The following is a 70,555-nucleotide window of genomic DNA, read 5'->3' as shown; positions in this document are numbered from 1 at the left end:
GGGGACTGCCTCCGCGCCGCGGCCGTCCCGCACGACCGCGTCGTCGTCGCCACCAAGTGCGGCCGCTACAAGGAAGGCTTCGACTTCAGCGCCGCCCGCGTCACCCGCGGCGTCGACGAGAGCCTCGCCCGCCTCGGCCTTGACTACGTCGACATCCTCCACTGCCACGACATCGAGTTCACCAGCCTCGACCAGGTCCGCGAGCGCCCACCACCTGTTCGACGAATTGCTCCCCCGTACCCTGCAACTGCAGCATACAGCTTCTCACCCATGGTTCTGTACTGTAACTATTGTCTTGTTGGGCGTGCATATGTGGTTTGTCCTCAGATTGTGAACGAGACGATTCCGGCGCTCCAGAAGATCAAGGAGAGCGGGAAGGCGCGGTTCATCGGGATTACAGGGCTCCCGTTGAGCATCTACACCTATGTGCTCGACAGAGTGCCGCCAGGATCTGTAGATGTGATTCTGTCCTACTGCCACTATGGGATCAATGATACATCGCTTCTGGATTTGCTTCCCTACCTGAAGAGCAAAGGAGTTGGCGTGATCAGTGCTTCACCGCTTGCAATGGGGCTTCTCACAGATAACGGGCCACCCGAATGGCACCCTGCACCAAAAGAACTAAAGGTACTACTGTGATGTGTTCTGTTATTTGTATTTGTTTGCACATGGTGACCGTGTGAATTTTTTCGTGTATCCTATGTTCAGAAGAATACCCACATTTCGAATGTCAAAAGGCAATAAAAGATGATGTCAAAATATTCAATTATGTAATTATGTGGTTTCGAGTTTTGAGGAGGAAATTGAAGCAGATTAGGAAGAAATGCAGATTATATACTAAAATGTAAAAACAAATACATATCAGACTCATATCAAAGTTCAAATATTATGTTGGTTAGTGCTTAACTAAATGCTTGGCATGGGTAGACGCCTGTTTACATCTTTTGAAGTCAGTACAATGTTAATTTGGAAGTAGAAAGTTAACATAGTGTGAATTATTATAAGGGTGAAAAATCGCGATACCACTCACCAGAGATGGCAAATTTAATGATTGCTGAAAAATTTAAGCCAAAGTTGATTATCTTTAATTGAAATGGACTTTAAAAGGATCATGCCCTCTGTTTCAAGATGGAAGGCTGCGGTAGAGGCAGAATTAAGTCTACATTCACTTTGGCTTAGGGAAGGAGATATCACTCTTTTACAATCATGACTTGATACAATGTGACATATCTATTAAATTTAACCGTGGGGGGTCTCCCTCACTGTTGTTTACTAAAGAAAATCAGTGAAAAGCTGTACTAGTGTCACTAACTTAATTCACTAATGCTAGCAATGCAGCTTGATTTCTGCACAATGTGTAGATGTGTCTCTCTCTCCTCTGTCTAGTGCTGTCTTAGTACAACACTGCTGATGCTCTTAGAAAATGAGGTGTAATACGTCCTGTTATCAGTTGGCATGCAGGGCAGCAGCAGATCACTGTAGGAAGAAGGGGAAAAACATTACAAAGCTAGCTATGCAGTACAGCTTGATGAATAAAGAAATTTCAACAGTTCTTGTTGGAATGAACTCTCCAGAACAGGTACTCAGTTCTCCATGCTTTCTACCTTCTATGTTGTACCTCCTGTGCAACATATTTATCTACTAACTCAAAATAGATTATGGTTGTTCTGTTAAAATTCTGAACCACTGTTATTCTGAGCTAGAAATGAGCATGCACATGGTTATTTTGGCCTGTACATATTGAATACTATTTCCATGAAACTCCCGACCTGCCTTAGGCCGCGTTCGGCTGCCCTGGTAAGTTAACTAATCTCCATCGTTTTCCACGCGCACGCTTCTCAAACTGTTAAACGGTGTATATTTTGGAAAAGAAATTATGTAGGAAAGTTGTTTTAAAAAATCATATTAATCTATTTTATATTTTTTAATAATTAATAATTAATTAATTATGTACTAATCTATTACTACGTTTTCTATGCCGGGGTAAGTTAACTTACCACCCCCTCAAAAGAACGCGGCCTTAATCTGGTTTGATTAAATCACCTGTCGACTCTGATGGGTGCTTTAGATCTAGCCTTTTGGGAAAACTGGATTATATTAAACTGGTTAGTGGAAATATTCTGTTTGGATGATACAACAACTAACTTATGGGGAAAAAATAGTTTTGTGCAAACCCCGAAAATTGTGTTTTCTGAAAAACATCCGAGTCATTTTTCTTAAAATATGTTTTGATTTAGCTATTCCTCAAAATCCAATCCATTGCTATTCTAGTGGAGTATAAGTATTTTTTCTAGTGGAATGCTAACCTGCCAAGAAAAACTGCAACTATGTACACATATAGCAAGTATTAGGAGTTCATCTGATCATCTCTGTCTTGCTTCAAGTGGACATGGACCAGAATGCACATCGACCGTGAGTCCATGATGATGTGGTGATGGCAACAGAGTGCTTCCCCTATATGGTACCACTTGCTTGTGGCTTTTTATGTTGTCATTTGTGCCTCAAGAGACAACAGGCATATTGGTGGTGCCACACACATTTTAGCGGACAAGTTGGAAGAAATTAGATTGGCTGGTGGAGATGAGCAATAGTGCATCCTGGGCAGCTTGACCAAGCAAAATATACACAAAATATGCATGCTTTACTATTTTGTTCTCCAAAAAAAAATTGTGAACACAGAAAAATCCAGAATGACCAAATAGGAACCTAAAACCCTTTTTCCCCCTCAAAATAAGTTACTTTTTGGTTGAAAAACTAATTGTAATACATGGGATCCAAACAACCACAAAAGTGTATTTGGCTCAATCTAGTCATATCGTAAGGGGGAAAAGCCGAAAAGGTTAATCTATTTTAATTAAGAAACAAATAGTTTTACTGGAAAAAGAAAGAATATTGTTCTCAGTACAATCTAATCGGAGAGGTATCTTTTTGGATGGTGGTACCATGGCTACTTCATTCCATCTGTTCACCTAATCACAACTTCAGTCCCCTCTTTACAAAAAAAGGAGAATTGAAATTTCACAGTTCAACAAAAAGAATATTGTCTCTCCTTGCAAAAGAAAAGAAACAATATTATGCCATATATGATTTGAGTATTGTTCAATTCGTTCCCTAATTGTAGGTAGAAGAGAACGTGGCTTCTGCAATTGAAGTGTCAACTTCAGGCATAGATGATGAACTTTTACATGAAGTTGAAGCAATTCTTGAGCCTGTCAAGAACATGACCTGGCCTAGTGGCATTCAGCAACCCTGATATCTGGCAAGTTGTTGCGAAATTCATTGCGTTGATTACATCTTATATGAGTTCCTTGAATCAATTATGTGCAGTGCAACATTGAATGAACGGCGAGCAAAGGAAAGGCATCGTCGAAAGTTCATGACACATTGTCTGTATCAGTTTGGATGTCTGTGAATAGACAAACAGCAAAGATGGATGCTGATAACTGAATAAGTTGTGTGCTCCTGCGCCTTTACTGGAATGAGGCTTGTATATTGCTTCAATTACAAACTGTACCAGAATCAGACTGTGTACCAATAATTTGCTGAAAAGGAAAATGACAGAATTATGTGCAAGCTGAATGCTGTCTCACAGTGGATTACAATTTAGGCATGCATGGTTGCATCTTATCAATGCTGGAAACCTCTTCCTCTCTAGTCTCTATGTAACTAATCATCTATGCGTACAGAAACTAAAGATGAGACACTGCATTCTCTTCAAATTCTTCTGTCGAGAGGGATCGAACACAGTAACCTACTGTACTACGGATTCTTGACTGTCCGGTCATGGCCGCCGAGCCCGACGGCCCCCTCCACCGCCGAGATGATCTGCGGCACCGACATCCCGCCGGAGAGGACGATCTCTGCAACAAAATTTCCCAAACCAAATCAAGCACCAGACTTCGTAATAATCCTGTACACGCCATGTCAACAAGGGCTTGTCTTGGGGAGGTTTTTTGGTTTTTCTATAGAAAAAGTTAACCAGTATATTTGTAAACGAAAAATAACTTTGGAAAATAAACTTTGGTGAAAAAACCTCTAAATTTAATATTAAATTTAAAGTTAAAAATCTAAATCTTGAGAAAGAAAAATGAGGGTGTTCTTGTACCGATGGCCTCACGGACGGAGAGGTCCGGCACGATGACGTCTGCTCGGCTCATGAGGAAGATGTCGCCGAGGTAGAGGTTGTTCGTCGGCACGTACACGCAGGCCAGCTCCCGGCCGCCGCCGTCGCCGGCGACGCCGCCGCACAGCGTCAGCGTCGACGTGACGAATCCCAGAGCGTACTCGCCTATCCTCGGGTGCCGGATGATCACCGCCTCCTTGAACGCCCGCGAGCTCTGCTCTGAATTACATTGGAAATCATATTACTCCAGAAATTTTGTACTCATAGCTATTAATAACGCATTTGAAACTTGACAAATTTGCAGCGAATTTTGTTTTTCGGATGGAACAAACCTGGTGAGATCGCAGCGCTGATCTGCTTGGAGGCAGAGTAGATGTGTCGAACCAGCGGCATCTTCTTGATGAGGAGCTCGCCGAGGCCGAGGAGAGATGCTCCCAGCCACGACGACATGAACACGCCGACGACGAAGATGAAGGTGATCGACGTCGCAAACCCCAGCCCTGCTCGAGATGGCGACGGTCACCATCGTCAGGTATTCAGGCTGAAATCAGTAAGAGTATGTATTCGGTGTATTCTCCTGGTAGTATAATTTAATTGACATCGTCGAAATATTTTAGTTCAGCTGACTTGCAGCGATTGCGTAGAGTGTAGCAGATGAACGTTTGTTCGAAATTCTTGTCCGAATTTTGTGATTGAGTTGTTGAGTTACCGAAGACATTGATGCCGAGATGGATGTAGATCGGGGAGAAGAAGCCGTCGACGAAGCGGATGAACCACCAGGTGGTGTAGAACGTGATGGCAATGGGGAGCAGGATGACACTGCATGCACAAGTGCAGCATCACACATGAGCAAGTTGTGTGTTGAGTACACAAGTTGAGTTGTAAATTATATATTAGTCTCTGAATATGATGCATATGAGTATGAGCATTACCATGTTTGAGAATGTACCAGGAGGTACTATTTTTTTTATGTAAAATTTGATATTTCTCACCACTTTAGATATTAGAAGATACCAAATTTTATATAGAAAACAGGGTACCTTATAGTACCTACTCAAGTATGGAAAAAATACTCTATGAGTATACTTTCTATGAATTAGCCTATGATAATTTTAAAAAAAAACACTAAAAAAACATAAATTCGAAGTTACTAACAGAATAATTGATTGCCATTACATCAAGAAGGAAATTAAGGAGCCGGCGAGGCATGTCATTGTTCAGTACCATCCAGTCATGAACTTCTTCCATGCCCAGCTGCGTATCACCCTTGAAAACGCCTGCAAGATGTGATAATTGTTAATGTCGTAAGTAGGAGTGTAGGACCTGCATGTTCATCTGTTTATCATTGCAGATATTCAGTGAATATATATGTATCTCTTTCTAATGTACATGGCATTGCAAAACACATGGAAAACTTGCTACGTATGCTGTGGAGAAGCCAGGGAGAAACCATGGACAGGAACACCGGTGCCCTGTGATGAAACAGAGAATGAACTGTTTAAAGCTGCCACTTCGATCTCAATCAGGAATGGAAAGCTAGGGAAATTTTGGCAGGACAGATGGATCAACGGTCTATCACCAAGAGAACTAGCCCCAAACTTATAGTACATGCGTAGCCTGCAGAAAGAAACAACAGAGCCATCTCGCAGGAGTTGACAGGTAACAATTGGTTGAAACCAATGCGTAGGAAAAAAGAGACTTCAGAGACAAGCACAGGAGTTCATCCACCTTTGATTTTTAATCCAACAGACACAACCAACTGATGAAACCGAAGGTGAAAGATTATATGTTTTTATAGCTATTCAATGGTATAAACAAAATTAACTATTAAAAGTTCAAAACGTACTTAAAAAGGTGAGATGATGAACTTATATATAGATTTTTTTTAAAAAAATACACCGTTTATCATTTTAAAAAACGTGTGCGCAAAAGCCGAGAAAAAATATCATAAAAATCTAGACAGAAGAACACAGCCCGTCTGGAGCTGGACCCGTCAGGAATATACTCGGCAAGATCGGCCTACAAAATGCAGTTTGTAGGAGGTATCACAGACATGTTCATTTGGAAGCAAAGGCAGAAGGTAGATAAACTTTTTTCATCTGGTTGGGTGCACAGCGAATGATTCTTATGGCGGATAAGCTTCAATTGAGAGATGGCCTGATAGTCCGACATACCCAATGTGCGGATTAGAAGAAGAATCAACAGGACACCTGATCATGGACTGTGCACGTATGGTCGTATCGTATGAAAAAAGAATTACAACATTTCTAGGCATATGGTTGCCCTGAATATATATAATTTTTTGGTCATTTAGAATGGCACATTGCCTGGTCCAAAATTGTACGGCTACGTAATGTGCAATTTTAAGTTACTTTACAACATTTTACCGACATTTAGCTTCACCTTTATTCGCTCCAAATTTAAATATTTGCGTCTCTGTACTTCAACATGCAAAGATTAAAAACTCTAAAAGTTTAAAACAATTGACTGTTCAGCGGATGATTAAAGAATCACCTCGATGCCGGTACGGTGGTGGTGGCGGCTGCGCGCCAACGGCGGCGGCGAGCCGGCCACCGGCAGGGACGACGTCTCCTCCTCGGCGCCGGCGCCGGCGCCGGCGTGGTCACCTGCCACCGGGATGAGCAGCAGCTCCCGGTCCCTCTCCCTCTCCCTCTCCTTCCCGGCCATCTGATCTGATCTCCCTCCCGCTCTCTCCTCTCTCGCAGTCGCATCGTGCGTCTTCGTCCCGGGCCACTCCATCTCCATGCGCGCGCGTGTAGATTACGCGAAGCGCGAGCGGAAATGGCGGATCGATCAGCTGCATGCGCTGCGCTGCACGAACAAGGCAGCGTCAGAGTTTGGAGCTGGTGAGAAAATTGGTGAGGGTGGCAGGGAAGTGAAACTAGTACTAGCTTTCTTTTGTGCATCGAATTCGGAATGGGTGCAATTTGTGTATGTGTGTGTCTTGGATCAAATTTGAATGTGTGTGCTCATCAATTTGTCACAAATCAATTTGAATGTGTGCTCATCAGTTTTGTATGCCTTGGATAAATTTGAATGTGTGTGCTCATCAATTTGTCACAAATCAATTTGAACGTGTTCTCATCAATTTGAATGTCTGATCATCAATTTTGAATGCCTTGGATAAATTTGAATGTGTGTGCTCATCAATATGTCATGAATCAATTTGTCACAAAATGTTGCGCTTTTGCAGTAAAGCTCTACTAGCAGCTTAAAGGGCATCGTGTTTTTGGCAACTTCGTATCAGCCTAAATTTGAATTTGAGTTTGATTTTGAAGTTGATTTAGATGTTTTCAATCGTAGTTAATTCTATATTTTCTTTTAGGCCGCGTTCGGCAATGGGTGTTAGTTAACTTATACCCTGCGACAGAAAACATAGTAATAGATAAGTACATAATTAATTAATTATTAATTATTAAAAAAATATAAAATAGATTAATATGATTTTTTAAAACAACTTTTGTATAGAAACTTTTTGCAAAATACACCGTTTAGCAGTTTAGGAAGCGTGCGTGCGAAAAACGAGGGAGAGAACGTAACTGGGGGAGCCGCCGAACGCAGAGAACATAAAAGTAAACTTTACCTATAAATTATTTTTAAATTGTTAATATGTCATTTCGTTTAGGCTCTGTCTTTGTTTACTTAGTATCTTTTTTAGGTGACCGAGGAATTAGAAAATATTAATTGGTTGATAAGTGAAAACACCAGCCTCTAAATCTGTTCTACCGATCATAGTATCTTTTTTAGAGGATGGAAATGAATGTTTTTTTCCATTATCTTTGACTGTTCTTTTGTATCCCACACATGAGCGAACCATTTGTATGAAATCTAATAATAAACAGACTCTTCTACTCATTGCTTTAATTAAAAAAGTGTTAATTATTACCGAGCAGAACTTAAACTACGAATTATGTTGGAATTACCATGTTCCTAAAAGTTAGCGGAATGAGGTGCTCCGTTTCATCATAATTGTTGGACTTAATCAAATATAGACTTTACGTTACTATGTCCCCTTCGGTTTTTAACAGATAACCTCATTTATTTTTCGGTACATTCAACCATTCACCCACTTAAAGTTTTTTAAATAAAAACAGTAAGTTGTACTTAAACTATATTTTAACAGTAAAATAAGTTAAACAACATAAACAACAATGATATAATTCTTTTAATGAATTATTCTAAGAGTCAATAACATCTCGAGGCAAAACCCAGAGCAAGTACTCGAGGGATTGCCAGCTAAGTCAGCAACAACCAACCACTTCCACGCATTTTGGCTCTATCTATAAAAATATAACAAGTTTAACCCTGCATGATCAGAGTTAATTAACATACCTGCATCACCTATATGGCCCTTGATGAGTCCACGTGTCATCGTCGTTTGCACAAACATCAATCGCTATCCCATTTTCTCTTTGCCAACTAAAAAAACAGCTAAGCCTGAGTGAACTTATCCGTCAGTAGGAGTCAGCAACTCTGCAACGGCACGACTCTCCTATGTAAATGTTCACCTTTTACCATGTCATCCATCCACAGCGACCTCGTGTCAATTCCGTCCTGGTAGAATTAAATAGCTACATAATGCTATAAAATTCATTTCTAGCTATTATATTCTTATATCAAATTCGTACTCCAGCTTTTTTAAAACTCTGCTATTAAAAATATAATTATTGATTATTTTGTTATAATTAGATTTATTACTAAATTAAATTTAAGTATAATTTATAATTTGGTATTTGGACAAAATTTTAAATAAACTGAAGGGTCAAACGTAAATTTAGAAGTCAACCATATCAATTAAAAAAAATCGAAAGGAGTATGTTCCAAGCAATTTTTTTAAATAGAAAATCGATATTGTCCTCCAGCTCATGTTTAGAAAAGTCATGACATAACAATGTCACATGGTTCCAAGAAATCTTTGTAGTTTGGCGTTTAATGAAAGACAAATACAATGCCGTTCTTCATTTTCTTCTGCTAGAACACTGGATCTTACGGAGATGCAATGGTGGTGTACCAGCAGAGTCATCAGGGCAGAAGACGATGGTGTAAATATGCTTTCAATAAGAATTTAGTAGGATCAGGTATATAGCGAAAGAAATTCTTGAATGACTAATAAGTGTGTAAGTGACACATTCGTAGATCTGTATGCTGATAAGGATGTGTTTGGTTATCGGATTGCATGTGCTTGACTTATCGTATGGGTCTGGTTCATCTAACCCTATCTTACTTGTGAAATGGTCGTGTTTGGTATTTGAATCTTTTAGGACAGGTTGATCAAACAAATTGTTTGGTTATTAAACTGTCTTATGCATGCATGTCGTTGGATGATTTTGGGGTAGACATGATGTAGCCACGTCATTGTTTTTTTGTTTGCCCTAGCCAGATCCGCATGAAATGAATCTAAACCGTTGATGCCGTCCTAGGCTCCGCGCTCGTTGCCGTGCTATTTACCCTCAAGGCCCTGGGCAAGAACGGGGCCTGCTAGGGTCAAGGCCGTTGTTGGTCAACCTGACCCTGCCCTCTATTGCCGACCCTACTGATCTTTTATGTTAGTATCGTTAATACCTTTGCTGTGATATATGGATCATCCTACTAACCATTCAACCAGGGTCATCACCAAATCCACCATCATTCAACTACAATTTGGTCCTACACTCTTGAAAATCAAATTCCCAAAACTAAAAGAATTTTTCTTTGAGAAGGGTTGGTAAACCCCTGGCCCATGGCATCACTCCTTCCAGCTCCTTTCTCAAAAGTGGTCGGCCCAACCAATTCTATTATAAACACAATATTCACTTTTTTTTTCCTCCCTTCTTCTGCTGCTGTTTAGTGGTGCTCCATTTGCAAAGTTTGACACTTGATCTAATGATCATCTCCGATCCATCCTCCACCTAACCCTAAATTCCTCCTCATCCTCGATTCTTCCATCTTTTTCTCCGTTTCTTGATTGATCCGAGTGAAATTCTCAACCTTTGTTTCTGAATTTTGATTGCTCCTGAGCTGTACAATTTGGTGTCCGGCTGAGCTTGCTGTCGCCGTCGCCGGCGCCGGCTATGGTGCGCGAGTTCTTGGCTGTGGTGGCGCGCGCGGCGCTGCAGTGGGCGCTGTCGTCGCTGCTGCTCGCCAACGGCGCCGCCTTCTGCCTCATCGCCGCCGCGGCCTCGTGGCTACGCCTCCCCCCGCCGTGCCTCCTCTGCGCCGGCGTCCACCGGCTGCTCTGCTCCGCCTCCGCCTCCTCCGACGCGCACAGCCAAGAACGCGCCGCCTTCCGACGCCTCCTGTGCGACGCGCACGTCGCCGCCATCGCCGCAGCGGCGACGCCGGAGCCGGAGAAGAAGCAGGAGCAGGAGCAGCAGCAGCAGAGGACGCGCTCTGCTTCTGAGCAGATTGAGGAGGAGAAGAGAGACGGAGCAGAGGCTGAAAATTCAGACAAACATGGAGGTAATCAATCAACCGATCGATCAGTCACTTTTCTCCCTTTTGCTTCTTGCAATGACCAATCTATGAACATCACATTCAAATTTGGAACTGGTGGTCTCAAATTACAAAACAATTGTGCTAACGCGTGTCGGTTTCGAGAAAATTTGTTGGAGAATTCTATCAGATTCAGGTCGTTGCTGATGCAATCAAGAACTGGGATGAAGCTTTCCCAGTAGGTTTAGTTGGTTGATCACTTTGTAGGATGGCATTGGCATCATTTCATCTTGGTGCAAACCTTTATTAGTTGAGCTTTCACAACGCCATTGGTAGGAGCTTTTAGGGATAAAAAAGTTGGAGCCTTGGAAAAGAGATTTCAGAGCATACAGAATTACAGATAGGCAGAAAGTGATTTGAACGATAATCCCCATAAAGATGTATTGCCACACTACTCTTTTTACAAATACTCCATCTATCTCATACTGTAAGACCTTTTGGGTTAGACCAGATTCATCTATGTATTAATATATATATTATATATATATACTTAAATTCATTAGCACACAAGTAAATTTAGGTGAGACCATAAAATCTTATAACGTAGAACAGAGATGACATATGTTTCTAAGAAGTCATGTGGTCAAATCATCAAAATCTTAACCAGTAATCGATGACAAGATACCGAGATTTGATATTTTAAAAAAAATAATATTAGTAGATTTGCCATAAATAATACTTTGATATAGTTATGTTTTGAATACTTTTTATAGAAATATAATAAGAAAACAAATGAAAACGTGAGCATTGTAGATTGGGTTGATATCCAAAGTGTCAACGAGCTTTTAAGTTGGAGGGAGTAATAACGAAGTGCAAAGATCTATCAATGACTCCGGTATATTTTATTGGTAGTAGAATTTAATTCATATCATTGATCTATTTTTATTGGACGGCTATGATTAAATTATACTACCAACAATATTAGGTGTAAAAGAAATTTAAAGGGGTAATATCGTCCTTTTTATTGTGATCTTTATTGAAAAAAATAAAATTGTAAAAATACAAAATACTGCTAATCAAGTAATTAACAAAGTAGAAAATACCATTTCTCTAATGGTAGTATAATACTACTAGTAAAATACAACAGACAATTGTCCAAATTTGTGAAGTCGAATGAGTGTTTTATTTTTGAGATAAGACTAATAAGTGTTTTAGATGTAGGAATTTCACATGAAACTTTTAAATCTGTCATAGGTATTGGGAACAGATCCGCCTATTGTTCTGAACTTTTAAATCTCCCATAGGTATGCAGTTTCGTTTTGAAGGGGGGTCCGAAATTTCAAATCCTGAATCCCTGAATATGAATGGGCTTAAATTCTAAGAAATATCCAGTTGATGCTAAAGCTTGTAATGAGATTAGAGTTATCTGAGAGTTCATTAGGTAATTCCATCTCCATCATAAGCATGGTTTCTTTTCTACGATTCTCATCAAAATATCATTAGTGGCCGAGATAAAGAGAGTGATATTTAGCCCTATTTGCTAGGGATAACTGATTATGAAAAGATGAATGTGAGCAAGAGCTCTGCCAAGCAGGCCTTCTTATGTGGCGAGATCTCTCTCTCTCTCTCTCTTGGGTGAAATCTTTCTAAGAGGTTCATTTTTTAGACTAGTTTTGATTGAATTTGAGCCAGTTTTATCAAAATTCAAGCGAATTTAAACATTTGTGAAATTTAGGCTGTTTAAAAGAATCTCAGTAGCTTCCTGATCCATGAACTTAAGCACAACTGGTCATTATCAGCTTATCATGAAGAAAATTAACTCCCTTAAATAGCTGCCATCAAGAAAGATTGGTTTTTGATGATGGGCATGTCCGCAGGAATGGAGGCTCACCGCCGCGTCGTCTCCATCGGCAGCGAGATCTGCGAGCGAGACCACGTCGGCGACCAGCGCTCCGCCGGTGACGATGCAGACGGCGACGGCGAAGACCCTTACGTGTCCCTCTTCGAGCTCGCGCCCATCGTGGCGCGCGCGCCGCCGCGGGACGACGGGCAAGAATCGCTCGACGACCTGCCGGCCGAGCTGCGGCGCGACGGCGCGCCGCTGACCGTGGGCGGGCTCGTCGCGGCGCTCCGGGCGCAGCGGCGGGAGCTGGAGGCGGTGCGCGCGGAGCTCGACGGCGAGCGGCGCGCGGGCGCGGAGGCGGCGGAGTACCAGCGGCAGCTGGAGGAGCAGGGGGAGTTCGACCGCGAGGCGGTGCGGCTCGCCATGCAGCTCGTCCACGAGGCCGAGACGGAGAAGCACGGCCTGCAGCGGCAGCTCGACGCGTGCAGGGTCAAGGCCCAGCTCTACGAGGCCGCCGCCGCCGCCATGGACCACGCCACCTCGCCCTTGCCGGCGGTGACGCGGCACGACGACGCGGATCAGCAGGCGCCGGCCGGCGTGGAGACGAGCGGCGACGGCAGCAACAACAACTACCAGTCGCTGGTGGACTTCTTGCCCGGGTCGGTGTTCTCCTCCTCGCCGGACCTGGCCAACCTGCTCAAGCTCTACACCGAGGGCAATGGCGGCCGTCGTCACAGGGACGGCCTGATCGACGGCACGGCGCCGGCTGTCCCTGTGGTCGGCGAGGAGGAGGAAGAAGAAGAGGAGGAGGAGGAGGAAGTCGACGCCGTGGCCATCAATGGCCAGGGTCCGGATGCGAATGGTGAGACTGCCGCCACCATCACCATTGCCGGTGATCCTTCGCCGGAAAGAAGTCATGATGACCTCGAATCCTCCGAAGTCTCACCCGTGCGATGAATTAGGGATCTTCAGACGAACAGAAATTGTATGTAATGTAAATTTCAATTTCAGCGTAAATGCCATTTTTTTTCTTTTCATTTTCTCCCATCATTCCATATATAGAGCTTGAAAGTGTGTCATGAAGAAATGGTGCGTTTCAGTGCTTGTGTTTAGTTCTTTTATTATCAGTTGACAGCTATACCATTCATCAGTCGAATTTTTTTGGAGGTTTGCTCCCGTCCAGCATGTCGTACCGGGGATACCAAGTACCGGATGATACAGGATTAAATCCATCCCTCCATCGTACGGGGGTACGATTGGGAAGCAAACTAATCCTCCTCTGACCTCTGCTGCTTTACTCCGTTCGCGCGCCGCCGAAATTTCTTCTCCCTCCGCGCGCCGGCGATTTTTTTCCTCCCTGCGCTCCGCTGACTCAGCCTCTCCTTCCCATTGCAGCCCCGCCTGTGCGATGGGAGAAAATATCCTGAGCCAAGCTGATACTGTCAATTAAAAACAGAATAATTGAACAACTAAAAGATTCGCAGAGATTGTGTTCAGCCCAGGGATAGATATAAGGGAAACTTGCCTTTCATCAGAAACACATTTTGTAGTCTGCAGCTAACTTGTACAGAAACTACAAATCACTATCAATTTACGACCAAATTAAACTTCAAACAGCAACATGGAAGAAATTAAGCTGTAAAGCAACATCGCCCTCGCCCGCAAGCCACAAAGCAACTACCAATCCAATTTTCTGATGCAACGCGGAAGAAAGTCACCGCACTACCGCCCAGTACCCCAGCCCCTCGCCGGCGCCTGCGACGTGCCGTCCGATGCGATGACCCGACACCCGGCAAAGGCGACGAGGTGATGAGGAGTCCAGGCGATGTCCGATGGCAAGCCGGTGACCTGGAGAAGGCTTGGATTGGTGCCTGGTGGTTTGGCGGCGGGCGGCGCATCTGGCTTCTCCTTAGGTCACTTGCCCTCGCCTCCTTGTTGGGCCTGGGTCGTCGCCGCCTCGTCAGGGTACACGAAATTACAAAATTACCCTTTGTCCACTCTCTTCACTTGCGGTACCACTTTATGGGCAAATCTATACTGAAGGTACCGTTTCATGTGCACCGTCCGATTAGGCATATTTAACCGCTGAGATTTGGCACCGCGTTCCTGCTGGAGTGAAGCAACGCTCATTTTTTTTTAACTCTAAATTACCTGCACTTGGATGAGGTATAGACTAATTAAATTTGCACACTGTACATAAGCAGGTACCATATTAGTGTAAAATTTTTATACTGTAGGTTCTAGGTATATGAAGTTGGTACCTTGAGGTATTTTCTCAAATACTATCAAATTTCTCAATTTGTAAAATAATTTACAAAGAAAATTAGTGCATCAAGATACTTTCTCAAAGAGCCGTAAAATGTCTTAATTTGCATAATGCTATAGTGGCCGATCCACTAGCCGGGCCAATAGAATTTGATGGTTATTGATAGGTTGGAATACGAAATTTTCATAACAAGCACTTAATTCATATAATGAGATATGTCTGGGCTCTAAATTTTTCTACAAGGTCTTCTTTTGGCTTTTAGTGAAAAAGACCAAACAACATATATGCAAACATAAAATGATTTGTGAATAAAACTTATATATATATATATGTATATATATATATATATGTTCTCAGTGATTTAAAAAACAAAACTGAAAAATAATCTACAATGAAAAAATTTTAAAACTAACTTCAAATTTAAGGTTAAAAATTTAAATTTTGGTTGATAAGTATAAGCACAGCCAAAAGATGAGTGCGCTAAATGGATCGCCGGTGGATCCAAGAATTTGAGTCCAGACAAAACCCGCTGTGGTGAACTTGGCACCCATCCTCCTGCCTATGTGCTAAGGATTGAGATCAGATGCAGTTTGTACTAATCTACCTAGTACAAGATAAGAACTGCAGATCATCTATTCTTTGTACCAAGGGTTTGGTTTGTAGTTACAATACCCGGACACAAATTCAATTCACCTTACGTTTCTAGTCAACAAAATCTTAGATGATCTGACCATTGAATTTGCATCAAATGGCCCTAAGAGCATCTCCAACCACCCTCTAAAACAGATCTGGCGAATTAGGCTAGAAAACTTCTCTCCAACGGGTTCACAAATCTGTTCCTAATTTTTATATGTACCTAAAAACAACTCTCTTGTATCCAAGATTCTCTAACTTTGTGAAGAAAAGTTAGAGATGATCAGTGCTGTGATTTTGGATATATTATCAGCCGTTTGATTCACAATCAACATGTGAATCTGTTCCTAATTTTTATATGTACCTAAAAACAACTCTCTTGTATCCAAGATTCTCTAACTTTGTGAAAAAAAGTTAGAGATGATCAGTGCTGTGATTTTGGATATATTATCAGCCGTTTGATTCACAATCAACATGTGAAACTAATTGCTACGGTGTCAATGAACAGTACATATGCTACAATACTTCTACTGTTTTGTGACTTTTCTTAATAAAATCCGAAAATCCGGACTGGATGTTGCCTCCATCCATCTCCAGTAGCCTACAGCGGCCTCTGGCATCACGTCCGCCTGGCCATCCGGCGTCGCATCCCCTTCTCCGGCGGTCTCCTTCCCTATTGTCCACTCGGTAGACCTGACTGACATCCTCAGACTTTCTCTTTCGATCTCGTGTGCTGTTGATTTGGATGTTGGTCATTGGCTTTGCCTGGCAAAAAGTCTGATGTGCATTGGTGTGCTGTTGGCCATTCTTTTGAGTAAAAAGTTTCTGATCCAGTAAAAAAAATTTCTTGCACAAGAAAAAAGTAAAAAAAAAATTCTAAGTTGCTGGAAGGGGACATCCCCAAAATTCTTATTCCGATCTGGTGTGTTGTTGCTCCTTGACTTTCCCTTGCAAAAAGTGTATGACAAAAGAGTGAAAAAGGTTTTTGTGACCTAGTTATAAATTACTCCCTCAAGGTATTTTAGCATTGTCTAGATTTATATGGATGCTAATGAAGCTAGACATATATATAAATTATATATATTTATCAATAAATAAATTTAAACAAGACTAAAAAGTCTTACGATATAAAATATAGAAACACTGTATTAAATGAGAAGGGATTCTTTGCACTAGATTGCGTTTTAGGGTAGAAGTTTAGTTAGATTTGCAGGACGTGGTTTTTCGTGCTTTCAATCAACTCTATTTAAGGGACTTGCAATTTCATGGTTGCTATTGATTTTGATCCATAAAACTTCTTGCCTAGGAGATGCAACTTGCACTTTTGCCAGACTATGATCGTGTATGAACCTATCTCTGTTAAAATTATCATACTCATTGTCTAATAAAAAAACAAATTTACCAGATTTGAATGTCAATACAGGACACGTTCGAAAAAATCCCTTACTTACCCCAAATCCCTCATTTTCCACGTACACGCTTCTCAAACTACTAAACGGTATATTTTTTGTGAAAATTTTCTATAAAAAAGTTATTTTAAATAATCATGTTAATCTATTATATATATTTTTTATAATTAATAATTAATTAATCATGTACTAATCTATTACTATACTACTTTTTCCGCACCGGATAACTAACCCCCCCCTCCTCCTCCTACTCAATGCCAAACGTGGCCACAGTTTATCTTCTTTCCCGGTTTGCCTATATTCTACCAGGTAGTATGAAATGTTGGTCAATAAATAAGTGATTTGTTTGAGAGAAAGTGCAATATTATGATTATATATATGGAGTATATGTGTATATCAAATCTGATGCCTGTTTTTGTCCTATCTCTATAAAAAGGATTGGGTGTTACTGTGTAGAACGTTCTCAGATATGTCAAAACTATAGGTGTATGTTTATTCCTCATAGTTGAAGTTTTTTTTGGCTATATATGAACCCTGTGGCTGTGCTTTCTCATGCTCTATTGTGCTAAGAACTGCATTGCAGTCTATTTGTATAGACAATATTCAGATATGTGAGAATTGTCACATAGCTTAAGTTCTCTTTGCCTGCCATGACTAAATACTAGTAAGGCCGCTCTCGCGGGAGGGGTGGTAAGGTAACTTATCTAATACGGAAAACATAGCAATAGATTAACATATAATTAATTAATTATTAATTATAAAAAATATAAAATAGACTAATATGATTTTTAAACCTCTTTCCTATAATTTTTTTTTGCAAAATATACACCGTTTAGCAATTCAAAAGACGTGCACATGGAAAAAGAGAAAATCTGGATTAGACAAGTACTGCCGAACGCAGCCTAGGGTATCAGTATCACTGCTTAAAATTTAACTGATGACAAAATAAAAAGAATGTGTGCGTTTACTGGTTGAGGAGTTAAAAATTAACTGATGACCCCCACGACTTTTGGTCCCCATGAAGGTTTACGGAGTTAAAAATTAATTAATGACAACATGAAAGGAATGTGTTCTTTTATTGATTCATCTGTAGTCGTTTGATATGTAGTTAAATTTTAACTATCATTCAAAATATCTGGGTGAGTTTGCTACCTTCTAAAATGATGTATTTACTGCGATGTTGTACTTGTTAAGTTAAAAAATAACTTGCCGATGGCAATGACAAAAATACTTTTGTCCATGCTTAACATCTGTTTTGAGTTAAAAAAAATAACTAACACACGTCCCTTGGCACCAAATCAATAATTATATGGCTCAGTCAATGATGACTGAAACCTTGACGACATGTTTGAGTTAAAAAATAACTCATAATATCCCCGTGCCGTGTTTTGATTACAAACATAGCTGAAAAACATCAGGTAGCAGAACACCTTAAAAGTATGATAGATCATCTACTTATCACGTCGCATAATATAAAGTGTGTCACCTCTATCAGTAATAGTAAAAATATATACCTTCATCTTACATAACGAAAGCCTAGGAATCAATCTTAGACAGCTCTAGTGCAGGACCTAAATTCTTAGAAGATATGTGGGTGTGTCAGTCAGTTTGATCGTACAACTGACAAGATAAATAGTAAAATAAGTCGATCGGCTATCGAGCCGATAGGTACTAAGTACCGAGCCGATCGGATGTTGGTGTAGCAGCGTTTAGCCGGTAGGATGAATAATCGGCTGTAAAAAACTTAGATCGGCTAGAAACTTGATAGGAATAGACTTCAATTAAATATTAGACCAACGTAATCCGCTAAGTTACTTATTAATCTTAGTTGATCGGACGAGCCCCTATTATCAGATCGAACCACACATACATAGATTGGACTTAACCAAGACAGCATGCAGCCGAGCATGATATAATTATAGGAAACATGAAGATCGATAAGGCTAATAAATAAATCAATGAATTACTTGGAATAATTAAATAAACAATAAATGCTTTGATGCGATCAGCTAAAACCAATTTGTGTGTAATTCTCGTGAGCCGATGCAACATAAATAACTGTCGATCTAAATAAATCTAGCCGATTGGTATAAAAATAACGAAGTAAAGCAATTAACTTCTCTAGTGATGTAAATGTGATAATCATGTAGATCGACTTTCTGGAGGCGTGAGCGGCGAGCTTGGCGCTCGGCGGCAACGTCCGGGCGCTCAAGCTGGAGCTGCTCTACGCGCAGGGGATGCTCACCACCACCAGCGCAGGGACCACAGCAACCCGGCGCTGGCGGAGCTCCTTGCTGAGCTCCGGCACCTGGCCGCCGCCGCCAACGAGGAGGAGGAGGAGAGGGCCGGCCTCGTCCTCCACACTCGCCACACCGCGAGAGCCGTCGCCAGAAAGCTGACGTCGTGCTCGCCTGCGGCCCCCAAGAGCCATGTCGATGCCACGGCCACCGCTGCCGGTAAACGCCTCCCTTGCTACTCCCTCCCATGTGTGCATCATGACGATGGTGGTGATGATGATGATGATATTGTTGTTGGCTCGCCGGCGAATCGACGGCGTTCCTTGCGTGGAATATGGTCATCAAAGGAGCAACAGAGGAAACCTGTTGTCTCTGCACCTAAACTTAAGTTCGATAGGGTGGAAATGTCTGACAAGATGATAGATATCATAGAGCAACTCAAGCCTCTGTGTGCCAAGGTTGCCACCATTCTTGGGCTAGAATCACTGGGCTACTCTAGCAGTGCAAAGACCCAACATTTTGACTTGGAACATCGACCCAGAACCAACCCAGAGATTATAGAACCTGAACTATATGGGAGGGAGAGCCAGAAACAAAAGGTTGTAGATGAAATTATCAATGAATATTGTGCAAATGACCTTACTGTGCTTCCCATAGTTGGCCCAGGTGGTATTGGAAAGACAACATTCACACAACACATATATGACAAAGTGAAAAACCACTTCCAAGTCAGAGTCTGGGTGTGTGTCTCTGTGAATTTTAGTGCAAATAAATTGGCACAAGAGATTGTAAAACAGATGCCTGCAGCCAACAATGAAGTTGGGCAATGAAACTAGCCAAGAGCTAATTGAAAAAAGAATACAATCAAAACAGTTCTTGCTTGTATTAGATGATATGTGGACATACCATGAGGATGAGTGGAACACATTCCTATCTCCATTTAGAAGAGGGGGAACAAAAGGGAATATGGTTATAGTAACAACTCGAATTCCAAAGGTAGCACAAATGGTCCAGTTAATGAGCTGCTCAAAAAAATTGGATCGTTTACAAGATGAAGACTCTATGCAGTTATTCCAAGCATGTGTAGGGACAAAGACATGGGAATCTTACCCTGGTTTAAAGGATGTTGGGGAAAATATAGTTAAGAGGTTGAAGGGCTTCCCTCTTGCTATAAAAACTGTAGGTCGATTGCTAAGAAACCAACATAATTTGGATAGATGGACAACAGTACTTAAAAGTAAAGAATGGGAGCTTCAGGGCAATGATGATGACATTATGCCGGCATTAAAGCTAAGCTATAACCATCTCCCTTTTCATTTACAACAGTGTTTTTCCTATTGTGCTTTGTTTCCTGAAGATTACAGATTCAGTAGGCAAGAATTAATTAGCTTGTGGATCGGACTTGATTTACTTGGTGCTGATGATCCAAACAAGATAATTGAAGATAGAGGACTAGATTATTTGAATGACTTGGTTGAGAGTGGTTTTCTTGAGCGAGAAGGGAAAAACAATGATAGTTCTTATGTCATCCATGACCTACTGCATGACTTGGCAACAAATGTTTCATCATATGAATCTCCTTCGAATCAATAGCTCAGATGTGAGGTCCATCCAAATCCCCACGTCCATACGTCACATGTCAGTCATAGTAGATAACAAGCATGTTAGGACAGAATCACTTTTAAAAACCATAAGAAAGACTTAAGCACATTGGCCAAGAAATTGAAAGCTGGGAACCTACGCACAATTATGCTATTTGGAGAATGCCATGGAAGCTTTTACAAGATTTTTGGTGATATTTTGAGAGATGCAAAATCCCTCCGTGTTATTTTTCTATCTGGTGCATCCTATAATGTTGAGGATCTGCTGTATAACTTTGCAAAACTTGTCCATCTTCGCTACCTAAGGATCGAAGATTCTTACATTCCTGGGACAATTCTACCTAGTAATATGAATAGATTTTACCACTTGTTGGTCCTCGATGTACACTACCATAGTGGTGAATTGGGTTTTCTAAGTAATATGAGAAACCTTCTAAAATTACGGCATTTCCTTGTCTGGGATGATAGTTTCCACTCATGCATCTTTGAGGTGGGAAAATTAAAACTTTTAAAAGAGTTAAGGAGATTTGTGGTGAAAAGAGAAGAGAAAGGTTTTGATTTGGATAAAATTGGACATTTTTTGGAACTCCATGGGTCACTAGGCATTTATAACCTTAGAATGGCGAAAGAAATAAAGGAAGCAGATGAAGCAAAGCTAGTGCAATTCAACCGATTGGGTGGATTAAAATTGGACTGGGGGGCAGAACAATGTGAGAATCCTATACAAGAACAAAACATTCTTGAAAGTCTTAAACCGCACAACAACCTTCGGGGGTTACACATTGCTGGGCATGGAGGTGCAACTTACCCAAATTGGTTGGGTGCAGACTTTTCCATTAGAAATTTGGAATCACTTATTCTACAAGGTGTAAATTGGGGCATACTTCCACTTCCAGGAAAGTTGTGCATGTATGGGTGTGAAGAGCTTAAATGCTCTGTCCATGGCCAAGGTTTTGATAGTCTCAGGATGCTAAAGCTAGTTGAAATACCAAAGCTGAAAAAATGGTGTGGAATTAGTAGCTGTATTTTGCTCCCTCATCTACAAAATCTCTATGTTTGTGGTTGCCCTAATCTAATAGAATTGCCATTCTCAGATGCCACATCCAATCAATCTAAGCAGAGCATGACCTACTTTCCTGAATTACAAAATATCGATATTTCAAATTGTCCAAAATTATTGTCGTTCCCTCCTATACCTTGGTCTCATTCTCTATTCTATGTATCCATAGAAGGTGTGGGTTCAGAATTTTATTGGTTGTGGTATGATAAAGATAAACAGTTGAGAATCAAGGGAAAAGATGATGGTGATGGTTCGTTTTGGGACTTGTTGGATTTAAACAAACTAATGGAACTGCCAAGATTGGAGATCAAAAATTGCCCCCCTATATCTGTAGATCACATCAAAATGCTCACATGTTTGGAGATATTGTCGATTGAAGGTCCAAGTAATACCTTGTTGGCACTTGGGAGTGAAAAGGATGCTCGGTACAAGCTTTCAGTCAAGAAACTCACAATTGATTCACGTGGAGCTAGTGGGAGTGAATTGACACAATGGCTCTCTCATTTCCCCAAACTCTCGTATTTAAAGATATCTAACTGTCCAAATGTAACAGAGCTTGCTGTGGAGGAGCAGAAGACAATGGCGGCAGCTAACAAAACAGTGGGCACAGTAATCGCAGGACATCAGCAGGAGACAGAAGCATGTGAGGAGGAAGTAACAGCAGCAGCAGGAGACCAAGGGTTGCTACTACTGCCTCCCCAAATACAGCAGTTGACTATCCGGGGGTGCAGAGAGCTGAGCTTCCGCTCCAATAGCACGGCACCATTAGTCGATAGAGGAGGGCTCCAAGGTCTTGCCTCCCTTCAATCCTTAACTATATTTGAGTGCCCTATGCTCCTCCGTGTATTCCCCTTTCCCGACCTATGGTGTGGAGGGCATGGAGACCCTGCCACCGCTTCATCTCCCAAACCTCACCGACCTGGTGATTTCTAGATGCGGCAATCTCAAGGGGGGCGACGTCATGTGGGCTCTCCTTGCCCAATGTCACCTATCCTATTTATCTGTCCAGAAATCCCCAAATTTCTTCTTTGGTTCAGAGCCCTCCCTCTCCCAGTCCCAGTCCCAGTCCCAGTCCCAGTCCCAGGTGGTTGAGAGGTTGTATACGGATGGTGTTAGAAACAAAGGCATAAACGAGACACGAATTTAACGTGGAAAACCCTTGCGGGAAAAACCACGGGCGCTAACCGGCAATAATCACTATGAGGATATGATTACAATGCAGGGGAAACAATGAGAACTCTACTCTTCCCGTGCAAACTACAAGAGTATATATAAGGGGAAAATCTAAGAGTCCTAGTAGAATTAGGCGAAAGAATCCTATTAGGAAACTAATCCGACTCCTAGTAGGAAACAACTGGGAGAAACCTACTAGGAAACTAATCCGGATATAATTCTAGTTACAATTCGGATCACATATTTAACAATCTCCACCTTGAGACGAATTTCCTCTTGTAGCATCAAAAATCATCAATCACCAATATACACCTCACAGGTCAAATTGATTGCGCGCCAAATAGTCTCTTGGACTATACCGTAACACCAACCAAGCTTGAGCAAAGCTCAAACTTAGTGGCAGGAACTGACTTTGTCATCATGTCAGCTGTATTATCATGAGTACTTATCTTGCATACCTTAACATCACCATCAGCAATAACACCTCGAATAAAGTGATATCTGACATCAATGTGCTTAGTTCTCTCATGAAACATCTGATCCTTTGTAAGGCAAATTGCACTTTGACTGTCACAAAATATATTTATGCAAGACGTAATTCCACAAAGCTCAGTATATAAGCCTCTGAGCCAAATAGCTTCTTTGCAAGCTTCAGAAATAGCCATGTACTCTGCTTCAGTAGTAGATAAGGCAACAGTTGCTTGCAAACTTGCCTTCCAACTAACAGCACAGCCTCCAATAGTGAAAACATAACCTGTAAGCGATCTTCTCCTATCCAAATCTCCAGCAAAATCTGAATCCACATAACCAACAAGTCCATCTCTAGACGTTCCAAACTGCAAACGAGCATTAGAAGTACCACACAGATATCTGAAAATCCATTGAACTGCTTTCCAATGCTCTTTGCCAGGATTAGCCATGTATCTACTGACAACACTCAATGCATGTGATAAGTCAGGACGCGAACATACCATGGCATACATAAGTGAACCAACTGCTCTTGAATATGGAACTCCAGACATGTACTCAATATCAACTTCTGATTGTGGACAAAAATCTGAAGATAATCTGAAATGTGCAGCTAAAGGAGTGCTTACTGGTTTTGCATCATGCATATTGAAGCGACGAAGGACCTTTTCAATATAATCTTTCTGGCTAAGATACAACTTGCCAGACCGTCTTTCTCTGGTAATTTCCATACCGAGGATTTTCTTTGCTGCACCTAAATCCTTCATCTCAAACTCACTACTCAGTTGTGCCTTCAATTTTGCTATCTCTGATTTGTCTTTTGCAGCAATCAACATATCATCAACATAAAGAAGCAGATATATAATTGAACCATTAACCTCTTTAAGATAAACACAACTATCAAATTGTGATCTTTTGAAATTCTGAGAAAGCATGAAAGAGTCAAATCTCTTGTACCATTGCCGAGGTGATTGTTTCAACCCGTAAAGGGACTTATCCAACCTACAGACAAGGTTTTCTTTAACAGGAACAACAAAACCTTCCGGTTGCTCCATATAGATGTCTTCTTCTAACTCCCCATGTAAAAATGCAGTTTTCACATCTAATTGCTCTAGTTCATAATCATGTATTGCAACGATACCAAGTAAAGTGCGAATCGAACTATGCTTCACAATTGGGGAAAACACATCATTGAAATCAATACCTAGAATCTGGCTATATCCTTTAGCAACTAACCTTGCTTTATATCTTGTCCCATCAGTTGGAGATATACCTTCCTTTCTTTTGAAAATCCACTTGCAACGGATAGGTTTCTTCTCCTTTGGCAATTCCACCAATTTCCAAGTATGATTTTTTTCAAGTGACTCCATCTCGTCATGCATGGCAGCTATCCATCTATTGCTATCGGCAGAAACAATAGCCTCAGAATATGAAGAAGGTTCTGCATTACCTTCGATTTCTTGCGCCACACTCATAGCATAAGCAACTATGTTCGCTTCTTCGATCAATCTTTGAGGGGCTTTAATATTTCGCCTAGCTCTGCCTTGTGCAATAGAGTATTTTGGTGACTGCTCAACAACAGAAGAGTCTGACTCTTCAATAACCGGTGCATCTTGGTTACTAGCAATATTCTCTTTTTCTGGTACATGTCCTGAACTGATCAAGCGCTCCACCTGCACGCTTGCTTTCTGCTGACTCTCAACAAGAACATTAGTAGAAGATTTATCATTCAACATAACTGTTTCATTAAAGATGACATTTCTACTAATTACAACCTTTTGGGTTTCAGGACACCATAACTTGTAGGCTTTCACACCAGAAGGATAACCAAGAAATATGCACTTAATAGCTCTAGGCTCCAATTTACCGTTGTCAACGTGAGCATAAGCAGTACAACCAAATACTTTCAGGTCTGAATAATTAGCTGGGGAACCAGACCACATCTCAATTGGAGTGTTCTTATCGATGGCATAACTGGGTGAGCGATTAATAAGATAACAAGCAGTGGAAGCAGCTTCTGCCCAAAAACGTCTAGGTAAACCTGCATTTGACAGCATACAACGGGCCTTTGAAATAATTGTCTTGTTCATACGCTCAACTACGTCGTTCTGTTGAGGTGTATGAGAAACGGTGTAGTGGCGCACAATGCCTTCTGACCTACAATATGATTTAAATTGCCTAGAACAGAACTCCATCCCATTATCAGTACGAAGGACTTTCACCTTCCTTTCAGTCTGTCTTTCGACCATAGTCTTCCACTCCTTAAATACCAAAAAGGCTTCAAATTTGTGCTTTAGAAAATAGGGCCAAACTTTTCTCGAATAATCAGCAACGATAGTCATCATATAACGAGCACCTCCAAATGACCTCTCACGAGCAGGACCCCATAAGTCAGAATGCACATAATCAAGAATACCTTCAGTAGTATGTGTGGATGTGGTAAACTTCACCCTCTTGTGTTTGCCAAAGATACAATGCTCACAAAATTTCAACTTTCCGATGTTTTGTCCATCTAGTAATCCTCTCTTGCTCAATTCTGCCAAACCAATTTCACTCATATGCCCGAGACGCATATGCCAAAGATCGGAATTCGATAATGAATCGGTAACTGCAGCAACATTACCTACTATCGTAGTACCTCATAGATGGTACAAATCGGCAGTTTTAATGTCAGCTTTCATCACAACAAGAGAGCCTTTTGTTACCTTCAAAATTCTGTTTCCACCGGAATATCTGTACCCTTTGCGATCAAGAGTAGATAAAGAGATGAGATTTCTCTTTAAACTGGGAATATGCCGCACATCTGATAATGTTCTAATGCAGCCATCAAACATCTTGATCTGTATAGTACCAACGCCCGCAACTTTGCAGGGCGTATTATCACCTATCAAAACATTACCACCTTGTACAGGTTCATAGGTGGTAAACCAATCCCTATTAGGGCACATATGATAGGTGCATCCAGTATCAAGAAGCCACTCGTCACTGGTTTGTACACAACCAGCATAAGCAACCAGTAATTCTGCATCTGGTTTATTATCAGTAGCAACTGCGGCTTTACCTTGCTCTTCTTGCTTACCTTTCGGTTTATAATTTCCCTTGTGCTTTTCTTTGTTCTGTAGCTTCCAACAATCGGAAATATCATGTCCACCTCTCTTGCAGTATTTGCATGACTTATACCTGCCTCTGGATTTTGATCTCCCGCGGTAGCCACTAGAACTTTTGTCTCTTGATTTGTTGTCTGTGTTCTTCTCTGGTTGCCTGCCCCGAACAACCAAGCTTTCTGGTTGTGAGTTATATCCTTCAGAAGGTACCATCTTCTTCATCTTTTCTTTGGCATGCAAAGCATCATAAACTTCTTGCAAAGTTAGAGTATCACGACTATACAAAATAGTATCTCTGAAATTTGCATATGAGCTAGGCAATGAGCACAACAGAATAAGGCCTAAATCCTCTTCATCATACTTTATCTCCATGGACTCAAGGTCAGCAACAATTTCCTTGAAAGTGGAGAGATGATCCATCACAGACTCATCATCTTGCAACTTGTGCAGAAATAACTTTTGCTTCAAGTGCATCTTGCTGGTTAGATCCTTTGTCATGCATATTTGTTCCAGTTTCAACCACAGCGCGGCAGATGTCTTCTCCTTAAGCACTTCCTGCAAAATATTATTGGATAGATGAAGATGGATATATGCCATAGCCTTACGGTCTCTCTTCTTCTCATCGTCGGACCAATCATTTGTCCTTTTGTTGTTGAATCCATCAAGCGCATCATCCAGATCTTGCTGTGCAAGAATTGCACGCATCTTCACTTGCCACAATGAGAATCTTGTGTCTCGGTCCAAAAGAGGTAGATCATACTTTAAACTCGCCATTGGGAATAAATCCTGAATCTGTTGGTATTAATATGTTGAACCCAAGCAGATACGCGAAACTCCATTGCTCGGAACGATGCACAATAGTTGATCTGACAATTTTTGGGTAAACAAGATCGGGTAAATGTAGCAATTAAATCTGGAAAGAAAAACGATACTGTTACTGTAGCTGTACTGTAGCTGCTACAGTAGCGCGGATTGGACGGCACGATCTGATGGCTTGTCCTTGGAACGATCAATTTTTCTCCTGCGTGCGTGCGTCTGCTCCTTTCTTTTTCTTCTGTGCGGACGCGACGTCGAGTCGGAGTCGCCGCCGACTCTGACCTGATCTCGACGGAACGACGATTCTGTAGACGCCGAAAAAAGCCCGGTCAGCGGCAGCAACGTAGCGTAGATTAATCTTCGCGGCTCTGATACCAGTTGTTAGAAACAAAGGCACAAACGAGACACGAATTTAACGTGGAAAACCCTTGCGAGAAAAACCACGGGCGCTAACCGGCAATAATCACTATGAGGATATGATTACAATGCAGGGGAAACAATGAGAACTCTACTCTTCCCGTGCAAACTACAAGAGTATACATAAGGGGAAAATCTAAGAGTCCTAGTAGGATTAGGCGAAAGAATCCTATTAGGAAACTAATCCGACTCCTAGTAGGAAACAACTGGGAGAAACCTACTAGGAAACTAATCCGGATATAATTCTAGTTACAATTCGGATCACATATTTAACAGATGGCATTGTAGGGGTTCTTGCTGCACCCAGCATCTGCCGTCTCCTCTCTTCCTCCCCCACCAATCTAATCCTTGAAGGAAACGATGAGGTGGAGTGCTTCACCAGGGAGCAAGAGGAGGCCCTTCACATCCTCACCTCCATCAGGACCTACAAATTTTCTCCTGTCAGAAACTGCGGTCCCTCCCTGCTAGGCTTAATCGACTCCCCAATCTTAGGAAATTAGCGATCAGTTATTGTCCCGCCATTAATTCGCTTGGCAGCCTCCCAGATTCACTGCAAGAACTACAGATTTGTGATTGTCCAGCCATCCACTCGCTGCCCCAGGGCAGCCTACCAACTTCACTCCTTGAAATAGATGTCACTGCTTGTCGCAACGACGAACTTAAAAGGCAGTGTCGGAAGCTTAAAGGAACAATCCCGATCGTAAAGGCCTAGCCTACACCAAGGTAACAAGCACTTCCATCTCTCTACTCTTCTCCACTGACCAACTGTTGGTCTTCTTATCATGTTTCCGTCCTACCTCTTCAACACAAGGTCATTCAGTATTTGTTTTGTGCAGGATTCCTTGCTGATAATGGAGTTTCTATTAGCTTCTCATGTATAGTTCTGTTGTATAATTGATTTTTCCTGGGTTTCCATATCCAACTACGAAGTCTCTGCCCTGAATTTTCCAATGTGCACATACAACAGGTATGATTTAATATTCTAACATTCTAGTACTCCAGTTGGTCAATGCATGATTTAATATTCTACCTTTTCGTTTCATTTGTTTGGTATCAGAGGTAGCATATTGACAATATATTTGAACTGCTATTCAGTACCATGGATTTCTTGAATGAACAAATGGCTTTATCATTATGTTGCAAGACCAATTCAATTTTGTGATTAACGGTATATTATCAATGATGCAGGCAATAGATTAACCATGTGAAAAGTGGACATGGGCTCTCTGCCAGATACAGGACAAACAATGTAGTAGTGTGGCATCCTGCATGCTACTGGGAGCAGAAAAGGAGAAGAGAAAAGAAAAGGAAATGTGGCATCAGCCTTGTCTAAAATTATATCAAGGTCACATAACTGTTGGGAGTACTAATTTTTGTTGGTCCAACTTCGTCAGTATATTCTTCACTAATCCAGGTATCATGTACTTTTTTGCCTCTGCTCTTCTCTGCCCCCTAGTTTCCACATGCAAATTCACTTCTAAATTTCTATTTACACAATTCATCAACGTGAGGTCATTCTGTGTTATGACAGGACAACTCAGCAATTTCTATCTACCCAAATCAGCAAGATTAAACTAGTCCACCGATCAAAATTAATAGAAACAAAAAATAAAAGCAGTTTTTTATCAGATCTTTTTCAATGGAGCAGGCCACAATCTTCTTAGTATCACCATCTTGTTGAAGCAGTGTCACTGTCAAAGGACAAAACCGACAAAGGCCGATCAGCTTGGCATGGAGCACGCATCTGAACTTGTCCACCACCTCTTCCAATCTTTCTGGAACCAAAAGCCTCCACTGCTTCAAAAATGACAAGAACTTGTAAGCTAACTGCATAATGTTAACACCAGTTTTTAAACATCTCATCATTGTGAGCTAACTGATTCAAAAACAACAATACCTTGTAACCTAACTGCATAATGTTAACACCAGTTTTTAAGCACCACATCATTGTGAGCTACTAATGTTCATCTTAGAGCCTGCATATTGTGCTGCACAGTCTGCATCAACCTTGTACTTACAATTTTTATAGCCAGATTGAAGCAAACATAAGTGCAAGCATACCAGCTTGAAAATTTTGTAAGATTAGTATCTTTTCTATCGGGAATCATCTCTAACACTCAATAATTCAACCTACTCAGTTACAATTCATTTATAAATAATCCTTCTAATATTTCATAATTTGATCTTTTATTTGAGGCTAACAACTCAATAGTTCTTTCTGTTCCTATTTTAAGTTTGTCGGAGCATTATCTTTCTGAATCAACTCTTCTTCGAGTGGTCTTGTTTGATTTTTTTTCTGAAAACAAATTTAGTAATGCAAAATGCACTTTCTTTTAGGTATACAGAAAATACATTGGATCTCCTGGTTGCCATCTGAATCAAATTTTGCACTAACAAGGACATTTTTCCCACCTCAGAACTTGAGGCTTCCTATGTTAGAAGGTATCTTTTCTTTTTCTTTTTGCTACTCCCTCTGTTTCATAATGTAAGATGTTTGGCCTTTTTGCTTACAATATTTAACTATTTATCTTATTTAAAAAATTATAAAAATATTATTTATTTTGCTTGTGATTTACTTTATTATCAAAAGAACTTTAAGCACAACTTGTCATTTTTTATATTTGTACTAAATTTTTGAATAAAACGAATGGTCAAACTTTGCAACCAAAAAAGTCAAACATCTTATATTATGAAACTGAGGTAGTATTAATTTTCAAAAGGGGTTTTTCTTAGCTGTATATTACTTAATGAATTACACATCAACTACTTCCATCTCCACTATGATAATTACACATCTACTGTAAGAGTTAAAGAGGTATAAGCAAGATCAATGTAAAATCATATACTAATCCAAGAGCAATTTTACCATCCTTAAGAAGGTACTAGGAGATACCACTGTTTTCTATACCAAATTTGATACCTACCAAATTTACCAGTGGTACCTCATAGTACATCCTCAATGATGGGAAAAATGCTCCTAATCCAAAGTTACAAGAACTTCCTTGTATGCACTCTTCGCCATTTTTATGAGTCAATTATAGGTATGAACATACCGATATATTGTTCAAGATTTGAAATCTGATGGGCAGAGTTATGTACCCATGTCTCTACCACCACATCAATGTGTGCCATACGTACTTATGCTAACTCATGAACATGAATTCGATATGGCTTTTATTTCATTGCATGGTTCATCTTGGTTATGTACTTCGTTTTATCTGGATTAAAAACAAACTGATCTAGGCATATCGGTTTACATTTTTGTAGATATTTTGGAGCCATTTTTTTATTCCATCCTTTGAGGCTTATAGATTATGATACGTATGAACATATCTAGCAAATGTGCTACCTCAACCTCCATCCAGGAGATGGCACGTCCAGTGAGAAAATTGGGCTCTAGCAGAGAGGTCATCCCGCATGGCAAGATAACCCTTTGAAAGTTTCTGATAAAAAAATACTCCCTCCGTTTCTAAATGTGTAACGTTGTTGACTTTTTTATACATGTTTAACTCTTTGTCTTATTCAAAAAATTTACATAATTATTAATTATTTTTATATCATTGTATTTATTGTTAAATATACTTTTATTCACATATATAATTTTACATATTTGACAAAAAAATTTAAATAAGACGAATAATCAAACGTGTATAAAAAAGTCAATGATGTCAAACATTTAGGGACGGAGGTATTACTTAGTTGTCTAACTCTTCTGTCCATAAATAACACAAGGAGTTGTATTGTTTCAGACATGAAGAATTGGATTCCACCAGTGCGATGTACATGTAAATAAAAATTGAAGATCACACAAGCGACAGCCCGTTTATTGCTTCAGGAGAGGATAAAACTGCTTCATGGTATCGTTTTCCCACCCTTACGCATTAAAATGTTCAGTTTGTTGTCATTTTGTTGCAATGGAAGCAGTTTTAGGAGATGTGTGAACTGTTTTGGCTGTCAGTATGGGCTTCTTGAATGGACCCAACTCCTGATGGTACATATATGATCTCTCCTTGAATTTTGTAATGTTGTGTTCTTAACAGAAAATGCTCTTTGCCTCTTTGTACAAGGATATTAGTCCTACATGAGATCCACTCACTGTAAGGCAAGGGCAAGAGTGAAGCTACTTCTGTTGGTGCTGTGAATACTGAGTAGAGTGGCAGCCTGCACATGACCATAGCAACCAGAGGAATATTAGAAGAAATTAGTCTGACCAACAGACTAATTTTCAGTTGATGTAGATGCAGCACCAGACTGGTGTGAGCACTGCAGCATGGTATGCTGTGTCCTTGAAAAGATTGTTAAAGTAGATTATGTAATCTTGAAATTTTCCGTTTATCTTACATAGTATGCTGTGTCCTCTAGCTATTTCAGTTACCATTCATGCATGTAAAAGGCTAGTTGAAAATAGTCCGAAGGTATCAGTATTCAGTTCAGAATTAGCCGTTTTTTCAGATGGTAGTGACTGAGCTGGAGATTAATTAGTTTGATGGCACAATATTTTGGATCTGGCGGTTTTTAATCAGTCAAGATTTGTATGTAATCTTGAGAATTTCTGCTTATCTTACTTAGTAAGTTGTGTCCTCTAGCTATTTCAGTTACCATTCATGCATGTAATAGGCTAGATGAAAATAGTCTGAAGGAATTATGTATCCAGTTCAGACTTTGCCCTTTTTTCAGTTAGTAGTGACAGAGCTGGAGACTAGTTGTGGGATGGCACATATTTTGGAGCTGGAGACACTCTGTTCAACTCTGAACAGCAGGGGAAGAGGAAAACAGAGAAAGGAGAAGAGGAAAAATAGGATTGAATCGGCTTACTTTATTTCTTCCAACTGTTGCCTCTAAATAGGCTTACAAATCATAACTGAAATGCTAGCAGAAAGGGAAAGAGAATAAACAGCTTACACAAACTCTGAACTAAACATATCCTTTTGCAAAGCCGTGTACTGTAGGCGTCACAACCAACTACCATAGGACGTCAATTTGCAAGGGCAAGGAGTCTAGGGCGCAATCGACCCCGGCTACGCGGTCAAGGATCGCCAAACTCTAGCTGAGGATGAGAGCCCGAGGGAGAACAAAGTGATTGGAGAGTTGAGGTTGAGAGACAGAACAAAGCAGAAGCAGCGCAAGCGGTAACTCGGCGAACAAGGTCATTCCCCGCTTACCTATTTCTTTTTTTTTATTTTGAATCTTTCTATTCTGAATTCAGTTAATGGTGAGATTTAGTATCTTTTCTTGCGCTTCACCATAGAATTTGTTATGTAAATAGCTAAGTGGTGATGAACTTGGAACGTCGTTTTGTTGGGCTGTTAAGTGTTAGTAAGCTGCATTCTCTAGCTACTTATCGTTCATGCATGCAATAGGCTGGCTGAAAATAGCCCGAATGAAACGGTATTCAGTTCAGTATTAGCCCTTTTTTAGTTGGTTGTGGACAACACTAATTATGGGATGGCGTGGCGTGAATAATCGTGATACTGTGGATCTGGTGTTTCTTGCCTACCAAACTCTATTTTTCTTCCACTCTGTTCTTCAACTCTAAACCTCAGAAAGACAAAACTCAGAGTTTTCAGTTTCCACCCTGCGCACATGATCAAGCTGAAAAGATTTGTCTGGTTGCAACATACATATTCAGCAGTGTAGCCTTTGGTGCATTTGTTGTGAATTTTACAGAATGTCTATAGCTTAGCTCTGCATTCATGCTACGGTTCAGGTCATTTGCATCCGTGATTTACTATTTACCTTATTAGAGCTCCAATTTCTTTTGCAGTATACTTAACTGGTTTCCTCTCAACAGTTCAACACCATGCGTATCAGCATGTTTGGGACACGAGTAAATTTGACCCAAAAAAACACCAGGTCTTGTTGGCAGGAACCACAAGTTATATGGTGCAAATTATCATTCACAAAAAAATCAAAGATCGACCACTGCTCAATATACTTATTGGGGGATATTTAAAATAGAGAGATTGCCATATTCTGAGCTGACAAATTTGTACAAGAGCAGAAGATCATGACAATCACAGATCAACTAATAAGCTGCCACAAAAAGCAGCTGCATTTTGCTTGTTGGCGTCATCAAAGAACTTGGTCAGTTTTCACCCTCTGTTGAAGCACTCGCAGAAAGGCTTTGAGCTTCTAAAAGCTTCATCTGCCGCTCGGCATGCTCCCGCTCACATTGGCTAATGCCCATGATGATGTCAAGCATGGTTCCAGTGGTGCCAAAGAAAACCAGCGGTGCCAACGATTTCTTCTTTATTCCCACAGGAATGGCAATAAGAGCACCAGCAACTGAGAAGAACCATGTTCCGAGGGCGCTGAAAGCACATGAAAAATTTATTAGCTAATAGTTTTGAAAAATACTGCGGCCTCAAGGTCTGGCATTTTTAACATGCCTACTTCCAAGCACCTAGGGAAATATATTTATTGTTTTCTATAGTATATATTTGTTCATTTCTGGCAGCAATTTTGACAAATGAGTCTATCTCAAGGATTGAAATAGGGAAAAACGATGTCCCCACCATATCAAATTATAAGTTCTTTAGATTCTTTCTGCACTAATGTAGTTCATGATACACATAAAGAACAAGGCAGGGTAAAATACAAAACAGAACAACAGGAATTCAACTTACATAAAGCACAAAAAAGTAAACAATTTTTCTTTTGCCATAAAAAAAATACCACACTTCTCTCTTTTGCTACAATTCTGTTAATATGAATACTATGCCATTGCCATCTAGTCAATCTGGGTTCATCATCAAGTTTCACCAAAAAAGCGTATTATGCCCTTATTTATAAAATAAGTTGGAAAAAAAGACGAAATACCCTAAAATACACCCGCTCCCCCAAACAAAAAAGGGCACACAAATATAGGATCATGACCATAAGGATTTCATTTTTTCATATAAAATCAAGACAAATTGTATGAGCATTTGTTTTGTTAAAAAAATACATCCAGAAATTGTATGGTCATTAATTTTTCACAAAATAATATACAGAAATTATATGGTTGTTAGATAAAACTTATATGTGGTATGAAAGAAATGTTTCTTTAATATTTTCATTTTGTGTTAGTTACAAAAGCATTTCAAGGTACAATAAAAACTCCCAATCATAAAGCTTTAGTGCAACTTTAAACCCTAACTTTTTTTCATTTATGTAAGGGCATTATAGTTTTCCTCAATAAAATATAACAGTCAACTACAGTTGACTGGATGGCAAAGGCAGAAGAGAGAGATGGGTATCAAAGCGTCTTTTTTTTTTTGACAAACAGCATAACTACATCTGTTACATATAATGTGATAGACATGGCCAGACAAGTCATTTTAGTAAAGTACGAATGTAGGATAAGCAGAGACAGTTAAACCATATAAAAGAAAAGACTCATCTATCAATTCAATGGAGAAATCAGTGTCAAACTGCAAGCCTCTTTTTATTACATGTGCTCAACATGGTACCTTCTGAAGATTGGCTGATTGGATATGCTTAGCCCCTCTCAATTTATATGAAATGCCATTGTAATTTAATTTCAATACATATATTACTGTTTTGTATAGACCAGAAATTTCTATGTGCAATGTCATGAATTACATCTTCAAATTCAATACATATAAAACATGATTTGAACTGAATAGTCCAGAAAAGTTAGTCAAGGCAATGTTCCTGCACCTATCATCCATATATATAGCCCAACAACTATGTACCAGATGTGAAACAACTTCTTCAATCTGATTTATTGTTGCAAACTGAACACTGCAATCAATACTTACGAGAAGCATATATAGGCATATAACACAGAACTACAGATTATATGTCACAACTCACAACCCTCAATATATGGAAAACCAAATATATAGAATACTCCGTAAAATGATGAACAAAAAGGATTTTAAGCAATCATGTACTTGACCTATTTGTCCAAAAATAGTAAATTATCAGATGAAAACTGCAAAGACAAACCACAATTAACAAATTCCATTTTGTTTAGCATAAAATACAAAATTAGAAGAAAAATAGTGGTATATGTTTCACCATTGGCCTAGAATTTGCTCTGGCAGGATTTGAGTTGCCTTTTTAAAGTATCAATTTTGTAGGCGTCTCCTCCATTAAACATATCATTTCACAGCGTGCAGTTCAAATTTATCCAAACATAAATAGAGAACAAAAACATTTCCTCTCAATAAAAAAAAGCATAAAAAATGAACAGTTACTTTGGGGGAAAGCTAGGGAACACGATCCTATACCCATCGCCCACATGTAGGGGTGGTAATGGGACAAGGCCCTTGGGTCTTTTCACAACCCTACTTAACCCTTTAAAATTTTTAGCTCAAAAATCTACAAAATTTCAGCCCACCCCATTTTGAACCCAACCCTTAAATTTTGTAGGAAAAAAACTTGGGCCCATTACCACTCAGTCCTATGGCCAAAGCATCATTGAGAAAGAAACCAATTAATAGCACTCAGTCATTTCATTGAATGCCTCGACTAGAGAAGAAAAAAGAAAAAAAATAAAGAAAGTTGCTAGATCTAAAACTAACACTTCTGTTAAATAGATTGCTTGAGGAAAAAGGAAAAAAAAGACAAGAAAAAAAAAGAGCAGTCGGATCCAAGGAAGCTCGTCAAGCAACTTTCCATCGACTCATCACGGCCAGTGGCCTGCTCTCACCTTATGCCATACAAGCTCAACGGAAAAGCTTACACCATACATGCTCAACGAAGGATAGAAGGGTGAGATTAGGCATGTTCAAAACTCAGGCCGGGCTTGGAAAAAGCCCGACCAAAAAACCTAGGCCCAAGCCCGACGATTCCAGAAAAAGCAAAGCCTAGGCCCGGCTCAGGCTCGGTCTGGTGCATGGTCGGGCCGACCGGGTTAGGCCAGGCTTGAACAGGCCTAGGTGAGATAGAAGAACAACTGAAGAAGAGAGCTAGCGAGATGGTGGCTGACAGACTGATAGCAAAAGAGTAAATAGCTGGTGGGGTGACGACCCCTGCACGAAGCCTGCACATGCACATGCAAGGAAAAATGTCGATGGCTGCATCTGACAAACCTGGATTGCAAGCGAAGGTCAAGAGTTGCATTTCCCTTGGGCTAGGACAGGGGAAGGGAATCTACGTGAGAGTGAGCCTGGCTCTAACAGACACCCAGGCAACCAATCAACCAAGCCCCACATCTCTCATGCGAGCCAGGCATGGTGTGGGCAAACAAACAGCCCTAAACTTTCGTCTATGCGCTAGTGTGTCGTATAGTGTCAATGTTGTATCATAACAAGATGGTATAAACTACTCCCTCTATTTCACAACCTAAGACTTGATAGTTTTGCCTAGATTTATATGAACACTAATACATCTAGACATATATACAAACCATATACATCGATCAATTGATGAATATAGGCAAGGTTAAAATTCTTATAATATAAAGCGGATGAAGTATGTCAACTACCCAGGCCGGATTAACAATCAATTTTAAGAAGTTACCAGTACGTCAAAGGAACTAAATCACAGGTTCACCAAAATTTCGTTTCTCCACCCAGTGTCATCACACTATACTAAAAGCTAGCCACATTACTTTAACATAGCAATTTTTCGTTTAGTGAATAAGCAACAGCATTGCTGTCGTTCTCATGTAGTCCTCTAGCCTCTAAATCGGAAGCTTGTAGTTTCAATGGTGAACTTCCCACACAAAGAATCAAGAATGGCTTACTGAAGAATTGAAATTATTCCACTTCAATATGCATACCTTATCTTACATTTAACGAAAATGGAACCCTATCACCAACGTGAGCGCGAGGATAATCACAAGGAAATCTCGAGCCAAAACCTAGCACTAGCAGGACGCAACGCACCAGAGAATTCCACGACACGCGAAACCTAATCCCCGAGAGATTTCCAACTAGACAGGCCAGATCGATGGCGACTGCAAACAGCGAGAGAAATCGAAGGCACTGCAAACAAGGGAGAGGGTAGGGTGGGGGGGGGGGGAGGGAGCGGGGGGTCGATCTACCGACTGACTTGGACACGGAGCAGTCCTCCAGCTGCTTCTCCCCGCCGCCGACTCGCTCCATCCTCTCCTTCTTCTTCCCTTCAGGTGGCCGCGCCCCCGGGGAACAGCAGCTCGACGCGGCGGCGGCGCAAGAGGAGGCGGCGGCGGCGGCGAAATCACTCTCCAGCCCTAGTAAAGCCTCGTTTCGGCCCACGAAAGCCCATTTATACTCCCACGCGCATCGGACGGCCCACCTAAGCCCATTTATACCCCCTCGCGCATCGGACGGCCCATAGAAAGCCCATTTATACACCCTCGCGCATCGGGCGGCCCACAAAAGCCCATCAAGGTGCCTGCTCCCAACGAAACCCTCGGTTAAAACCCTCGCCTCCCTCCGCCGCACGCCGGAAGCGGCCACCACCAGCAGAGCAGCGGCAGCAGCAGCCCAGCCAGCCGTCGCCCGCGCTCTGCCCCCATGGACCCCGACTTCCGGTTCGACCCGGACGGCTCCGACGACGACGGCGGGGCCGCCTCGGCGCCCGGGAGGCGGAAGCCGGCGCAGTCGCCGTGGGAGTTCTCGTCCTACGCGGAGTCCGTGGCGGCGGAGCACGCGCGCCGCCGCACCACCTCCATCGACGAGAAGATCACCCAGGCCCTGCGTGGGGGCGGCGGCGGACGGCCCGCCATCGCCGACGGCGACTCCGAGGGCGATGAGGGCTCGGATGTGGAGGACGATAGCGAGGACGACGAGGAGGAGGAGGTGGTGGAGGGGGAGATCGACGACGAGGAGGACGAGGTGGAGGAGAGCGAGGATGGTGACGACGGGGTAGAGGAGAGCGACGACGAGGAGGCGGTGGATGAGGAGGATGGCGAAGGGGAGGAGAAGAGTGACGAAGAAGAGGAGGGTGAGCAAGAGCAAGATGGGGAAGAGGAGGGGGGAGACGAGGAAGCTGAACAAGAGGTGAGACTTGTGCGAGTTCATTTCTCCATTTTTCTTCTGCATACTTTAACTTTTGGATGCTAAACTTGCTTGCTGTCCAATTCGTTAAAACATCAAGCAATCATGCGCGTTGTTTCAATGTCCACTATTTGCTTGCTTGCAGTAATTAACCACGGTGTTCAGTGCAATGTGTGGCATGCTTATGCATTGGTGTATTTACAGGAAGAAGACACGGACAAGCAAGGTGGTGCAGTTAACCCTTCCAATTTTTTTGCATCGTCCGAAGGAGCGTCATTCCATGCGAATTCGTTTCTTGAGCTGAACTTGTCACGGCCACTTCTTCGAGCCTGTGAAGCACTTGGCTACCAAAAACCAACACCAATCCAGGTTTGCAACTGCGAACTTTACTTGTGAATAACATTGTATGCATGATTATCATCTTCAGTTCTTCATATATGCTGGGGACTTGACAATCCTGGAACCATAAGAAAAGTGAATGGATGATATGGTTTATGTTCGTTAGGATATTTCTATTCTCAGTGTTGTCTTTACTAGTTGACATATGACTCAGATGCCATCAAAGGACACAAAACTTCTTTCTAAGGTGTATCTTGGGCCTTTTACGTGGCTTGTTAGTGTTAAAATAAAGCTTCCACGTTTATCTTGACCATGAGAATGTAGGTTCATGTAGCATTAGCTTGACATTAATCTATCTATCATAGATGTCCACAGATATCTGCACTACGGAGTGGTGTTAGTTGAACTATGGTTTTCTGTGCTTTTGAACTCTTCTTTATCAAGTAGATTCTGTTCTTGTATGCACTTACTTCGGTGGAAATTGGACCTTTTAGTTATAATGTGGCAACTGTAAAGCAGTCAATAGTTATATTATTTTATTTTAATGACAGCCAAGATATTTCTCTTGTCAGATTTTGTCCTTCCTTGTTGGCTGCCAATATAGTCTGATAAAACTGTGCATATTCTTAGCTAATAAGCTCCTCTCCCCAATTACCTTCATTTTCATGAAGTTGACAATAAGTGCAAAAATTAGCAAGTTGTGGTTTATAGTTTGATACCGTGTTTTTTTATTATAAACGAGAATCCTTTAATTGATAAAAAACAGTTTTTTTTTGGTGAAGTAAAATTTTCTTGTTAAATTGCGTAATAATACCTCATTGATGCATGCTAGCAAGTTAATTTGGTTGCCAATTTTCTTTATTCTTAATGTCTTCTCTTATTCCAGGCTGCATGCATACCATTAGCATTAACTGGACGGGATATATGTGGTAGTGCGATAACAGGATCTGGAAAGGTATATATAATCAACAAAAACATCCCTGTTGGGAGTATTTTGAATCAGCATCTATCCTTAGCTTAACTGAACTCTTTATAGACAGCTGCTTTCTCATTACCTGTGCTGGAACGTCTACTTTTCCGGCCCAAACGTGTACCTGCAATTAGGGTGCTTATCCTCACTCCAACAAGAGAGCTGGCTGCTCAGTAAGTTCTATATGTTCAGTTCTCAATGAAATCATCTTTGATATTAGCTCATTCCTTCTGTTATTTTTTTTTATGGCTGGAGCTCCAATAGAGAATTTCCTGTGTTTGCTCTGTTCAATTAGTTTTTCGTTTGAGGTTAATTTTTTCCTGTGCTGTTTTGTCCACTAATCACCAATGTTCTGATACTATGTTTTAATATGTATATTTCTTGAAGCTACACTTTAGGGATGCTTATTATTTTTAATTGTATTTAGGATGTTGGTCTTTTTTGCCATTTCAATTTTGTTTGAAAATTGATATATGATTAAAATGTTGAATTCCCATTTTCAAATAGAAAATTTTGAATGATTGAATATCTTTCTTAGCATTTGTTTTTCTAATCTCTACTTTTAGTTGTGTCCTAAAATCGTAGCAGCAAAGTTTACTGCACCTCATTTATCTAAGATGAATACAACATTTCGCACAAGGAGATCCAAAATGAATTGGCTGTGTAACATTACTTATGGAAAACTTATCTTAAATGCTGTCATAGATCAAATGGTGCTTATCAGTTTTGTATTATTACAATATTTATGCGTACTTACTGTTCATACTACAATAAATGCAGGGTCCATAGTATGATTGAGAAATTAGCACAATTTACTGACATCAGATGCTGTCTCATTGTTGGTGGACTTTCAACTAAGGTATTGCATTGCAGTTTGTTGTATTTGTTCGCTGACCTTCTACGAGGATGTATCCTCTATTTTTTTTTCTTGTGATTTACTCCGTGAGAGTATAACCCCATGCTTTTATTACATTTTAGTTGTTGTCCTGGTTATGGAGCTAACAAAGTTTTAAGATATTCAAATGCTATCCATCCATGTACCATCTCCCTTGAAAGAAACTAATTTGATACTGTGTCCGGATATACTATTATGCAAGAGTAAGAGGGCTGCTTTGGCTCGAACTAAGAGCACCAGAAGAGATGGAACTGTTTGTGTGTTGTAGTTGCCCTTTTGTGTCACCATGGTAAATATGGCTGCTTAAAAACCTAAGTTATTTAAATATTTAACAATAACTAAACTATGAATGGGAAAGTTTGATATTTGCTAGTGTTATAAGTTTCTGTTGTTGAATTTGGAACTATAGCGTCCACTTCCATGGTAATATTTCTGATTGTTTACATCCCTTATATTATCCTCTGTTGTATTTTATGCCAAGTTTCTGGGTTAAACGCTGACAGAATAAATACATACCTTACCAGGTACAAGAGGTAGCTTTAAGGTCAATGCCTGACATTGTTGTAGCTACTCCTGGGCGTATAATAGATCATCTACGCAATTCCCTTTCCGTTGGGCTTGAAGACCTTGCAATCTTGATCCTTGATGAGGCTGATCGTTTGCTAGAACTCGGTTTCAGTGCTGAAATTCAGGAACTGGTAACTTCCAAAATTCTGTTTCCCGATTCTTGCTTTCTCTGCACTTTTGCAGTTTGACGTTTGGGTCTCGAAGGAATGTTCTTGCAGTGGCTCTGTTTGAAGCAGAGCAGCTTAATTAATGAGAGATTTTTTTCATCAGCAGCATGCTGTGATTAGCCATTGTTCACTGAACATGGTTACAAACTCGCAGCTGTTTTATGTTGATGCAGATTGTGTGTGTGTGTATCAAAAGCATCATTCATGTTACTTAAATCTTTTGTTCATCTTCTACATTTGGACAGAAACAAAAATGTGATAAGAGTCGTTATTTAAGTACCGTATGTTCTTTGTTTATTGTTTTGTGATGGATAGCCTTCTATTGTTTCGGATCAATGGTATTGCTGGACATTGGAAATGGAGGCTGTGGAAGTTTGTAGGGCTGAGCTGGGTGTTGGGGAAAGGGTACTGAGTACTGGTCAATAAATCCAGAATTGGCCATTGTTTTTCTGGGCCTTACATTTACTCAATTGTCAAACATTATATTCTGTTGTCATCCATATCTTCAAGATTGGAATTGGGGCAGTTATTCTCTTTAGAAAGAATTGATTTTGTCCTTGTTTTTATGTGGAACCCACAATTCTGACTGTAATGGACTTCTGATTCATAATAAATGCAGATTCGCATGTGCCCTAGAAGAAGACAGACAATGCTATTTTCTGCTACGATGACAGAAGAGATTAATGAGCTTGTGACACTTTCGCTGAACAAACCAGTCCGTCTAGAAGCTGATCCTTCTCTGAAACGGCCTGCGACATTGACAGAAGAGTACACTTTCTATCCTAAGTCCAAACATTCAGTTCTATGTGCTGTATTTCATGACTAACAGCATCTCCATTTCCAAATTATTTCTTCATCATCAGGGTGGTTAGAATACGAAGAGCACGTGAAGCAAATCAAGAAGCTGTTCTGCTTGCTCTCTGTTTGAAGACTTTCAAGGATAAAGTAATCATTTTCAGGTTTGTGCTCTGGAGAAGCTGATCATTTTTTATGGCTTTATGCTTTTGTCAATGACTCAATGTAACAGTTCCTCAGTTTTGGGCATTTTATGAAGTATAGTTTGGTTTACTTCTATTCTGCTCAGTGCTAGGTAGGTACAGTCTAGTGGGCAGTGCCTGTGTTTCACTGGATTCTGTGAAACTAATGATTGTGATTCATGCAATAGTCACGAAGTCTAGCAACAGATATAGTTCATGTGTATGTGTGCCTCTATACTGCAGAAACTATTGTCATTTGTCTGCAACACATGTTGACAATGCATCGTATGCTTGCTGTTATTTTCCTAGATTACTATTTACTATCCTACTGCAAGTTTGTGTTTGGATGATTCTAGTACTTGATCACATGCATATTTTGTATAATATTGATATTTCATGTCCCTTGCAGTGGGACAAAGCATTCTGCTCACAGATTGAAAATAATATTTGGTCTTTCTGGGATGAAAGCTGCTGAACTTCATGGCAACCTTACACAGGCTCAGCGGCTTGAGGTGATTTTATGTTACAGTTCCTCCTTTACCATCCTTTTACCATCTCCTTCAAATGCATATGTTTCCTCATTGTAATTTTTATTATGATGGTAGTTTTTGTGTTTTGAACTCTATTTTCCATTATCTTCAATATGATCTTCAAAGCATTATGGCATCATTGTATTTTATGTGATATCAGATTGTGTATAAAACTTATCAAAGCAAACTAGCCTACATGCCCTTTACTAGTATTTTCACCCCATAAGTTCTCTTCTATTGACTGCATATGTAACATGCTTGCAAATTCGCAATATACTGCTTCTTTCTTGCATTGTAAATTTTAATACTTCTGCTCACTGATAATAGCTCTAGGCTCTAGCATCTTCACTAAGTGGAAATTTTCATCCTTCTATAGGCTTTAGAGCTTTTTAAAAAACAAGAAGTGGACTTCCTGATTGCAACCGATGTTGCTGCTCGTGTAAGTAAATTTTTATATCTTTCTTTAGTTCTATATGTTAAATAATAAGATTATGTTTTAACAATGGAAATAGAAAAGATTATGTAAGAGAATATATATACATTTGTTTTATGTATTGTTGTTTTTTGTTGATGAATTGTTGGTTTGAATTGTAGGGGATTGATATTGTTGGTGTTCGGACTGTAATAAATTTTTCCTGCCCACGTGATGTCAGAACGTAAGCACTAGATAAGTGAACGTGGTTTTACTATGGTTTTCCTTTTGCATGGCTGCTGTTTGGTTTATATGAAGCTTTAAATGGTTATGAATTATTCGTGCTACATGCTATATGGTTGGGTGACAGTATTGTTCATTGGATATATGTACACTATGAAATTGCTCTTGGTTCAGCTCATATATCAATTTTGATGATATCAATCTCTTATATAGTGGCATGCGCTTTAGCTCATCACCACTGGCATATCTATTTCAAATTTGATTACCATAAGTACATGCACTAATGATAATATCATTCATATATGTATTAGCACAAGTTATATGAATGTATCAGTGAATGATATAGTTTTGGCAATTAATCCAGGGGAGTTAAATCAGTTGTTGAGTATTGTTTGTGGGTCTTACAGAACCCAGAGTCCCATTATATGTGTGATTTTTCTGATCTTTCTGTCTGTTATCTGATTATTTGGATATCTTTCTGTAACATTTCAGAAGTATGTATTGTTGGTTTAGGAGAAAAAAGGTTACCTTCTAGAGAATGTATGCATTGTGTGTGTTCTGTTTGTAAGTCTCCACATGGACAATCACAGATACACATCATTTTTCTCTAAGACAATGAATTTTGTTGCCCTTTTTCGTCGTGCAGTCATGAGGAAGAATTATGCCATTTAATCATGTTTTTTCATAGATGTTTCTTATTTATGCTGTTGCAGTTATCTACATCGTGTGGGACGCACTGCTCGTGCAGGCAGAGAAGGATATGCTGTGACATTTGTTACTGATGATGATAGGTCCCTCCTAAAAGCTATTGTGAGTATATTGTTATGAGCAATGGTATGCATACCAAAAAAAAAATCTTAAAAAACTCTACAGAACACTAAAAACCTTGTTATATCATATACGTAATGAGTTGTCTTAGTCTCATATAAGTAATGAGTACTCGTAGTCTCATAGGCATATGCCGCTACCTGTATATTCATACTGTGCTAGAACATCAGATTCCTTCAACTACACTTTCCAGCCTTGTCTTGAGAACTGCAGTTTGTAATCCATTTCTGATTCCCTTAATTCTAGAAAAGCCGTGATGATCATTTTCTAACAATCATGTTTAATGGGAATAATTATGCGTGGATACTTTCATGATGTTGCAGTTAGTAAATAATTTCTGTGATATGTGGGGGAGTTCTATGCACTATACGCTGGGGTTGGTCCACTGATAAAGTTACTATGTATTTACACATAACTATCTGTTCCTCGAGTGTGAAATTGGTTTGTAGATATGCACAAATTGTTAATGTATAGGCATTAGTGTAAATATGATGATCAATGTTCGTTTTTGTCTAGCCACTACATTTGTTTATTACTTATTGGTATTCATTGAATTACTTTCAGGCAAAGAAAGCTGGTTCACAGCTGAAAAGCCGCATTGTTGCAGAAAAGCCTGTGGCTGAGTGTGGAAAATTGATTGAGCAACTTGAAGATCAAATTTCTACTATAATTCAAGAAGAAAGGTTTGTTTCAACTTTCAAGGCAGTTTAGGGTAGACTTTGTTCAAACTACAACTAGTATTTGTGCCATTTTTTTTTCAGGGAGGAAAGAATATTAAGGAAAGCCGAAATGGAAGCTACAAAGGTAGTATATCTTTAGAAGTTTCAAAATTTCCTTAATAACAGAGCACTTTTTGCTTGCAATGATAGTTCACTAGAGTTTGCTATTAAAAGTGTTCCTGAATGCTATATAGATTAATAGCTTTCTCTGGCACATCTTATCATTGTCAGGCAGAAAATATGATAGCTCATAAGGATGAGATATACTCACGCCCAAAGAGAACCTGGTTTGCTACTGAGAAGGAAAAGAAATTTTTGGCAAAGGCTGCTAAAGTAAGTTCACCTTGAATTATATATATATATATTTCTTTGATGCCAAATAGCCAATGACATTTGCAAAATCTTTTGTATTTTGTATTACTTTATCCGATCCCAAGTACATGAGATTCTTCTAGCTTTCATAGTGCACCCACTGCATGTTATTTCCTTATTACCTCCTTTTACCATTTTACTCTGATATACCACTTTAGCTATTTTGCCTCATCGTTTCGCTTATAATAAGCATAAGCTAAACAACATATTAGCAATTAAAAATTAATTTGTGGTAAAACTTTTACATATATGTTCTTATCGTTCTAAAAGAAAATCCTGTAAAATAAACTAGGATGAAAAAACCCCAAGATCTATTTCAAAATTAAGTTTTAAAATTCATATTTTGGCTTATAAACATAAGCATAAGCATAAGTAAAACGATGGGGTAACGATGGGGTTGACTACTGCCATTAACTAAATAGACAGTCTAGTGTCCTTGCTTTTGTTTTATTAAGTCTTTCCCACAATCGTTTTCTGCATTTCCATGTGTGTTGATTGTGACAGTAGGGCCTTTTGTTGATTTGTTCACTTTTTTTGGCTTATATTATTTTAGTGATGATGATTTCTGGTTAGTTGTTCCTGATTCCATGAATAAAGGCTGATGTCTATGTTACTTGTAGTTATTCTTGGGTGATAAGCCTGGTTTCTTTCATTTGCACAGTAGATGATAGTTACAATTTGTTAACTGTACACCAAAATGTTGTTAGGATACAAGAAGTGGGATGAAGAAAAGGATTTCATATATTTGAATTTTCACAGATCCAAAACCTTTTGGATGTCTATTTAACATGCCTCTATCGCTCTGTGGCTATTAGCCATTCCTGAGTTGCAATTTATATGGTTATTCACATGCTTTCATGATGGATGTTCATTTAACATACTTCTATTATTGCTATTCTTTGGTCAATTTTTATGGTTATTCCCATACTTTCATGATGTTCTAATGAACCAGAAATCCTCGAGGTCTGATATAGTTTTTTTTAAGTCAGGAGAAATACACATGCATGGAATCTGTACTTAAACTTATCTTGTTAGTCTTGTGCATATCATTAATATCTGAGTTGTTCTTTATCAAGGAATCTACAAGTCAAGGTAAGAGTAACTCTGGAGTTATTAGCGCTCAGCAAGCTGAAGATCTTCGTCTGAAGGAGAAAAGGAGAAGGGAGCGTGAGGTATGCTTATGAATATATTGTTTGAATGAGTTGGTAATGCCCATGAGGCTTTCTTTAGTTGATTTTTTATTTTTATCTTTTATTCTACAGAAAAATCTACCTAGGAAGAAACGTAGACGGTTAGAGGCAGAACGGGAGATGCTAGAAGATGAGAGTGATGGTGATGAAGAAGCTAAGGTACAGTTCCCTGATGTTGAGATTTTTTTACGTACTACTGTGGCACTGATAACTAGTAATGGTATTATGGTAGCCATAGAAGGTTTGGTTTACAAGTTGTTAAGAGTAAACTAATGACAAACTTGGTTGATTGAATTCTGTTATGTTTTATATTTGGGTTTAGTGCTGTGTTGGCTGGCATGAACAATTTTGTACTGACTTCTCTCTTGTCAAAATTTTGCCGCCACGTCTACAATGTTTTGTGTATTGAAATTAGTTTGTTGGGACTTAGTTATATGCATTTTTTTTCTTAGTGAAAGAAATCTATACTTGCAAGGTTTTCATTCGCACTATAATTTTATAACCAATGAGCTACATTCGGTCCTAAACTTTGAAGTGTTTCGTGCAGGAAAGCAAAGGTGGGAAGAAAACAAATAAAGGTCAATCTCTAGTCGATGTGGCTTATCGTAGAGCAAAATCAATGAAGGCCACCGGTAAAAGGGGTGCTGGCACTGGCAAAGTAAAGAATGATAAAAAGGCAAAACAACATTCCGAAAAGGGCCCAACTAGGCAAGAGGAGATGCAAGAGTTGTTCCAAAATGATATGAGTGAATGGAAACAGGGTCGCTCCTTAAAGAAAAACAATGCTATACGAAAGAAATCAAAAAATTCTTTCAAGAGCAAATCGAGGTATGTAACAATGTTTTCGCCTGGCTATTTTAGGTGGAAAAAAAGATGAAATATAAGTTAGCATTTTTTTTTAAAAAAAATGTACAAAACTGTCTAGTTCGTTTATTACCAATGACGCTAATACCAGGTGTCCAACATTTCTAAATGAGAGCACCCCTTTCCTTTTTCAGGTACAAACGCCGAAAGTAGAAGACCTGGTAACTTGTAGCGTGTTCTATACACTGGGAATTTATTGCATTCCTTTGTATCATTTTTGACCGGCTGATCCTGATGAAATGTCAGGATATGTTGTGCCCATCTTGTGTTTACTAGTTACAGTTGACTTCTCATATCATGTAGTGACATTCGTTATAACTTTCAATGTAATGACCTCTTGAGGTCGGTCCAAATTTCATCTAATCCTTCAATCCACAGGTGCACCTTACAAATTCCATTGTCCACTGTCGATCAGTTCGTTCTTGTGATGTTGATGCAACAACTCTTGTTGAACGTTTGCATGCCAACCAATTGCAAGATTGAACTAAACCACAACACCAAAATTAGAGACGAATGATCTGACGGTAAAAGCGGTTACAGCGACCGACGATCTGATGCTAAAAAGTTATAGCAATAGACTTTAGCAGCTGCTGTAAGTTCTGCCAGTAAAACTCTTTAGCGTCAGGTATCACTTCTAGCGACAGATTGACTGTCACTTTGAATATTTACAGTGACAGATAGTCCGCTGCTAACTTTTAGCGACAAATACTCTATTTGCAAGCATATACCGATAGATCATCCAACTACCCATGTATCTATAGCGTCAACAGGACAGTTTAAATGTAAAAAAATAAAAAAAATACAATTAGAAGATATTTAGCACATACCAAACCTACATTCAAAGTTTAATATCCATCACATAATAATAATACAGAAGCACACATAACATAAGCCTCGCTTTATATATATATACTAGAAATAGTGCCCGTGCGTTGCAAGGAAAAAAATTATACATCATGCGGTGACATGATTTAAAATCAACTGTGCTGGAAGAAATATTTAAGAGATATTAAGCTTTCTATCCTCTTTGGACAAAAAAACACTATATGAATTTCGATTGCTATGCATTACTTGTTTGCACAAGTCAAAATTCAAGAACGTGTGAAGTGAATTAGTAGTTAGCTCAAATTCCCAAATACAGAAATAAATTGTTCTTTGTTTCATCAACAGTTTAAAATTTTAACTGATACCAAATATAAACTCTTCATGCTACAGTGAATAAGCACCGATACGTGGATCCAATATTCCCGTCACATGAGAATGTGCCAAACAATTTAACCACATCCCAATCAAAGAATCGAATTTACCTTAAAAAAAACAAAGAATCGAAAACAGTTCACAAAATGAAAAAGATGTGCCAAACAAACCACAGCCCAAACATGCTCTCCTCGTTTGGCCATGAAAGACGTTGTTGCTCGATCACATATCTGTTCTCCTCCAATGACCTCGCATGCCATGCCCAATCTGTTGGACGACGCGCGGCTGCATATCCGGATAAAAAAAATGCTATACATACGATGACATTCGTATCGTACGGGGGAAATCGTATGTATAGCATCTCTATCCAGATACGATACGGCGATACGACGCAGATGACGCAAACGACGCGTGGGCCGACGGCCTGACGGCGAGCGCGAGTTAAACGGGCCGACGGTGAGCGCGCGTGAGTGGGCCGCACGGACTGATGGCGAGCGCGACGCACGGCCTGACGCACAAACGGCCCATGACGTGGACGGACTAAAAATTTCTCGCAGAATCAATACTCTTTTTTATAATAGTATAAATATATATATTATTATAAAAAGCGGTAACGATTCTGCCAAAAATTTTCGTCCGTCGTGGGCCCCACACGGCGTTGTGGGACCCACATGACAATAAAAACATAGAGGGTCTCGCCGTTCGTATGGTATGACTCCCTCCGTATTTTAGCTGTCCCGCGCAAAACTAAACCAAATTGGGTCTATGGTCCAGCGGATAAGATGACCTCTTAGCAGGCGAGAGGTCTCCCGTTTCATCGTGTACGTTATTTCCTTTTTTAGCTGCGTCGTTTCCGTCTGAAGTCCTGTTTGATTTCATGTTTCCTTTTTCCAGCGCTTGCCAGCCAGCGTGACCGTGTCGATTCTTTTTCGATGCAACGTATGTATTTGATTTTTTTCTGCGCCAGCCAGCGCGGGTCGATGACGTAGCAATACAGCATATGCATTTGATTTTTTGAAATTAGAGGCGAAGCCCAACTAATTAAATATTAAAATTTTGATTTTTTCCTAAATTTGTAACGTTGTTTGTTAGTTTTTTATCATCAAATATACCAAGCCAATAGATTGAAAATTTTAAAACCAAAAAAATTGTCCACTCAAAATTTCTCAAAACATATCATTATTATTGTGATTTTAGAGTAGATTATTTTGATTGTTGAACAAAGTTGATGAGCAAAATATTTTCACATACAAATATTTTATTTATGTATAAAATTTATGAACAAAATATTTTATTTGTGTTTAAAGTTTATTAAAATCTATGCATAAAGTTTATGACTATAAGTAGTACTCACATATTTTCCAAATATAAAAACTGGTCAAGGGATTGGCATAGAAGCGAGGCAAGGCTACTAAGATTAAAGTACATTACTTCAGTTTAAATTGGTTGAATATATTACACTTCTCAATGCCTTCGGTAAATTACATATTCTCCCTTAGTATTTACAATGTTAGAGTGAATATAATTTAAGTATTGAGATATGGAGCACACATGCACGTTTAGTGGAAAGGAAAGTGGCAACACGCATGCCAACCAATGTTTCATATTTAGTCAAAATATGTTCAAATTTCAGAGCTAATGTGCGTTTGGTGTGTATGGACTTTTTTATCTCCATGAGGAGTCAGAAACAAGGATTATCCACATGGGAAGAAAAGGAAAAGAAAGAAGAGTAAAATAAAGAAGAAATGAAGAAGGAGAAGAAAAGAAAGAAGGGAAGATAGAAGAAAAAAAAGGAAAGGAAAAATAAAATAAGGAGGAGCTAAGAATCCAGAATTTAAACCAGGAGAGAGATTTGTCATATGGTTCACATAATTAATTAATTATTACTGAGTTCTATATATATATATATATTAAGTGGTTTATTTAATATGTAATTTTTTTACCTGTTGCGAAGCACGGGCAACGTTGCTATATATATATATATATATATAAAAGACATAATGATATAGAAGCACACATCACAATATTATCTTGCACATTACTTCATCCAACAAAGTCACATTACATCATACAATATTGCCAGCCACCGAATGCTTACTTGAATGCACACCCAGCAAGCAATATAATAGTTAGCACTTGATATACTAAGGTTTGTGCACACAATCATTTCTAGGAACTAAAAAACCAAAAGCACATCCATAGGTTTTGTGGAGAACCATTTTCCAGAAACTCAAGTCAAAAACTGCCCAACACATCCTGAAAAATATAAGAACCATGTAATTAGGCAAGTGAAGAAAATATGTGAAGTTGTTTTGCAATATAAGTTTATAATCAACAAGTGGTGATCCATTTTCTAGAAATTACAGTTCATAGTGGTTGAGTACATGTGCAAGTAACAATTACAGTTATAATGGAAGCTTGCACATATGCCTACTCAAGACATGGCTTTTATTGTTCCTCGTTTTTGCACAAGTGGTGGAAGCTTGCAAAATTATTATACAGTGAACAATTGCCAAGATTGCACTAATATATTTTTTTATATAACAGACTGTACTTTAGAACTATAGTTCATAGTTGTATCACCTCCTCTTAGGAGTAAAAAAACTGGTGGTAATTTCATTCCTCTTGCACGTTTCTTATTTCAGCTATACTTCATAGTTGTATCTATTCCATTCTCTGACAGAATGTAGTAACTGTGTTGCAAACTATGTGCCTTTTACAAGTGGTCACTAGGTTTGTACACAGATTGATAAATGTAAATTTAGCGACATACCTGAAGTGCCCTTGAGAGGTGACTAGATGCCTTCTTGCATTCCTTTATCTATCACAGATAGGTTTAAATAGGAACATTGGTCATGCATCACAGATCAAACCAGAATAAAAACTTTGTCAAGTCTAGTTTATTACTTTATTGTATGGCCATACAATGCTCATCTTGAGAGCACTAGCCATAGTCCACATGTCCCCATAAGAGGATGACTTCGATGCAGCAATCTACAACTCGTTGGGTTTAGTGAGCCAGCTCCACAATACTTTCACCTAGGGAGAACTGAAATGAATCAAAAAGAATAAATCAATTATATCATTAAAAAAATAAATTACGCCTGCTAGTAACACTAGAAACCAACAATCTCTTAATATACTAAATATATAATGCATTAGTATTTGTAAGATGATCTCTTAATTAACTTGATTAATCAGAAATAAAATCACAAGCCTAAATTCTTCCTACCATACTGCCTAGCCTCTAAAAGAATTAACCTGAACACAATGTGCTATTATTTTTTCCCTTTACCATCGCTAATTAGGACAAGCAGATTGGCAAAAGCTCTCAGACCAGAGATAATGGTTGTGAAATCCAATTTATGCACAAGCTTAAAATAAAACAAATTCCTTAACCTTTCTCTTGTGCTATTTAGGAAATTTTCAATCTCCAGTCTAAGCTCCAAACACGCCAATCCAAGTCTAAACAAAATTAGCACGATACACCATATTGTGAAAGAACTATCATCACATAAAACAAATGAACACAAAAGCACTTGTAGAACAAACCAATACAGGGTTGTTTCATATAACTTCTACACTATTTGGGATAGGACTGAGGATGAATAGCAATTTTGATGTGGAAATATTCAAGTGCACGAAAAAAATGGGGTGACTGCTAGAAGACTTCAATTTTGATGCTAAACTGCATAATGGATGATATGTCCAGCACTATAGCTATAATGGATGCTAAACTGCATCATTTGGGCTATGATGTGTATCTCCACATTCAACCTAGTTTCTAATTGCTAGGTTTTCAGTCACACAATTTTTTGTATTGAGTTGTTCTGTTGATTAATTCCATAATACAATTTGTGTGACTGCTTATAACACTATTTGATATTCCTCAGAAAGAGAAAAAATGACAATACAGATACTTAGCAATACAAGTGTATAAACAAATAGAGTGTTATTAGTTAGTAAATAGATAGGCATTATAGTTACCTTAGAAAAGTTGGAAGATGCCTGGCCCATTTAATTGATAGGATATTTGTTTAATTCCGTTAGGAAGGTCTGTTTTGTTTCTTTTGCCAACTTTGTTAGGATTAACAGACTATTCAGATTATTTTCAGTTATCAATAAAGAAATACAGACAAAAATATAAAAAAGCATATGCATAAAATAAGTATGGTGTGCAGAATAACAATTTCATATGATAGTACTGCTACCAGTAAGAGGCCATGACTGTCTGACCTCAGTTGTGCTTAATTTACACCTTTTGTGTGAAACAAATGAGATGTTTCATGCAGTCATAAGAACATAAATAAACCGGTCAAATTCAAACCGTCTAGAGTTGATAGACCATATAAGTCTTACACTATTATGGCTCCCACTTTTTTTTGGTACGTAGGCTAAACACTTGCTATGATTTTTATCATGCTAGCTAGTAGGGAAGGATGAAAAAGAAATTGCACAATCCAGTGAATAAACAGTAAGATAGTTGCACCGAACCAATTGTTGTAATCTTTTATAAATGTGTAAATATAATATTTCTTCACATTTGAATATTTTTGGAAGTCTAAAATCAAAACAGTCAAGGTTGTCACAACAAGTTCCTAAAATATATCAATTAGACATAGATTACATGGGAAGGAAGCAAACACACCTTTAGCATCTTGAGCCCTTTGATGGGTTCAAACCTTTTCGAGAATTATGTGCCTTGCTTACCTGGAAAAAATGAAAATGAAGGCCTATCAATCATCAAATAGTCACTTCCTTTTGTTCAGAGATTACAAGGAAGAAGTACATGCACACATCCAAGAGTGTCCCCTTAACACATGCTCATCACATGATCACTATAAAAGCTACGGAAGCACCTCAAATCTGTCACTGTCTTAAGTAGGTAAATATAGAACTAAAAGCACTTTACAGAAACCAAATTTGAAACTTCTTTGTTCGGTGAACAGCTGTAATAAACACTAAACAGGAAATCAAGAGCTGCCCTTAAAAAAAATTCACCAATGTTTCACTCAGTGACAGGTGCAGAACAACAGAACCTCTACACTATCTGGGATAGGACTGAGGATGAACAACAAAGATATTAAATGGCAGACCCATATACTAAGGTGTTCTCAGATTAGAACCGCAAGGGAGCAGCCCAAAGAAAAACGCAGGGGAGGGCATTTGGACATACTGATGGATCCGCAATAGAGGGCACAGATCGGAGTGGTGCAGATGCTAGAACGCTCCTAGTTGCTTGCTCCACCAGCGGAGGCTACGACTGCTGCTGCTGTATTCCTCCGTCTTGAACCACTCCACGCGGCACAGACAAGGAGCTGGTTTGTAGGGGGCGGCACAGATTTCCTCTGTCTCGAAGCACTCCAGCGGTGGGGGGTCGGGGCAAGTCCGATGTGGTAGTAGGGCGTGGGCGGCGCTGAGCAAGCAAGATTTAGGCCGGGAGGGAGTAGAGGACGACGGGCACAATGAGATTTGGAATGGGAGAGGAGGGTTCCTGCACAGAAAAAAAACAAGAACAATAATCAAAAGAAGGAATAAGAGAGAGAGGAACAATAATCTGAAAGATGCTGAGCGAAATTTAACTATTTGCCACTGTTAAAAATGCAGCCTCTCCGAATGTCATCCTTATCTTCGCTCTTACGTAATTGTCATTGGAGAGATAAACTTCCTTAATAATTTGCCACTATCCCACACGTGGCATGCCAACTAGAGATGGCAGCGGGGACCCGTGACTCGAGACTCGATGGGTATTTACTATATTAGGGTATAGGTATGAGCTAAATATATTACCCGTGGGTAATTAATTAGGCAAATACTTTCACCTGATAGGTATGCGGGTATGGAAACGTTCTTATAATCCCCATACCTGTTTACCCATGGGTAATGAATACCCGCAAGTTTAAATGCATGTCATGGCCTAATATCATATTAGCCTAGCCTAATTAACCAAAACCACAGGTATTTAAACCATCCATACTTTTTCCATCACACTATATGAATGTGTGATGTCCTAAGTATCTAGCGTCTATGCATATACTATATGAAAACTGTGATATTTAAATTGTTTTGAACTTTTGCGGGTATATGGGTGACCCGACAGGTAAGGTTTACCCAAGCGGGTATGGGTATGAGGAAACTTTTTTATCCATGATAGGTATGGGTATTTTAATGGTACGGAATTTTACTAGTGGGTATAGGTATGAGATAGCAATACCCGATGGGTATTTACCCATTGCCATCCCTAATGCCAACTCACATGGCCAGCGTGGATGAGGGAAAAAAGTCTATTTTACCCCTTATGGGCCCCATAAGTCAGAGAGTGCTAGATTAGTATTTGTTTTATCTGATTAGTTGCTTAATTTAGATGCATATCCGTTGTGTGATCGTTCATGTATCTGTCGGCCTGATTGGAGGCTACAATTTCTTCACATATTTAAGTAATGCAATAGTATGGAAAAGCTGCCAAGTTCGCAGCACCAAACAAGATAGTGATTAGTGTTCATTCCTCTATTCACGTGAGTTTCTGTGTGTATGTGTTGGTCGTGATCCCGTCCAACGTAATCTGCGTTATCTCTCCAGCATGATTCTAACAAGGACGAGGTGCGCAAGCTGCTCAGCTCCAAGCACCTCTTGTTCCACGAGATGTGTGCCTACCACAACTCCGGCACCGTTTCAGCCAACGCTGTGCATGCGCCGCACGACGCCGCCCCCGGTGAGGCGACCGCCTGCTTCCACCACCCGCCAGGCCACAGCGGCAGCGATGGCTCCTTCCCCTGGCATGAAGGACTCCTCCGCTCAGCGGAGGATGGTGACGAGACGACGACGTCCCAGTAGCAACGATGTCAACAACGATGTTGAGGTGGGCCCAGCGATGAAATCCCGTCAGATTTACAGTGGCAACCGTGTGCACCACCACCACTAGCATCACAATGGCCAGCACAAGTGTCACCATGGCGATGACGTCTCATCAGCGGCCGCGGGGGACGACGACGACGAGAACGGCGGTGGGAAGCGCGCAAGGGAGTCTTCAGCAGTAGCAGCAGCAGCATGCGATGACGAGGGCCCCTCCACAGTGCAGCAACTCCAGAGCGAACTACCGGTGAACTTGTTATTTCAAACTCTAGACCGCGGAGGCAACGGAGAGAGGGAGAAGCAGCGGCCTTCTCAGCGGCGAGGAGAAAGAGAGACGGGGAACTCGTGGGGCCCACAAGAGGTAAAACGGACTTTCTGTGCTCTCATCCACGTTGGCCATGTGAGTTGGCATGCCACGTGTGCGATAATGGCAAATGGTTAAGAAAGTTTCTCTCTCCAATGGCAATTATGGTCCTGTTTCTTTTAGCTTGGGATTATTATAATCCAGATTATTGAGAGTAAGCTGAAAGAAACAGACAACTTATTGAAGTAGCTTATTATAATCTGGAGCCCAACTTATTATAATCTGATAAGCTCATTTAGGTGAGCTTTTTCCAGATTATTGGATAAAAAATAACCCACCATACCACCCCACTCCTTCTTTAGATTTGCAAACCCAATAATCTATGCTCTAATAATCTAGAAAAGAAACAACACATAGCTTATTCTACTACAGATTATAAAAATCTGGGTTATAGTAATCTGACTCAATAATCTAGATTATAATAAGCTTAAGCCGAAAGAAACGGGCCTATGTACGAGCTAAAATAAGAATGGCATTTGGAGATGTTGCATTTTTAACGGTGGCAAATAGTTAAATTCCCCTTACTGTGTACGTACTATTTAATGCAATGGCATCCCTCCACTCATATTAATTTGCAAGCATTTCATCAACCACTGGTACCTACATTATCCTCACCAAATTAATTGTTAGGATATATAATTAATAGAGAATGGCCAAGGTCATCGCACTAATCCTTGTTGTCATCACTGTGGTAGCCTTGTTGTTAGTTCTAGCAGCGGATTGTACCGACAAGACGCCTACCGATGCTGGTGGTAAAGCTACAACACTACACCCTCTATCCCAAAATAAACCAATTCATGCGTTTTTAGATTGAATTTTTGACTCTTCGTCTTATTTAAAATTTTTTATGATTAATATTTTTATTGTTATTACATGATAAAACATGAATAGTACTATGTATGTAACTTTTTTTTAATTTTTTGATAAATTCTTCAAATAAGACGGATGGTCAAACGCTCTATAGGCAAAACTCAGAAATCTGTTTTTTGTCGGACGGAGCAGTATTTGGCAGCAACGATGCAAAGAGCCCACGAGCCTTCGTTGCGTCCGTGTTAAAGTCAGCAGCAGAATGGAGGAAAGACATTGACAAGTGCAGTAGTTTCCATTAACTACAGGATGGTACGTTGCTGATGATACAATCATTCGATCCGATCCCCACCAGCTGACAAGTATTTAACGAACGATGCAAGTGAGTGACCTTCCAATTAACTAGCAGCTGATCCTACTGCTTAATTGAGCGCAGAATGCAACCACAAGCACCCCTGGATCGATGCACTAAGTGGCATCATGCTATTTTCTTTGTGTAATTAATACTCTTATTGTTTAAATCAACTACGTACTATTATTACCCATGCCATTACTCCGGCTGGCTAGGTACATTTAAATCATCCTAACATGCTTGTAACTCAAACATTGAATTGTCTTCCACAAGTATGTACTCCCTCCGTCCCTAAATATTTAACGCAATTGACTTTTTTTATATACGTTTGATCATTCGTCTTTTTTAATTATTTTTGTAAAATATGTAAAGTTATATATATGCATAAAAGTATACTTAACAATAAATAAAATGATATAAAAATAATTAGTAATTATGTAATTTTTTGAATAAGACGAATAGTCAAACGTACATTAAAAAGTCAACAACGTCAAACATTTATGGACGGAGGTAGTATATATGTTGCTCATCCATCCTGAAATCATATTATACTTGGTCCAAATGATAGACCAAGTTTAGGTATGTGCATGCCTATTATCATAACTGAATGTTGTAATATCAATTAATTGCAGAACATGTGAAAACACATCTTGTTGTTGTCTTGACAATCCATGAATTCTTTGGCCTCTCACAAACCTTGTCTCCATAGACTCACCTCCATGCTAGCGGTAATATATACTCTCCAATTCAATGCTTAGCCCTCATTTTATACGGCGAGTATGATTAGCCAATTGGCCTCATGTAAAACAAGAAATATGATTACCATATGATCAATTGATTATTACTTTAGAGAAAATTACATAACACCCCGAATATCACTTTGAGTTTGAGACTCCCCAAGATAAGACAATTGGTTGCAAATTGCCTCATCCTAAATCACCTTGGTTCATCTTTAGCTCCTTTTATTTATGGACATGCACATCATGTAGCCACATCGGCTCAGTCGACTCGTTAAAACTGGGTGACAAGGTTCATTTGCACCCATTTTGACCAGGTGTCATGCTCTGAAGTTCTGTTCCTAGTCCAAATAATCAAAATAAATATCGAAAACAATTTGTTGAAGTCTAATCAAGAGCAAAACACTGAATAAAATTATTTAAATAAATCCAATCACTTGCCGAGATATTTTAAAATATTCTGCAAGTGTCAAAATGCGCTAACAAGACATAAAGTAGAATTCCAATTCACAGAGATAGATAAAACAATTATTAAAAATCTGCAAAAAGCGAGGTAATTCCGCTCTGCCTTCTTTTCTCCCCTTTTCCCCCTTTCCCTTGGCCAGTGGGCTGCTTCCGGCCCGCCTATCCTCCCTCCTATGGCCCGCCAGCCTACCACCAGCCCCGAGGTCCACTCAGCCTCCATCCTTCCCCACTGCAGATGACAGGTGGGGTCCACCTGTCAACCCCTTCCTCTGACGGCCGCACTCGCACCCGCACCACTGCCTCCTGCCTCCGCCATGCCCCACTCGGCGCCCGCGTGCCCATGCCTTCTCCACACCAGCGTCAACCGCACCCCGTTTCCTGCGCTTGCTGCCAATGAAAGAGAGGACTTTGTCCTTCCCACTTCAACCACGTCACCGGTGCCCATTTCACTAGTTCCCCTAGATCGCCACCCCTCCCCTAGCCGCGTACGCTGGTGCCTCTCCCCTATAAAAAGCAGCAGCCCAAGCCCAGCTCGCCCTCACTCATCTCTGTCGGTGAGCTCGCGTCCCTCCCGTCCTCTCATCGTCCTCATTGTTGCCGCCATGTGCCACGACGTGGGCATGCGTGCTGCCGTCATGTGCCGCAAGCTGCTACCGCTACCACGTTTCACTGCTGTGTGTGCTTTGCACAGTTGCACCGCCGCACCGTTGTCCCCTATTATGTTTGGTCCATGGATCAGCCGTGGACCCGATTCATAGTGGAACCATGGGCCAAGTCACCGATGGGTGGAGCCCAGCCATCGACGCACCCTCCCCTCGGCTGACATGAGCACCTCTTTTGTTTGCGCTAATATTAAACACCACGCATGGGTTAATGGAATTAAAATGTGTTTATTGGAGGGTTGTGGGTGCATAGTTTGATAGTCATGCCAATGACAATTAAGGACCGGTTTACGGGAAACCATTTGACTATCTATGCCTAGGTATATTTTTATTGTAGAATTAATTTGTACTATGGTTGGGGTTAATGAGTTAATGTTGGTTTCATGCAAAAAGGTTTGTGCATAAAAAGATTTGTTTTCCCATTTGGTTCACTTGAGTCATTTATTTTTATTTAATTTGGAGTTGAGCATACATTGATTCCTGATCCGCACCTCTTCGCTAGCTTCTCTAAATCTTGAGGTTTACATTCCGTTTAAGGGGGTAGGTTTGTCACACCTCAAAGTTCTGTTCCTAGTCCAAATAATCAAAATAAATCATTAAAAACAACTCATTTATGTTTAATTAGAAGCAAAACATCGAATAAAATTAGTTAAATAAATCGAAGCACTTGTCAAGATATTTTAAAATGTTCTACAAGCATCAAAATGCACTAACAAGACTTAAAGTGGAATTAAAAATCTGTAAAGAAAAGGACGCAATTTCTGTCTTTGTTCTTTTCTCCTTTGCTATATTGCAATTTGGTCATATACAATAACAAAATTAACTCTAATTGGTAAAATTGAAACCACTTCTATTTGAACAATAACTTGAACATAAGTGTACATGCTTAATATTTTATTCAAATACTAGTTTATTTATCATCACCAAATATAAATTTTGTGGAAATTTAGCTCTCCGTTTTGATCTCCTAAAATTTCAATATTACCTTCAGCCTAACCAATTTCATCTTTTAACCAGATTTAAAATACTTGAAATTTATGTGTGAAACTTTGGAAAATACTTGGAATAATTTTTGAACAACTTTTACCTAGTCAAATCAAATTTACCAAGAGAGGGAAAGAAAATAAATCTTGTAAATTGCAAAAAAGAATCGATACTCAGTTTTTCACCCACCTGTCTCACCTAGATAGACAGCCACAACTTGGGCCCACTTGTCACTGACCTTGTGTGTCTCTTTAGCCCCAAAACACACCCTTGGGCGTGCTCCCACCTCAGGACTTAGGTGGGCAGAGAAAACCCCTTCTTCTTCCTCCCCTTTCATTTTCACTGCCATCTCACTTCAAGGTGAGCTCCCATCTCACTTCTCCTCCCCAAATCTCATCCAATAGATCAAGATCAATCCATGCATGTTAGACCACAACAATCCCCATCATCCAAGTTTTCCACCAATCCCAACGTCTTGCAAATGCATGGAGAGTTGAGAGAGATCAAATTGGTTAAAATCTAGAATTTTGGAATAGTCTGTAGTTAAAAAAATCTCCAGGAAAAATTACTCATTGTTTTACCCTAAAACTTTTTCTGGAGTTGCGCAACTACTCCAGGCACTCACACAAAAATTTTCAGAATTTTATTACTTCTGTAGCTCTCACTAAAAATTTGTAAGTGACTGATGTTCGATAACCTGAGAAATTTCAGAACCTTTTTTCAGAAAACGTAAAATATACCAACTCAAATTCGACCAAACAGATTGCAAAAGTGTACTTCTGAGAGACGCTCGATAGAATTGCGTCATATAGCTAGCTGAGAGACGCTCGATAGAATTGTGTCATATAGCTATTGTGGCCAAGTTGTATTTTGGTTTATTTGGTCTTTCACGTTTCATGCAATTGATATGCTTTTCAACCGCTATGTTGATCGTGTTTGGAAAACTATGTTGGTTTATTGCTTCTTGTTCCCGCTTTAGCATAGGATAAGCCCATTTGGTTGTTAATGGTTCTTGTTTGCTGCATCATATCATGCTAACATAACATGTCACATTAGTGTATAATTGGATTATGCATTTGTATTGTGCATTCATATTCAGTCTGTAATTTTAGACTTAAATTACCTTGTGTAATACGTGCTAACTTTTAGAACATTGTTATTCCTTAGTTTCCCGTCACTAACCATCGTTGATATCCTCAATCCAAAGGATGTCTTGCCACCACACTCGATCCCACGATCAGTATAGTCTGAAGTGTTCTCATCGCAACCAAGGGGGGTCACCACCTCCTCCTCCCACCATGGCCGAAGTTCTCATGGCCATGGAGTGCAACCAGTAAGGCCGAGAACACTGTCCTTTAGCAAATCGCTGCTAGTACAGCTGCTATTGCCACCCACATTGCCTGAGGTGCGGCAGTGGTGGTCGACACCAAGTCGCTGGGGGACTCGCTGAATTTCAGCGTACACAACCTCCGGTGTTCAATCGCTCCGATGATCCACTTGATGCTGATGATTAGCTTCCCACCATCGAGCGGAAGCTCACTCTCATTCGCTGCCCCTATACCGAGAAGACCAACCTAGCAGCCAAGCAACTCCAAGCCGCAGCCGAAGATTGGTCGGAGAACTTCCTTTCCATGCAACCCGCCGGCTGTGTCATCAATTGGGCTCAATCTCACGATGCTTCTCATGCTTTCCATGTGCCGAAGGGTATTACGGACCTCAAACAACATGAGTTCCTATCTCTCACTCAAGGCAACAAGTCCATCAAGGAGTATCTCTGCGAGTTCAACCACTTAGCTCGCTATGCTCCGGACGATGTCAATACCGACACCCGCAAACAAAATTGGTTTATGAACGAGTTGTCGGACGAGATGCAACTCGAGCTCGCTGCACACTCTTTTCTAGACTTCCAGGACCTCGTCAACAGGTCTGTGGCTGTGGAAAGCAAGATGAAGAATCTCGAGAACAAGCGCAAGCGCAGGAGGCCTGTGCAGTTTTCAGCCGCGGGAGGTTCACAAAGAACCTGTGGTTAGCAGCAACCCCCTCCACGTCATCGAGCTCCACCACCCCCCTCATCAGCAAGGATCCGTGCCACGCCCACCATAGCAGTGTGCCGCGTCCTCCGTGGGTGGAAATCAGCAAGCAAATCACCTGCCCGTTCGCTGCAACAATCGCTTCAATTGCGGACAATCGGGGCACTGCCTCAACCAATTCCCGTATCCCGCTGTCATTGTTGCATTGCAAAGTTTTGGCATATTGTCGTCATTCAGATGGAGGTTCCTTGCATGGAAGGCAAACATGAATGCAGGATATCCGAGTCTCTTTTCGACCGCTCCATCGCTCTATTCCATCGCTCTTTTTAGGAAAGCCCGCTGTATCCTGGCATGCATCGCAGACACACATCCCAATCTCTCACAGATCACTTGCCTGTGCTGTAAAGAATGAATCCCTCCACGGCACCACGCTATCTCCTCTGCAGCACCCTTCCCTTCGAATCGGTGGTCCTGTCTTCTCGCTTTGGCGTGTGCCAAACTGCCAATGCACATTATGATATGAAACTTTTTTTGTCATATTTAAACTCATTAGATACATGTATGTTTATATGTTGATCGATAGATCAATTTAGACATATATAAACCATATATATTAATAAATAGATAAATTAAGATAATATTAGAAAGTAAATTTTTTAGTATGGAACAGATAGTGTAGGTACAAGCGTAGCCTCCTCACACGATGACACTAAGTGTGTCCCTCCCTTACAAAACCAAAACAAATTGTTTTCCCCTCACAGCACCCCTCTTTATGAAAAAAAAAAGTAAATTTTATAAAACTACAGGTACTTTGACTAAATTATCACAACTTTATATTTACATTCGTATATCATAAACTACATACTCCCTCTGGTTTTTTAATTGATGCCATTTATTTTTGGATTTACATTTTATCCTTTGTTTTATTTAAAAAATATATAATTATTGATTATTTTGTTATAATTTGATTTATTAAAGTTCTTCGAGTATGATTTATAATTTTGCATATTTGGAAAAAAAATTGAATAAGACGAAGAGTTCAATCATAACATTATGAATTAATTAAATTTTATAAACTCTCTAGTACAAATTAATGGCTAGAATTTATAAAAGTTAGAAACAAATTTACTAGAAATCAAATATTTAAAATTACCCCTCATTAACTACATATAGAGAGAGCGAGCAGTGGCTTTGAAACCTTGAGAGCCATTGATGAGGTGATATCGAATGGCGTCGTGGCGGACGGCGGCGGAGGAGAGCGCGTGGGTGGTGGAGGTGGAGAAGGCGGCGCGCCACGGCGACCCGTCGGCGGAGGCGGCGCGGTGGCGCCGCCACTCCGTCTACCGCGTCCCGGCGTGCATCAAGGACCTGAACCGCCGCGCCTACCGGCCGCAGGTGGTGTCCCTCGGCCCCTTCCACCACGGCGACCCCGACCTCCTCCCCATGGAGGAGCACAAGCGCCGCGCGCTCCTCCACTTCCTCCGCCGCGGCGGCGCCGGCCCCTCCACCTCCAGGCCGCTCGCCCAGCTCGCCGCCGCCGCCGTCGCCGACGCCGCCGAGCAGCTGGTGGGCGCGTACCAGGGCCTCGCCGACGAGTGGCGCCGCGGCACGCCGCCGGAGCCGGAGGCGCTGGCGAAGAAGAGGGAGTGGTTCCTGGAGATGATGGTGACCGACGGGTGCTTCCTGCTGGAGGTGATGAGGACGGCGTCCGGGTGGGAGGCGAACGACTACGCCGACGACGACCCGGTGTTCAGCGGCCATGGCCTGCTCTACAACGTGCCCTACATCCGCCGCGACATGATCATGATGGAGAACCAGCTGCCGCTGCTCGTCCTCGAGAAGCTCGTCGCCGTCGAGAGCGGCATCAAGGAGGTAGTAATTAACGACGACAAAAGCCATTGATTATCCTTGTGTTAGTGTTACTAATTAACCATCGTTGATCACGTTTCTAGTTAGTATTAAGCTTCTAAAGGAAAATAGATCGTTCAATAGAGAAAGACTACAACTATACTCCCTTTGGATGGTTTCTTATGTTTAACGCTATTAAATATATATAATTTCTCGGGTCAAAAATATTTATTGTTTAAGATATGATTTGGTCAAACATTTTGACAACCAATTTTTTGTTACAAAAAATTTGTGAAAACCAAATAAGTTTATAATATTGTGATAGAGTACCTTTTAAAGAAAATGTGTATATGATTTGTTTTGTATGTAAACTAAGCATTTAAAAAATAATTAGTTGTCGGTATTTTAAAAATTGGACTATATCTTGTCCTAAATAAACAAATATTTTTTTATCGTAAGGAGCACATAATTATTGACTTGCTTTAGTTTTTAAAAGAATTTTAAGTTTATAATAAAAATTAAGACTATTAGTTAAATATTATCTAAAGTTAATGACGTTTACTTATTAAAAGGCTGGAGAGAGTATTAGTTAAGTAGAAGATCCAACAAGCTACAAAGGTTAGTCAAATGCTTCTTTATGAATTGCTTTGCAATCTTTTCTTTCGATTTATGCTTTTGCTTTCGGCCATGCACCAAAAGCAAAAGCCAGCTCAATTTGCTGCTGATGATCACCCATTAATCTCACGATGAATTTGGTAATTAGCCATGAAATGAAGTTCTTAAGAATTCAATACTGGTTGATCAGTTGATGGGCACACGTTCTTGGCATCCATGCAGAACGAGGACTTCGTCAACCGGTTAGTGCAGAGGTTCTTGTCGCCGACGGCGTGGCCTCCGGCCACCGGCGTCGGGCTGGCGCTCCACCCGCTCGACGTCCTCCGGCGGAGCCTCCTCGCCGGCCCTGCCGCGTCGCCACGGACGCCGCCGGAGACGGCGGCCACCGACGACATCATCCGGTCGGCGGAGGAGCTCTACGAGGCCGGCATCCGGTTCGGGCGTAGCCCGACGAGCAGCCTCCTCGACATCCGCTTCCACGGCGGTGTGCTCTACCTCCCGGCCATCGCCGTCGACGACACCACCGAGTACATCCTCCTCAACCTGATGGCGTTCGAGCGGCTCCACGCCGGCGCCGGCAATGACGTCACCGCCTACGTCTTCTTCATGGACAACATGATCGACTCGGCGCGCGACGTGGCGCTGCTGACGGCGCGGCGGGTCGTGTACAACACCGTCGGCAGCGACAAGGCGGTGGCGCGGTTGTTCAGCGGCCTGTCCCGCGACGTGGTGCTGGAGCCGGAGAGCGCGCTCGACGGCGTGCACCGGCAGGTGAACGCCTACTGCCGCCGGCGGTGGCACCGGTGGCGTGCCAACCTGGTGCACACCTACTTCCGGAGCCCCTGGTCGTTCCTCTCCCTCGCCGCCGCCGTCTTCCTCCTCGTCCTGACCGTCATGCAGACCGTCTACACCGTCCTGCCGTTCTACAAGGGTGGCTAACTCAGGAGCTTGTCGAAACCATATATCTGACAAACACCTTGGGGTGTGCTCTAGTTTGGTTATAGATGAGTGGAAATCATGCTGTTGTCTTTGCAGTGCTTTTTGTTTCTTTTTTTATGTTCTGGTTGTGTTTTTGCGTCTGAAGTCTGAACTATTTCTTAAGTTTTTCCACGAACGTAAATGCAAAGGTTTGGATTCCTTTCATACTCTCTGGGGGTGGATTTCAAACCCTCGTGGGAATATTCCCTCGTTTATTGCATTCTATTCAAATAGTCATTAAAAAATTTGAAAAAAATTGTAAAGATAGATTAGTATAAGATATATCACTACACAAACATGCAAGTTCAAATATGAGTTCTACAATCCATACTCCCCATACTCCCTAATAAATATGGAAAACGGAAACATGACTCTCTTGGCTTAGAAAAGGAGATATGCGCCATTTGTTTACTGAATATTCACGTGTTCAATACCACCGTAACTAAAATCTCTTATATTTTGGGACATAAGCAGTATTTATGTTATCCTTTATTGAGTTATATCTCAAGAAATGGTAACCGATATCGATATGCTTGACTCAACAATATTGCACGGGATGTCGGTTAGCGCTCCCACTGTCACATGGAACGACATTTTGTTCGTATTTAGGTTATAGTCTTTCAAGATTTTCCTATTCTAAAGTAAACATACGCACAAGCTCTCTCTCAAAACATATTATGCATTGACGATCGATGGATAGGGAAATATAGAGTTTGATTTGTGCATGCATTAATTGGACCATCTGAACGTGCATAGTGTGTATATGTATGCTGCTAGAAAACGCCAACCGACTGGCTTAAGTTGGCTGCCAATCGGAACAGTTTTCACAGGCGGCTTATTTAACTTGGCCACGTGTGTAAAAAGGATTCTAGATGTGATCATGTTAAGCAGCTCAGATATACGAATCTTGTTTCTTCATTTGAAACCAAGATTTGAAATATTTGGACGATCCACCAAAAAAAACAAGACACGCAACATTTTCTCAGCGAGAAGTACGTGAAACAGCCAATCCCAAACAGACCGATCGATGGTGACCAATTCGTGAGACGTGTTTGTCAACGTGGAGCCGGAGCAGCGTACGACGACGGCGAAGTGCCGCCGGCGCCACTGCCGCCCTTGTAGAACGGCAGGACGGTGTAGACGGTCTGCGTGACGGTCAGGGCGAGGAGGAAGACGGCGGCGGCGAGGGACATGAACGCCCAGGGGCTCCGGAAGTAGGTGTGCACCAGGTTGGCGCGCCACACGTGGCACGGCTTCCGGCAGTACGTGTTCACCGCCCTCTGGACGGCGTCGAGCTCGCCGCCGGTGCCCAGCGGGACGTCCCTGGAGAGGCCGTTGAACAGCGCCGCCACCGCCTTGTCGCTGCCGACGGCGTTCTGTATGATCCCCTTCGAGGTGAGCAGCGCCACGTCGCGGGCCGAGTCGATGAGGTTGTCCATGAAGAAGACGTAGGACGTCACGTCGTTGCCGGCGCCGGCGTGGAGCCGCTCGAATGCCATCAGGTTGAGGAGCGTGTACTCGGTGGAGTCGTCGACGACGAGGAGCGGGAGGCTGAGGACGCCGCGGCGGAAGGCGACGTCGTGGAGGCTTGTCGTCTTGCTCCTCCTGAACTGGACTCCCGCCTCGTAGAGCTCCGTGGCCGACCGGATGATGTCGCTGGCATCCTCGTCGTGGCCGTCCGCATCCCTCGCGGCGGCGGCGCGTGTTCGCTGGTAGGGGCCACTGAGAAGGCTCCTGCGGAAGAGGTCGAGCGGGTGGAGCTCGCTGCGTTCCTTCGCCGGCGGCGGCGAGTTGCACGACGGCGAGATAAACCTCAGTACCATCTTGTTGACTTGATATTCCACTTGTCCCTTTTGCAAAGTCAGTAAATCACATGGGTTAGCTACCTTGGTGAATCCATGGCAATGGCGGAAGATATTAGTGTCGCGGCCATTACCATGTCGTCGGGGACTCTGCCGCTCTCGACGGCGACGAGCTTGTGAAGGAGGAGGAGGGGCAGTTGGTTCTCGACGATGAGCATGTCGCGGCGGACGTACGGCACCACGTACAACGCGCCATGGCGGCCGAATACAGGGTCATTGGGCGCGTAGACGCTGCTCGCTTCGTCCGGCATGCCGCCGCCGCCGCGCTTCGCCGTCCTCATCATCTCCAGCAGGAAGCACCCGTCGGTGACCATCACCTCCAAGAACCTCTCCCTGTTCTGCTCACCCCGCCACTCGTCGCCGAGGTCCTGGTACGCGTCCTCCAGCTGCGGCGCCACGGCCTCCACGGCCGGGACGAGCTCCCCCGCCGTCCTTCCCGACCGCCGCAGGAGGTGCGCGACGGCGCGGCGCTTGTGCCGCTCCATGGGCAGCAGGCGCTCGTCGCCGTGGTGGAAGGGGCCCAGCGACACCACCTGCGGCCGGTACGCGTGCGGGTGCAGCTCCCTGACGGCGGCCGGCACGCGGTGGACGGAGTGCCTCGCCCACAGCGCGAACTCCGTGCGCGCGTCGGCGCCGCCGCCGCCTGCGAGGCCTCTCTCCAGGTCGGCCACCCACGCCCTCTTCTTCCCGTCGACGGACGCCGCCATCAGCTAGCTCGCTAGAGATCGAACGCGAGGCTGTCCCCCTGTGTGTGATTGCATGTACATGTCGCCGCCATGGGAGGGTCGCTCTTGCTCTTGTAGGGTACGTGAGCGACGATGGCGACGCAGGATGGATGCATGCATCCATGGAGCATCAAGGACGATGGAGAGGTGGAAAGGAAGACGAGTGGAGTGAGGAGCGAGGGAGGTATCGATACAATATTATTGCTTTTTGGCAGGCAAGGCAAGGAACCTAGCATCCATAGCTCCACCATGGTCATAGCAGGGTTTGATACAATATTAAAGTTTTCCAAAATTTGGATGAAAATTTTCAAATTCAAATGCTAATTAAAGATTTTCCGTTGTCTCACCGAATACATGAATATATTCTGGAAATATAAATTCTAATAACGATCGTTATCGGATCTCCACCGGCATAACTGAAATTCCGAAAGTTTTGGGAATTTCGTTTCAAGATTGCAAATCATGCCATAGAGGCATGCTTAGATCAATGTGGATGGGCGAGGATCGATCGATCCACGGATACTCTAATTCAACCGGTGCATGGTTACATGGCAGCTGGAACATCCAGGCCCGTTGAAAGGCGTGAGCCGTATGAGCGACCGCTCAGCGCCCCTAAAGTCTACCACGAATGCTTAGTCGGTCTTATTTTTTTCACTTTTGTTTATGTTTAGAAAACCAAAATTAAAATTTGCAACATTAAAACATGCATATAAAAGTTTTACTCGTAATTTTTTTTTAATTTACAACTATGTTGTGAAAAAAAACCAAATGATAAAAGGCTCGGATTTCTAAGATTCAGCCTATACCAACCAGCGACTACTTTTACATTATGTCTCAGCGATTGTTACGACATAAAGATACTCCATTGTCATGTTAATGTATATCTCACCTCTATTTATACTTTAGGGCCTCTTTTGCTCACGGGTCTCTAATTCATAGAGACGGCCCTGCCGGTGCCCCAAGGACGACTAGCCCATGACTACTGTTGCATCGTCTTCCATTTCCAGCTACGGCAGTGTTCAGGATCTGAGATATTGTGTGATAGGTTTTAGTTTGCTTCGTGCTGGTCATGATCTGTGCGGTAACTGGGGAGTTTCTGGTGGTAATTTTGGTGTTCCAGCCTTCACGAATTGGTGGATGAATGTTTTGACTTGGTAATGACAATGTACAGTGCAGTGAATGTTTATATTTTTTTGTTGTCTTGTTTATCTCCTGATTTTGTTCATCAATTCGGTGATCAGAACTACAAGACAAAACAAAATAACCGAGTGGTCTTGGATATTTGGCCCATAGGCCATAGCCCATAGAGACCAATAGCAATTCTTTAAATTCCAAAAAGTCCAATTTAGCCCCCTCAAGTATAGGTGAATCTAATCCGTATCACTCAACCACAAAGCCGGTATATTAACTCCTCTAAGGCCGCGTTCGGCACTCGAGTTAGATATCTAACTCCTCTCTTTTTCCGCGTGCACGCTTCCTGAATGGCTAAACGGTGTATTTTTTGCAAAAATTTTCTATAGAAAAGTTATTTAAAAAAATCACATTAATATATTTCATATTTTTTAAATAATTAATAATTAATTAATCATATATTAATCTACTAGTACGTTTTTCGCGCTGGATAACTAACCCACCTCCCACAGCTACTGAACGCGGCCTAAGTATTAGAACTTATGCAAAATGACTCTCTCTCGATGGTATTGAATTTCACCAGCATGGTGCCCATGTGAAACTCTCGGTCATCAAAGAAACTAAAAGAAAAAAAAAGTAGATTTTGGGTGCCATGGGACGTGGCACCACCGGATGGCGGCGCGTGTCGTGGGATGGGAACGCGACACATGTATATTTTCTAAAAAACTAACCAGACATGTATACATGTAAAATGAGAGAAAATATTATATATTTCCCTAATTTTTTATGAAGAGCACTAACAGAGCAGTACAACACGTGAATGCCACGTCAGCAGAAAGTATACGACACGTCTAATAGAGTCATTTTGCATGGTTTAGTAGTTGGAAGAGTCAATATATATTCCTGATTTTGCAGTTGAGTGATACGAATTAGATTCAACCGATAGTTTGTGATGTTGTCAACTGGACTTTTTATCTAAATGGCAGTTCAGGTGAACTCTCCGCAGCCCATTTCGATACACTGGCCATCCAAATGTAAGGCCCATGTTTAGCAGCTTTCAGGCAAAGGCTTGCACATGCAATATCTTGGCCCATCTTTCAATGCCTAGGTTAATTTGAACACTTTGTTTAATGCTTATAATTATAGCACAATCCTGCTACTGAGTACTGACAGTACGTAGTAGAGATCTTTCGAATGTGATATCTATCTTCAGATTTCGAGGAAAACAAACTACTTCGTATGCAATTCTTCAAAAAAATAATATATATTATTGTGTTCCAAAGAAGCCCTCACCAAAAAAAACTAAATAACCAAACCAAACCTACACATCATCATTCATATTTAGTTATCTACGGAT

The 70,555-nt window shown here is 41.0% G+C and overlaps 7 protein-coding genes, 2 long non-coding RNA genes and 1 pseudogene across 10 annotated transcripts in view; 5 read left to right on the top strand and 5 right to left on the bottom strand.

Moving 5' to 3' along the window:
- LOC102719064 (L-galactose dehydrogenase) overlaps positions 1–3,573 on the top strand; it is a 3,931-nt gene extending 358 nt beyond the window's left edge. The window contains exons 2-5 of the mRNA XM_006663957.3: positions 1–195; positions 328–627; positions 1,451–1,579; positions 3,122–3,573. The exon at positions 1–195 is cut by the window's left edge and continues 34 nt beyond it. Of these exons, the coding sequence (XP_006664020.2) occupies positions 1–195; positions 328–627; positions 1,451–1,579; positions 3,122–3,253 (756 nt within the window). The 3' untranslated portion in view covers positions 3,254–3,573. The remainder of the gene's footprint in view (positions 196–327; positions 628–1,450; positions 1,580–3,121) is intronic.
- Positions 3,574–3,610: 37 nt separating this feature from the next.
- Positions 3,611–6,811, bottom strand: LOC102718789 (protein LIKE COV 1-like). The gene is made up of 6 exons (XM_015843292.2): positions 6,638–6,811; positions 5,348–5,400; positions 4,833–4,942; positions 4,456–4,623; positions 4,106–4,342; positions 3,611–3,860 (listed from the first exon to the last, which is right to left on the bottom strand). Exons 1-6 carry the CDS (start codon positions 6,809–6,811, stop codon positions 3,760–3,762), a joined length of 843 nt encoding a protein of 280 aa, XP_015698778.2. The 3' UTR covers positions 3,611–3,759.
- A 3,118-nt stretch (positions 6,812–9,929) lies between these two features.
- LOC102703640 (myosin-binding protein 2-like) lies at positions 9,930–13,548 on the top strand. The gene is made up of 2 exons (XM_040529788.1): positions 9,930–10,582; positions 12,433–13,548. The coding sequence occupies exons 1-2, from the start codon at positions 10,195–10,197 to the stop codon at positions 13,353–13,355; spliced, it is 1,311 nt and encodes a 436-aa protein (XP_040385722.1). The 5' UTR covers positions 9,930–10,194; the 3' UTR covers positions 13,356–13,548.
- LOC121056044 lies at positions 13,471–14,373 on the bottom strand. Its single transcript, XR_005812969.1, has 2 exons — positions 14,135–14,373; positions 13,471–13,799 (listed from the first exon to the last, which is right to left on the bottom strand). It is a non-coding gene; the product is annotated as an uncharacterized LOC121056044 (long non-coding RNA).
- Positions 14,374–22,030: 7,657 nt separating this feature from the next.
- LOC102703358 lies at positions 22,031–32,230 on the top strand (annotated as a pseudogene).
- A 1,090-nt stretch (positions 32,231–33,320) lies between these two features.
- LOC121055955 lies at positions 33,321–37,756 on the bottom strand. Its single transcript, XM_040529248.1, has 2 exons — positions 37,588–37,756; positions 33,321–33,893 (listed from the first exon to the last, which is right to left on the bottom strand). Exons 1-2 carry the CDS (start codon positions 37,638–37,640, stop codon positions 33,668–33,670), a joined length of 279 nt encoding a protein of 92 aa, XP_040385182.1. The 5' UTR covers positions 37,641–37,756; the 3' UTR covers positions 33,321–33,667.
- Positions 37,757–37,928: 172 nt separating this feature from the next.
- On the top strand, positions 37,929–47,919 carry LOC102703085 (DEAD-box ATP-dependent RNA helicase 28). Its single transcript, XM_006664496.2, has 19 exons — positions 37,929–38,519; positions 38,721–38,885; positions 39,742–39,810; positions 39,892–39,998; positions 40,606–40,684; positions 41,245–41,418; positions 42,074–42,222; positions 42,318–42,413; positions 42,841–42,943; positions 43,338–43,400; positions 43,556–43,617; positions 44,330–44,426; positions 45,009–45,127; positions 45,206–45,248; positions 45,395–45,496; positions 46,612–46,707; positions 46,798–46,884; positions 47,273–47,553; positions 47,724–47,919. The coding sequence occupies exons 1-19, from the start codon at positions 38,034–38,036 to the stop codon at positions 47,740–47,742; spliced, it is 2,397 nt and encodes a 798-aa protein (XP_006664559.2). The 5' UTR covers positions 37,929–38,033; the 3' UTR covers positions 47,743–47,919.
- A 2,884-nt stretch (positions 47,920–50,803) lies between these two features.
- Positions 50,804–54,435, bottom strand: LOC102718602. 2 transcript variants are annotated; one of them, XR_001551553.2, is made up of 6 exons: positions 54,370–54,435; positions 53,963–54,280; positions 53,435–53,496; positions 51,694–51,835; positions 51,560–51,607; positions 50,804–51,042 (listed from the first exon to the last, which is right to left on the bottom strand). It is a non-coding gene; the product is annotated as an uncharacterized LOC102718602 (long non-coding RNA). The 2 variants fall into 2 exon arrangements; XR_423990.3 differs by lacking the exon at positions 54,370–54,435 and having other exon boundaries at positions 53,963–54,362.
- An 8,826-nt stretch (positions 54,436–63,261) lies between these two features.
- On the top strand, positions 63,262–65,648 carry LOC102702521 (UPF0481 protein At3g47200-like). The gene is made up of 2 exons (XM_006664494.3): positions 63,262–63,911; positions 64,725–65,648. Exons 1-2 carry the CDS (start codon positions 63,267–63,269, stop codon positions 65,439–65,441), a joined length of 1,362 nt encoding a protein of 453 aa, XP_006664557.3. The 5' UTR covers positions 63,262–63,266; the 3' UTR covers positions 65,442–65,648.
- Positions 65,649–66,535: 887 nt separating this feature from the next.
- Positions 66,536–68,049, bottom strand: LOC102702241 (UPF0481 protein At3g47200-like). Its single transcript, XM_040529862.1, has 2 exons — positions 67,417–68,049; positions 66,536–67,330 (listed from the first exon to the last, which is right to left on the bottom strand). Exons 1-2 carry the CDS (start codon positions 68,047–68,049, stop codon positions 66,536–66,538), a joined length of 1,428 nt encoding a protein of 475 aa, XP_040385796.1.
- Between the last annotated feature and the right edge of the window lie 2,506 nt (positions 68,050–70,555).

The sequence above is a fragment of the Oryza brachyantha genome, chromosome 12 (genome assembly GCF_000231095.2).
Source record: "Oryza brachyantha chromosome 12, ObraRS2, whole genome shotgun sequence".
Lineage (NCBI taxonomy): Eukaryota > Viridiplantae > Streptophyta > Magnoliopsida > Poales > Poaceae > Oryza > Oryza brachyantha.
This window is presented reverse-complemented; position numbering and strand designations above follow the sequence as displayed.

Coding starts and splice junctions, on each gene's coding strand:
- LOC102702241 (XM_040529862.1), bottom strand. CDS start 68,049: ATGGCGGCGTCCGTCGACGGGAAGAAGAGGGCGTGGGTGGCCGACCTG. Junction 67,331..67,416: donor GCAGAGTCCCCGACGACATG/GTAATGGCCGCG, acceptor ACTTTGCAAAAG/GGACAAGTGGAATATCAAGT.
- LOC102703640 (XM_040529788.1), top strand. CDS start 10,195: ATGGTGCGCGAGTTCTTGGCTGTGGTGGCGCGCGCGGCGCTGCAGTGG. Junction 10,583..12,432: donor AAATTCAGACAAACATGGAG/GTAATCAATCAA, acceptor GCATGTCCGCAG/GAATGGAGGCTCACCGCCGC.
- LOC102703085 (XM_006664496.2), top strand. CDS start 38,034: ATGGACCCCGACTTCCGGTTCGACCCGGACGGCTCCGACGACGACGGC. Junction 39,999..40,605: donor ACAAGAGAGCTGGCTGCTCA/GTAAGTTCTATA, acceptor CAATAAATGCAG/GGTCCATAGTATGATTGAGA. Junction 45,497..46,611: donor TTTTGGCAAAGGCTGCTAAA/GTAAGTTCACCT, acceptor TTCTTTATCAAG/GAATCTACAAGTCAAGGTAA.
- LOC102718789 (XM_015843292.2), bottom strand. CDS start 6,811: ATGGCCGGGAAGGAGAGGGAGAGGGAGAGGGACCGGGAGCTGCTGCTC. Junction 5,401..6,637: donor ACCACCGTACCGGCATCGAG/GTGATTCTTTAA, acceptor CACATCTTGCAG/GCGTTTTCAAGGGTGATACG. Junction 4,343..4,455: donor CAGCGCTGCGATCTCACCAG/GTTTGTTCCATC, acceptor AATGTAATTCAG/AGCAGAGCTCGCGGGCGTTC.
- LOC121055955 (XM_040529248.1), bottom strand. CDS start 37,640: ATGGAGCGAGTCGGCGGCGGGGAGAAGCAGCTGGAGGACTGCTCCGTG. Junction 33,894..37,587: donor GAGGACTGCTCCGTGTCCAA/GTCAGTCGGTAG, acceptor ATGTGCTTTCAG/CGCCCTCGGAACATGGTTCT.
- LOC102702521 (XM_006664494.3), top strand. CDS start 63,267: ATGGCGTCGTGGCGGACGGCGGCGGAGGAGAGCGCGTGGGTGGTGGAG. Junction 63,912..64,724: donor TCGAGAGCGGCATCAAGGAG/GTAGTAATTAAC, acceptor GCATCCATGCAG/AACGAGGACTTCGTCAACCG.